This window comes from Zeus faber (assembly GCF_960531495.2).
Source record: "Zeus faber genome assembly, chromosome: 10".
Classification (NCBI taxonomy): Eukaryota; Metazoa; Chordata; class Actinopteri; order Zeiformes; family Zeidae; genus Zeus; species Zeus faber.
Window position 1 is genome coordinate 14,903,431 of NC_137199.1, and position 70,060 is coordinate 14,973,490.

The 70,060-nt window shown below is 46.8% G+C and overlaps 6 protein-coding genes across 8 annotated transcripts in view; 4 read left to right on the plus strand and 2 right to left on the minus strand.

Moving 5' to 3' along the window:
• Positions 1–7,629: 7,629 nt before the first annotated feature.
• Positions 7,630–12,938, minus strand: LOC307235646 (zinc-binding protein A33-like). Its single transcript, XM_080007799.1, has 6 exons — positions 12,267–12,938; positions 11,469–11,564; positions 9,806–10,039; positions 9,475–9,497; positions 9,164–9,279; positions 7,630–9,087 (listed from the first exon to the last, which is right to left on the minus strand). The coding sequence occupies exons 1-6, from the start codon at positions 12,795–12,797 to the stop codon at positions 8,525–8,527; spliced, it is 1,563 nt and encodes a 520-aa protein (XP_079863925.1). The 5' UTR covers positions 12,798–12,938; the 3' UTR covers positions 7,630–8,524.
• Positions 12,939–21,393: 8,455 nt separating this feature from the next.
• On the minus strand, positions 21,394–28,491 carry LOC307236328 (uncharacterized protein). Its single transcript, XM_080008704.1, has 5 exons — positions 28,377–28,491; positions 27,248–27,558; positions 25,260–25,558; positions 24,457–24,568; positions 21,394–24,339 (listed from the first exon to the last, which is right to left on the minus strand). Exons 2-5 carry the CDS (start codon positions 27,537–27,539, stop codon positions 23,309–23,311), a joined length of 1,734 nt encoding a protein of 577 aa, XP_079864830.1. The 5' UTR covers positions 27,540–27,558; positions 28,377–28,491; the 3' UTR covers positions 21,394–23,308.
• A 2,729-nt stretch (positions 28,492–31,220) lies between these two features.
• mif (macrophage migration inhibitory factor) lies at positions 31,221–34,355 on the plus strand. The gene is made up of 3 exons (XM_080007910.1): positions 31,221–31,394; positions 33,627–33,799; positions 34,072–34,355. The coding sequence occupies exons 1-3, from the start codon at positions 31,287–31,289 to the stop codon at positions 34,136–34,138; spliced, it is 348 nt and encodes a 115-aa protein (XP_079864036.1). The 5' UTR covers positions 31,221–31,286; the 3' UTR covers positions 34,139–34,355.
• Positions 34,356–36,053: 1,698 nt separating this feature from the next.
• Positions 36,054–43,489, plus strand: LOC307236189 (uncharacterized protein). 2 transcript variants are annotated; one of them, XM_080008515.1, is made up of 6 exons: positions 36,054–36,103; positions 36,976–37,378; positions 37,722–37,867; positions 38,054–38,342; positions 40,859–41,004; positions 41,956–43,489. In XM_080008515.1, the coding sequence occupies exons 2-6, from the start codon at positions 37,054–37,056 to the stop codon at positions 42,952–42,954; spliced, it is 1,905 nt and encodes a 634-aa protein (XP_079864641.1). In that variant the 5' UTR covers positions 36,054–36,103; positions 36,976–37,053; the 3' UTR covers positions 42,955–43,489. The 2 variants fall into 2 exon arrangements, with proteins under 2 accessions (XP_079864641.1, XP_079864642.1); XM_080008516.1 differs by having other exon boundaries at positions 38,054–38,246.
• A 5,320-nt stretch (positions 43,490–48,809) lies between these two features.
• Positions 48,810–54,189, plus strand: LOC307236329 (uncharacterized protein). The gene is made up of 4 exons (XM_080008705.1): positions 48,810–50,076; positions 50,503–50,621; positions 50,712–50,829; positions 50,943–54,189. The coding sequence occupies exons 1-4, from the start codon at positions 49,782–49,784 to the stop codon at positions 51,935–51,937; spliced, it is 1,527 nt and encodes a 508-aa protein (XP_079864831.1). The 5' UTR covers positions 48,810–49,781; the 3' UTR covers positions 51,938–54,189.
• Positions 54,190–64,620: 10,431 nt separating this feature from the next.
• LOC307236292 (serine/threonine-protein phosphatase 2A 55 kDa regulatory subunit B gamma isoform) overlaps positions 64,621–70,060 on the plus strand; it is a gene marked incomplete at both ends in the record, with an annotated part of 19,387 nt that continues 13,947 nt past the window's right edge. Inside the window, one exon of one of the 2 annotated variants that reach the window (XM_080008661.1) lies at positions 64,621–64,699. In XM_080008661.1, the coding sequence (XP_079864787.1) occupies positions 64,621–64,699 (79 nt within the window). Of the gene's footprint in view, positions 64,700–67,528; positions 67,611–70,060 lie in introns of those variants that run through there. The other variant, XM_080008660.1, reaches the window with a different exon arrangement.

Here is a 70,060-nt window from a genome sequence, read left to right on the forward strand (position 1 = left end):
CGGTGTCAGAGGCTCCCTCTCGCTCTCTCTCTCTCTCCCTCTCTCTCTCTCTCTCTCTCTCTCTCGCTCTCACTCTCTCCCCCTCCCTCACCCTATCCCTCTTTCCTACTCTCCTCTCGACCGTATCAAGCTGTCGTCGGTGTTTTTGTTTTCCCGGCCTGCTTTTGTTTGGGTTTTTTTGGTTTTTTTTTCATACAATTTTTCTCGCGATTCTGCTTGCAGGGGATATCTGAAACTTGGAAAAATTCCCTCCCCCTTAGACCCCTTAGCGATCAGCTGCAGATAGATCCCCCGGCAGCGGCGACCATCAATTTCCAGAATGTCTGAAATTTCTTGCGGTTGTATTTCCCTTCCTCCGTCGCTTCGGTTTTCTCTGCTCCCGCACTGTGCTGTACCTTCTCCAGTGGCCGTGTCAGACTGCCGCGTCTCGCCATCGCCCTCTCTTTTCTCCTCGGCCTGTCCCAGGATGGGAGGTTTTTTTTTTTCATCATCGGGGGATTGGATTCCTTGAACCTCCACCGACACCCTACACCTCCCGAGCTTCTCCTCCTTCGCGTCGTCTACCTGTAACACGCAGACCTAGGGTATCTCTCCCTCTTACCTTCTCCCTCTCTTCCACTTGTTTTTTTCTCTTTCACTTTCCACAACCTGAGCCAGAACATTATTTTGCTCGTAAATTGTTTTGCTCCCCCTGACATTGAAGAAACAGTGGGCAACGTTTCCTGTCAGTTTTTTGATTTTTTTTTTCGCTTTACTCATGTCTTCCCCTTCTGCCTCCGACTTATCTCGTACCTTTTACTTGTTTTCTTCCCTTTCCTGACCTTTGCTACTCCTCCTCCATTCATCCATTCTTTCCTGTCACCATCATTTGATTCGAGTTGTAATTCCCATTTCCACCCTCTCTCTCTCTCTCTCTCTCCTGTTTCTCTCTCTAAGTCCACCTGTCCTCAATCCCCTCCTCGTTCATCTTTATCTTCATATTTCCAGCCTATGTTGTAACACAAATTGGATTCTATCTGAGTTGCTCAGGTCAGCTATTTATTTCATTGAGGGAAAGAGAGAGAAAGAGGGAGAGACGAGGGTGCTGATGTGGAATAGGCTGTGATGTGAGGATAAAAGGGTTTCTATGGATAACGCATGGCGCCGGTGTCACAAATAACACACATGGATAAATAAATTAGGGCTGGCATGACGGCGTACACACAAACACACACACACACACACACGCACACACACACCTCAGGTACATGTGTTATCACTGACCTCCCTCGACATACATGCTCAGAACCACCGTTTTCAACCCAACACAGCAAGCAATACGGTTCCCATTAGGTTGCATACATGAGAGCTGTATTTTAGGGCCATCCCTGGAAATCTGCCGTGGCAGTGGGGAGGGGTTTTGACGGCATCTGCAGGTGGAGCCAGTTCTCGTTTCACCCCTCCACCCCCCCCAGCCTCTCTCTCCTGACAGCGAGGCTGATCTCCCACTCCAGCCTGCACACTACGGTGGTTACATACATATTTTTGTCTGAAAAGACAACCTTCTTGACTTTTGTTTAAATGAATACCTGCCTGTAAAGGCTGCTTTTTGTTCTACCTGCCTCCTGGTTCATCTCTGCCCCAGAAAACGACAGGAGGCTTGTTACACATGGCTTCATAGCTCCTCTCTAAAGCGCCTTAATTCCACTAAAAGCATCTGCTTTCTATAAATAAAGTATTATCAGCCTTCCGCCTCTTTCATCCCTCCCTCTCTCCTTTCTGTCTCCCCAGCCTCCCAGCTTCCATCCCTTATGTCAGTGTCCGATTGTATCACAGCTTGAAGCAGCGGGTATTCATTGGGAGCATCGATGCAATAACACGCATAACCATCTCACTAAACATTATTTTTATTTTTACTCTCCTTCAATCTACCTCCCAAAGGGGCGTTGGCAGCATTTGTTTGTTATGTGAAACTTGATGGCATTCATGGGCTGGAAATGCCAGAAGTCTCTTAATGTGGATGTAATTTCCTGTATTCTGGTGCAGGTGAATTTGCCAGAAAGAGAAACTAATGACACCAGAGTAGTATAATCATAGTAATAATGAAGTTTAAAGATGGAATGAATCTGATATTGTTTGACATACTGAAAGGATGCACTGGTATTCACCACAGTAAAAGCGAGGAAAACAGAAATAATACATATATATATATATATATATATATATATATATATATAAATATATATATATATATAAGTATTATTTCTGTTTTCCTCGCTTTTACTTACTTACTATATACGTATATACACAGTGCATCGCAGCTTGCTGTGTATGGGGCTGCCTAGCCGCCCTCTACCCAGAGACCCACCGCCGAAAGCTCCTACAATGGGCACGCGAGTGTCAGAACTGGACCATGGAGCAATCGAAGAAGGTGAATCATGTTTTTTTTTACATCATATGGATGGCCAGGTGTATCTGCGTTGTTTACCTGGGGAAGAGATGGCACCAGGATGCAAAATCGGAAGAAGGTAAGCCGGTGGAGGCAGTGTGATGCTCTGGGAAATGTTCTGCTGGGAAACCTTTGGTCCTGGCATACATGTTACTTTGACACGCACCACCTACCTAAATATTGTTGCAGACCAAGTACACCCATTCACGACAACGGTATTTCCTGATGGCAGTGGCCTCTTTTAGCAGGATAATGCACCCTGCCACATGGCAAAGAATGTTGAGGAATGGTTTGGGGAACATGACAAAGAGTTCAAGGTCTTGGCCTCCAAATTCCCCAGATCTCAATCCGATTGAGCATCTGTAGGATGTGCTGGAACAACAAGCCTGATCCACTGGGCCCCACCGCGCAACTTACAGGACTTGAAGAATCTTGCTGCCAGAGCGTCTTAAAGAACGTCTTGGTGCCAGATACCACAGGACACCTTCAGAGGTCTTGTGGAGTCCATGCCTCGATGGGTCAGAGCTGTTTTGGCAGAACACAATATGAGGTGGTTTTAATGTTGTGGCTGATTGGTGTTTTTGTAGCAGTTCCGCCTGCCACAAGCCACGCGAGCGGCTTTTCCAGGGCCCTCCGACACAGAGACACAGGCAATGGTGTTGAAACATATCAGTTTATTCAAGAGAGAGGGCAAGACGGAACCAGATATAAATGTCATGACAAGGGCTCCTCCTTTGTGTTTGGGGATGGGTGATTTAACCTGTGCTGGTTGATTGCTCTGATGAGCAACAGGCATACAGTCACCCCTGATTCTGGTCCAAATTACCTATACCCAAGACAGGTCTGGCTGCTGAAACCACACCACCCCCACACCCCATATATAATATTAATCCACGTCATCCCCTCCTTTCTCCCTTTCTCCTTAAGGCATTAACCTACATTAAATACTTCTCTTTCAAACTAAAAACAGACCTTGATGGCGTATGCTCTCTGGTGTCCTGCAGGGCAGTGAGGGCCACGTCTCTCTCTCTCTTTCTCTCGGTCCAGTTGCTAATGAGGTTTCCATTAATCACTTTAAGCCAATCTCATCCCCCATCGCCCACCCCAACTCTCTTCAGATGTTCTGTTCTACCCCCACACCCCTCCCCTCCCGCCCATGCCCCATCTCATCAGTCTCCTCGTTGATTATTGATGGGGGGTTCAGGCGAACTCGGACAGGAGAGAGAGAAGGGATCAATTACAGTCAAGCTAAAAGAGTTAGTTAAAAATAGAGAATGGGCGGGCGGGACTGGTATTTTGGGGAACAGAGAGGTCAGAGGGAGCGGAAACACAGTGGGAGGAAGAGAGATGGACTGACAAAAAAGTTCCAAAAAGTCAATCAATTGCTTTTCTATATTTAGTGGGATCTCACTCCACTGCGGAATGGCATCTCCAGCGGTGAGGGGGATGCGTAAATTATAGCAGGGAGCGGCGGAGCAGTAATTTAGAAGTGAAGAAGGCTTGTGTTACTGTTGCAGGTCGATCGGCCGGCGATCTAATTACTGATCAGTATAGTGGAGGTACTGAAGGGTCACATTTTAAATACCTCTGGCAGGGATGGTCTTCAAACTGGTCCACGGATAATGTAAAAGCATGTGACGCAAAAAGAGATTAAGACATGGACACCGATCGGTCTTTTATGTGCTTGTAACAGAAGACGCCGTCGAACAGGTCGCACAATACGAGCCGCCATAGGAACTTGTCTGCGCTTTGACCCATGAGGCGAATGAAGAGGATCGATCACCTTATAGGCCACTGAGCATTGAAAATGGTCCCTTCAAGACACAAACAGGTAATCAACACACAAGTATCCAATGTGCGGCAGAGACACTTAAGGATATCACATTTAATACAAACATATGCATGGATATATTTACTGGAGGGATGCTTGTGGTGGGTTGAATACTCTTGAAACAATCTTGTTTTGTCAATGTGGTTCCACTGGGACACCGGCGCCCACATTTTTTTTTTTTTTTAACTTTTATTCCGATTGTTATAGATATTTATTATAGATTAATATAGATGTAGATATTTAACCAGAAAGGTCCATGCCCTGATGGGACACTTCCATGCTTTATTTTTATGAACAACACATTGCCAAAATGACGTCCAGGTGAACTGACGACTCTTGAAGTGACTTAGGTATCATTATCTAACAGGTGATTGAGCTGCAGTCGAAGTGATATTACATGATATTACGAATATTACTAGTTAGAATACAGATAAGATAAGATATACTACAAATTCTTGTACTTTAATGATGATACACACTGAAGCCAATTCTTGTTTAAGGGGACATTTGCCTGTTGCATAGACACCTTTCCCACTGCACCAAAAACCCGGTAACACCCGCTAACATCTGGTATTTGTCACCAGTGGGAAAGGAAAAACGTGAGTCGCGGTCCGCGGTCAAATGATCCAGAAATAGACCCGGGTTTTAATCGGCTCCACCTCTGACTGGCTCTGATGTGGTACCGGGGCAACCCAGCAAATCTTTGCCCCATTTACCTGCGCGATGCGACGTGCGTTGAAATTCCGGACGTTGGTGCATACTGTAGATGGACAGCAATATCTATGTATCAGTCTGTCATTTCATATATCATTTCATTTAGAATCCAGAATCAGAAGTTATTTACTTTATTCTGCACGGGGTACCTTGAAATGTTATAAGTGTAGGGACCACAGAGGAGAACCCCCACAGTGATCCATGAACCCTCGCAGTGATCCATGCTCCTTCTACTGTATTGGTGGGTGCAGAGGGTCGTTCATGAACGATCCGATTCTTTTGAACGGCTCAAAAGACTTTTTTTTTTTTTTTTTAGGTTTTACAGTTTTATGTCATTGTTTGTTTAAGTTGCCATCTCCTTGACTGTTTTACTCCCAATCACATTGAAACCATGACACGCCCCTTTTTCTGGTGTGTTTGTGACTTGACACCAAAAAAAAAAAAAAAAAAGAGCTTTTCTCCTGGCAATGGGAAAGGTGTCAATTGCTTATTTTTAACAAGTTGACCCAGAACCCCCTCATTTTGGTAAAAAAAAAATTGAGCCTCACTCCTCCCACTGCAAAATAAAAAACCTATTATGACCTATTATGCAAAACTCACTTTTTCAATGCTTGTGCACATATATTTGGGTCGTTGATGGGACTTCTAACACACACACTGTGAAATAAGACAACTCAGTCAGAGGTCTTGTGGAGCCTCAACAGGTCAGAGCTGTTTTGGCGGCAGGAGGGGGAGCTACACAATATACGTGGTTATAAGTGGTGGTTTTAATGTTGTGGCTGATCGGTGCAGGTCACCTTTAAGGAGTGGGTGAGGAATGGGGAGTGTGCGGGGGGGGGGGCGTGTCTCAATTCCAAAAAGTTTGAAAATCTGCAGTTTCACAGTCCCTGCTCAGGCAATGCAGAGCAGTTGGTCATTGTATGTGTGATGTAGAGAGCCCCTAAAAGTACTTACTATCTGTGATGGCGATGTGATCACATTTGTAACGAAACAATACTATTCTGGGCATAATTGATGTGTTTCATAAGAGAGCTGGCATATACTTCCGTTTACAGCAAAAAAAAACAAAAAAAACATGCTCTAGTCGCTAAACTAACTGGGACCAATCTTTAATCCCCAAGTCTACCCTGAAGTCAAAGCATCTCCAGCTGCAGACTGCACTGTCAGTCATTGGCAGTTTCTCTACTGTTACCAATGTTACCAAGACAGTCACTATAGCTCAAACAAGGAAACAATTAATTATCCTAACTTGTGCATGAGTTGTCTATTGCCAATAGATTGAAGTTGTAATATGAACCTGTAAATTATGTAAATTGGTTTAAATAAAAAATAAAAAATAAAAAAAGCTACTGTTGAAATGCAAGGAATGAATACATGCTTGGAGAAAATATAATCTGTATGCGATACAATATGATTTGCAGCATTTCAGGACTACTTATATGATATGCAAGGCTCAAAATATTCTGTGTATCTGTTATTCAGATGTAGGATATCACATTATATTATATTTACTTTAAATCCTATGACACTTCTACAGAGAAAATGGCATGAATCCTATGAAAGATATTTGGTCCATCACATCCCTGAGGAAACCGCACAGGGCATTATGGGAGCAAGTTTGTGTGTCTTATATAACATATTACTATATGTACAATATGCATGAGGCGGTAGGCCTAAAGTTGAGCGTCTTTACCACCTCAGGCAGCTGAGGAAATTCCAGGTCTCGGTGAGGATCCTCAAGTCCTTCTGCTGTGCAGTGGAGAGCATCCTGACAGGCAACATCACTGCCCGCTTTGGGAACTGTACTGCTCAGGACAGGCGGGCCCTGCAGAGGGTGGTGCGTTCTGAACGTACCACCGGAACTCCACTCCCCTCCCTGCAAGACCTATACACCAGGAGGTGTAGTAGCAGGGCCCGCAGGATCATGAAGGATCCTCACCACCCCAACAACGGACTGTTCCAGCTGCTGCGGTCGGGCAAGAGCCTCCGCAGTCACACAGCGAGGACAGAGAGACTGATACAGAGTTTTTTCCCGCAAGCCATAAGAACTGTCAACGCTGACCTCACCAGGGGTCCTCACTGGGCCACACACATAGGCTCCACTACCTTCTGTACTGTATGTAGCATACTGTACCGCATACTGTGTCACTGTTCAGGCTTGTTCGTGATGCCGTATTGCTGCGCCGTACTGTTGTATACTGTACTGTATTATCCCACAAACACTACCTGACTCTATTCATATGCCACTTTAATGCACATATCTGTATATACATAAATAGCCTATTCCATATACATAAATCTATCCCGTATACTGTACATAAGCCTATTCCCTTTATCTATTCTGTACCCCCACCCTGCATGAGTTCTTGTTTTATTTTATTCTATATATTTTCATTTTATCCTATAGTATTCGACTTACTGCATTACGTTTTAGAAATCAGTTTTTAGTCAAGTAGAAATTGTTAGGTAACTACTGTGTTCAGTCTAGGACATATTGTGTGTAATCACCGGGTGCCTTGCATTGACATTTCACTGCATATATTTATGAAAGTCTGTATATGTATGTGACGAATAAACCTCTTGAATCTTGAATCTTGACAAAGGGTGACACCATAACTAGGGCACATTGAGAACAGGTATACACGAAAGTTTGAACATTTGTAAATGTTTATAAAATTAAAAATATGAAATCAGCACAGATTCAAAATCATTGTACATTCCCAAGCTAAAAATGGAATTCAAGGCACACTTCTATCAAGGGGCAGGGCACGGGTGTGGGCCTACATCCCTCTATAATAATACCAGGCACACAGGTGAACTTAACACAGTGCTCCAAAATAATCCACCATCAGTCATGTACGTGAACCACTTGCAGAGAGCAAGGAACAGGTGATTGCATATCACTGGAGGTGAACTTTAACACAGCTTTTTAAAAGCTGCAGTTCAACCAGCTCCCACGCCTCCACCAGAACAGCACTGCAGAAGAGGTAAGGGCGCCCTCTGGTGGAATAAACAACTAGCACACGCTTCCTCTGGACTTCTTGGAGGAGGGTCTGATGAATGCTTGAGACGATGACATTAAGATGTGAGTCTTATCTTAATTGGTTTGTTTCAGAAGAGCTCCCTCCTCCCAAATAATACATCTCAGATTTTACATGAAGGGGAAATGTTAGCTCAGAAACAGTGTCTGACTTTAGAGTGTACAGTGTGTTATATCAAGGGGAAAATATCCATCATAGGCTACACCTATATAAGATATATCTTACATTTAAAATAATCATCAAAATCAGCAATATATTAGTTAAAGATCTAAAAAGCCACACAATGGTTAAATTGTTAGATGGGAACAAATATAAAATTCAAATTTTATAAATGTAAGGATAAATTGCAAGTATTCTCATAGCATGATCAGTAGTATTAAAGAACCCTCCCCCTTGTTTTCTAGTGTCTTCCAAGTTATTTTATTGTTTGATCTCCTTCTCGCATATTTTTATAGTAATATTTTCCAACATAGTCCATAATAGCAGCAGGTTTACTATGAAGGCCAAACATCACAACATCGGTGCTACTATGCGGAGGGGCTCTCGGTTGCGTCCGTTGATAATGGGCCAGGGGTTGAAATAAGCGAACACAGGTTCTTTGAAATCTGCATTGCAGAAGGTGAACAGGTGGCTCATGTCCCCTGCGTCGTAAAACGACACCTCGCCGCGCCCGTAGTCCAGGTATATCCCTACCCTCCTGGGGGGTTGCCCCGGATACAGCAAGCTCTCCTCCGGGTCTGTGCACGCCTCGTACTCGCTGGTGCCGTCGCCGTTGTCCCTCAGCACCAAGATCCAGAAGCCGTCGTCCGGGCACAGGCTGATCTCCTCCTTCCTGTTCACGGAGGACGTGGCCACGCCCAGACCCCAGGCGGTCTTTGAACCCACCTCCACCTCCCAGTAGTGCCGGCCGGAGGAGAAGGCCTCGAGGCCGAGGACGATGTTGTAGAGGGTGAAGCGCTCGGGGTTGTTCGGTAGGTTGGCCTGGATGTTTCCCACTCGCACGCTGGTGCGACATGGGGACACCCACAGACGGGGGTAGGCTGTGTCCGGGTCGAGGGTCACCTCCGAGACGGCTGGGGAACAACGTGAGGTCGGTAAGGAGTCGCAAAAACAAGTGCGGCTTACGAAGACTCGGAATTGGTCTGATACCTGGCTGCAGGACAGAGCACATCTTCTTCCAGATCTTGTACTGCAGGGGCCCCAAAAACTCTCCCGACTGCAGGTCGGCACTCACGTCTGGGGGGCGCTCAAACAAGCCGCCGGCCCTGAATGTGAGCGAGACAGCCCATAAATGAGAGATGCTCAAGCTTCTAAGAACAACATATTCATTCATGGAAGAAAAACCAAGGGTTTCCCAGAAGGACTCGATTTGGTTAGATATTCATTAAGAAATGGCGTCATGTGCCTGCTAAAAATTATTTTGTTTTTATGGACTAGATCAGATAAGGATGACCTCATACCCTCCAATGAAGTCCTTGATTCCCTGAAAGAGAGCAGAACAAAGTGCATGGTAACAACACTGGTGTGACAGTCTGTTGAAACTTGCACATACTGCTACAGGCCATATCTTCCACCTTTTTAAGACAATGCTATACATTTTCTTTTCCCATATTTCCCTCAGATGCCCACTATACTTAATCTAAGAAGAGATTTTGCACATACTGCAAATCTTATGTAAAACATTCTTTAACATTTGGTCAATTTTTATACATCGCATTCACTGTCATTCGGATCCCGACCATCCACCGGTGGGCTCTAAACATCTCCCCTCCCGCTCGCCCTCTCCCTCACCTTGAGTTGCTCCGGGTTCTCCTCCTCCGTCAGCTTAAAGCGGATTTGCTCGGCCGTGTTCCCCAGTTGGCTGATTTGCTCCGTGGCCTGCGTGAGCGCCTCCTCCAGCTGGTCCAGCCTCTCCTCCTTCTCCTTCTGCAGCCTCTCCTTGAGACGCTCCTCCTCCTGATCCAGGAACTCCCTCAGGCGGCCAAACTCCGCGCTCACCTGCTTCTCCAAAGCCCCCGCCCGCTCCTGCACAGGGGGGGACAGAGGGCGGTAATGTTTGCCGATGCACCCATCTTCCCTTCGTTAAAGATTCCCTTTGTTTTGGGGTAAGCAGCTTTTAATATCCTATTTAATGGTGGCCAGGGGCGGGGGGACATCCATGTACTGGTTTTATGTTGTTTTGGAATGAGCGTCATTTTCGGCTTCATTTCTAGCTTTGCTGTACTTCCACTTCTTATCGACATCAGCCTCTCCCAATGAAATAAGCGGTTTGATTTCACGGCATATTTTTAAAAGGGGCAAGTAATGCCATCATCTGTGGTTTCATTTCCATACGATAAATGACGCGTGCTTTTATTGTATGAATGCATATAATGTATCCACGTTACGGATTTACATTAATGAAGCAAAGCGCCAGGCAAACACAGACGTGCCCACACCCACACACATCCTTGTTTCGGGGAGAATTTACACACTTCCTCTCAACATCTTCTGTACACATCCTGCCATTAGATTGTTACTGTCACAAAAAAAAAAAAATTGCAGAAGTGAAAACCCATGAGGGTGCAAGTCCTTCTGCTAGACAGGGAGAGAGAGTGTTCAGGCTAAGATGCAGTTTTTTTTTTTTTTTAGTGGGCCTCTTTCTGAGAAGATATCTGTTGTGGCAAAATGGCTCGGTTGCACATCCTTCATTTTCTCTAATCTCTAACACACACACACACGCACGCACACACACACACACACACACACACACACACACACACACACACACACACATACACACACTTCTGCTGCCAAGTGTTCTTATCTCCCTTTTTTCTTTTCTCCTCCTCTTTGGGTGGCTCGACACAGCCAACCTCCTGACTCGTCGACGCTGGAACCTGCACTGGGAGCGGTCAATAAAAGAGTGCGCACGATTGTTCATTTATGAACTGGAACAAACCCCCCCCCCCCAAAAAAAAACAAAAACAAAAACAAAAAAACCGTGCGTGGGAACTACGAGGTCATTAATTGAACCATCGGGCGGCGAGTGGGGTCCGAGGCGGAAACACCTTCTCGCGACAACAAAAGGTGGCGCAGGGGCGCGGATCCTCACGCCGTGCGGAGCGCGTCGGTGTCGGTAAAGCGACGTGAGTCATCCGTGAGTCGAGGGAAAAAAAAAGAAAAAAAAGCCCGTAAAAGAAAAGACCTCCGGGTGTGAGTGGGCATGTGTTGCCTTGTTACCAGAAATTCAAGTTCGACCGAGCGCCACGCATGCCAGACATAAAGACACGCAGAGGCATACTGTAATGTACGCCACCATTCCGGTCCTCAAGGCTTGGTTTTTTTGTTTTTTTTGTTTTGTTTTGTTTGTTTTTGGGGTTTTTTTGGGGGGGGGGGGATTTTTTTAGGGTGGCATCTGGAGCGGGTGTTTAAAAATGTTTTCTCGACTGCACACAGACAGACACACGGCTACCTTGATAAGGAGGACTTTCTCACTGGTCTGGCTTTGGAACGCCGACGCCTCCTCCGTCTGAAGCTGAACCCTTTCGAGAGCGACAGACAGCTTATCCTGGGGAAGGGGGGGTGGGGGGGGGTTGCGAGAAGTAGGTCAGTTGTACACACACAGGAAACGGTTGTGAGAGGTAGACTCTTTCCAAACGAGATTAGGCGGATCGAGAGCTGATTCGATTTGACGCCTTTAAGCCGACAAACACCTGATCTAATGGGACTCATGTGAGGCGGCGACATTGCCAGCTGACCCCCTTTTTTTTTTGGACTGAATTCGGCACTCCTCCGCCATGTTAAAAAGTAAATAAACAAACGGTGACATTTGGTATGTCTCTAAAATGTGGTAGTGAGCTGAAAGGTCAGAAAGTCTGCAGAAGGTGTGATCTGACACTGCCCTGCTGAATTCCGTCCAAACTCCCAAGTACACAGAGGCTGGGGGCAGACACCGCTTTAAAAAATAAAACGAACGCCTAAAAAGCAAAAACACAAAGTTTGATCTGTGTGGTGATTCTAAAAGGCCGCTTTGTCACAAGGATAGTGTCAATACACAACCTTTTAATAACGGAAGAAGAACTGATTTGTTTGGAACCAAAACTACTAAAACTTTCTTTTTTTTCCTTCCAAAAGCTTTTTCCAAAACTTTTTCCGAGATCAACTCAGAAATCGTTTCTCCTTGCCGCCCCTAAAAGATGACTTCAGATCGACCTCCAGGGGAGAAATGAACCCCGGACCACAACCCCCATAAGCGGCGCAACACATCTACCTTGTAGATCTCGAAGGCCTCGTTGATGGGGATGACATTGTGGGCCTTGTGCTCCCTGGACATGCCGCACACCAGGCAGATGGCCCGCTGGTCGTCCTCGCAGTACAGCTTCAGCTTCTCTTCGTGCTCGTCGCACAGGTCGGCGGCGAGGCGCGGCCAGAAGCCCGAGGAGGACGCGACGCTGCCGACGCTGGACCCGGGCTCCCGCTCCTCGGGCTCCCGCTCGTCCCGCCGCCGCTCCTCGTCGTCGTCCCCGGCCGCGCTCGGCTTGTCCGGGTCCATGGCGCGGGCCCGGCGGACGCTGTCCACCACGTTGCACAGCAGGGAGTTGGGCCGGAGCTTCGGGGCGCAGGACTTCCTGCACTTGGGGCAGGACGGCGGCTCCTCCGCCTTGGCCTCCCAGCACCGGGTGATGCACGCTCGGCAGAAGTGGTGGCCGCACTCCAGGATCACCGGCTCGTAAAAGAGCTCCAGGCACACCGGGCAGGTGAGCTCGGAGTGCAGCTCCTCAAGCGTGCTGGCCTCCGCCATCCTCCGCTCTTCTCATACTGGACCGACAGTGCGCCGCGGGTCTCGGAACCGCGCGTCTGGAAGAAGTTCACGCCGCTCCCCGCGGAGAGCTTGTGTGAGGCTCGGGAACGACTCGTTCGCAGCGAACACTTACTGCGCAGGGAGCAGTACCGACATTTTTATTTTTTTTGTGGGGGTGGGGGGTCGCTCCGGGTGTGATCGTCCGCAAAAAAAGTCCTTGTCGTCCGCTGGCTGGGCTATAATCTGTCAAATATAAGACTTATGAATGAAATCAAGTCATTTTGACTGATAAACAACATTTCAGTCACAATGGAGGAGCTGCAGTCACTTTTTGGCAAGTGCAAAACTGCTTTTTATGAGTTGTATTGGGGCTTTAAATGTATTTAAACTGGTAAAAAAAAAAAAAAAAAAGGACTGCGTGGGTTATAATCTGTCAAATATAACCACCGAGAGTGAAATCAAGGAGGAGCTGCAGTCTCCTTTTGTCAAGTGGAAATCTACACGTTACTGGTTTTGGTCCTTTAAATGTATTTAAACAGGTAAAAAAAAAAAGGACTGGGTGGGCTATCATCTTTAAAATACATCCCTCATGAATGAAAACAAGTCAGCTCGAGGCATAAATAAGTTTTCGGTGATAAGGTAGATGCTGCAATCACTTTTTGGCACGACACCGGCAAGGGTGAAAATTATTACTGAGCACTGAATTGAAGTTCGAGGCCAAAAGAAAAAAAAAAGGCCATGGCATTCGCAGCAGTTTATAATGAATTTGACTGATTTGCTTTCCCCCATCCCACCCAGGTAAATCACTTCTATTTTTGCGGTTCGCGCTTTTGCACTCCCGAATGAATAATTTCGACAGAACCCGAGAACCCCTCGTCGTCGATCGGGAAAGAAAAAAAAAAAAAAATCGACTCCTTTTTTTTTTTTTTTATTGTATTTATTTTTTAAATCGTTTCACGTTCCTGAGTGACGCGTGAAGGACCGACTCCGAAAGGCAGAGCGGAGCGCGCAGGGAGGCTCCCGGCGCTCAGCTCAGCTATGCGGAGGAAGAGCGGAGGCGCGGTGGGCGTGCGTCGACAGGCTCTCCCGCTCCCCGCTCCCCGCTCCCCGCCAGGAGGGCTCACCGGGCCCGCCGTCGCCGCTCCGAGTCGAACCAAGCCCCGTCGCCCGGCGATGTCGCAATGTACGGTCCCGGCCGTTCTCACCCGCCGGTCCGGGGACCCGCGGGCGGTCCTTCGGGGACTCCGGGGCGGTCCCCAGCAAAACGACGAATAGTGATTGAACTGTTCTTTCGACGTTATTTCATTTACAAGGTGTAAGCGCGATTAGATAATGTAGAATAATAACTGTTTTGATCATCACTGTCATCTGCCTAACTATATGCTATACGATCCTATATACTATAACTATAACGATAGTATAGGACATTTTGGGCTAAATCGTATCCAACAATGCACATTTTCTGATATCAGGACAAAATCGGATCATCATTTGTGGCCTAATTCGTATCAAATCGAAGGTCCTAGATGTGAAATTAATTCCATTTATAGTAGGTATCATGGGTTCCCAAACTGGGGTCTGAGGCACCCTAGGGGTCCTTGAAGGGAATCGCAGGTGAGTCCGCAGGGGGGGGGGGGGGGGGACCATTTAGCATTTTGTTGTTTTGTTTGGCAAACTTACTCATGTCTGGTGGCATAACCTACATTTAAGAACAATAAGCCAAGAGTTAGAAATGGAAAAATGCAAAAGAGAGAGAGAGAGAGAGAGAGAGAAATGAATAATGTGCTCTTGGCTCTGGGTTTAAATTCAAAACACCACCCTGCAGGTTATTACAACTGAGTCAGCGGCACAAAACGAGAAACGAAAAAGGGAAACTAGCTGAGACACACACACACACACACACAGAATGGAAAACAAAAGAAGACAAACAAAATAGACAATTTTTCCCGGTTATCTACGGGTTACTACATGCCTGACAGGAAGCTTTATTGGGTAGTTCCTCAGTAGTTTTTGGTCTAAACAGCTTTGGTGACCTGGCTTAAGTGGCAAGGCGTCGTGTCTCCACCAGAGCACAAAATGGTAATACGGCAATTACTAAAATTGCCTAAAGTGATTGAAAAAAAATACTCTGCCATTTTGCCCTAACCAGGGTATCCTAACCCTAGGAGTGTCCTGCGGCAGGGCTAGGGTTATACATCCATTGTGATCTTGGTCACCAAGGGCTGGACCTTATCCTGACCCGGCTATGGTTATCTCATGCCCAAATCCTCCAGTAAATAGCCTAAAAAGCTACACGTGATGGCATTTTGGTGGTAAAATAGAAACTTTGAATTGCTTTTTGTATGAAGGCCCACCACAAAGCGCCTTGGCCGGTCCTTTGTGACAGGAGCCATCCGGTTCTGCAACCAAGGCTTGACCCCCACACGAGAACTCTCTGAACCTTTAAGAACTTAAAGACCCGCGCTGTTGTTCACGATGTCATTTTAACCACTGAATCCTAAATGGACCCCTGCATGGTGCAATTACACGTGGACTCATATACGTATAAGATTAAATATATGAACATATTCACTCATATTCGTAAATGTACATTAATATACATTATATTAATGACAGACAGATATTGATATACAGAGACTAATAGTATTGACCGACTGTACATTAATTGATAACCTGTACATACGTTCGCTCATTCACTCTCTGGGGTTCAGGTGCAGACATCTGGGGCCCAGGATTTTATTTAAACGTTATTTTTATTTTTTCCTCATTGTATATCTTTTTATTCGTATTATCTGGGTCTGGCTCCGGACGCTTACTCTTACCTGTACGTCTACTGCGTTTCCTTCTCATTGCTATTGCTGTTTCTGCTATGACACCTGAATTTCCCAAACGGGGGTTAATAAAGGTTCATCTTATCTATCTTATCTTATCTCATCTTAAGCCCAAATGAAACTATTGACCCTAGCTGACATAGTGGGACCTTTTGGATCTGACTGGTTCTGAGTGATGGCAGAATTAACGCTGCTGCACAGAAGTGACGTGGTGTCCTGAAGAAAAACAGGAGCAGACGGAGCAAGACGGTGAGCTTTGTTGATCTTGCTCTGCACCGTCTGGAGGCTGCCCTTCCCAACAAGAGAACCGAACATATACTGTAAATGGTTGATTTCTCCGAACTTTTATCAATTTAAAAACTGACAAGGAGATGTCGTGCTAAGTGCACACTCGGGTACTTTTTGGACACTCTGGCTGGGAATGTGCATGCCATGTATCATCATATCACACAACCCATAAATACAAGGGAAACATTGACATGTCATACAATCTACCCACGTTTGCAGGAGTCTCCCCGGCATGTGTTTTACACACAGAAAATAAGGAAGTATAACATCATGTGAGAGCCTTCCATGAATGTTTTCGGCCATAAAGGGAAAAGGGGAAGAAGAAAAATGGAGCTTGTTTTCCCAAAGTGGACATCGCATTTTCTGTGAACCTTAATGTAATTAAAAAACATGAGGCTCACATGCACTTCAAAACTGTGCTTTCGGAAGGCAGCGTTAGACCAGTCGTTGTTCAGCGTCATTCCTCTCCTTGGATTTCCACTCGCAGGTCGGCCCGCTGTACTTCTGCGTGTTTCCGAGGGAGGACTTTCTCATCGGCATCTGCAGGTTTCCCGTGGTGCTCCACCTGACGAGGGGAAAGGGAAGCAAATAAGAGAAGGGTCATGTCGGGGGAAAAAAACAAAAACAAATAGTTTCAGGACCGAGTCAGCCTCCATAGCCCTTCCTTGGGGGACCTACACTCTTACTCTTCCGCTCGTTTCGATTCGAGCACAAGAACAGGAATGTCACGCCCGGCGATGCCTCCTTCGGGTTTTAGTGCCGTGGAAAGCCAGAATGCATCCAAAAATGAGTGTCAGAGGTGACAAACCTTTAACCGCTGGTAGGGCCGTGGTGCGCGATTAAGGCGGAGGAGTCGTTGGTAAACGCGATTTAAATAAATAATTTTGTAGTGTGGCCGCCTTTGTCAAAGTAGATTACAGTAAGTGACGCGTGAAACAAAGAAAAATGTAAAAAAAAAGGTTTAGGGTTATTTCCTCACGCTGACAGAACATCTCTTGGTTAGTCAGCTGGGAAAGTTTGGAATGAAGCAGAGGGTGCGAACAGAAACTGTGACCCGCCGCACCGCTGCTCCGACTATATTACAAAGTAAGCATTTCCCCCCAGACGACTATAAGAGGCCAGAGGACTTGACAGGAAAGGACACACCGCAGATGTCTTCAGTGTTGTGCAACTGATAAGAGTTTTCATGCAAATCTTTGTTGAGGACAGCATAGTGAACCACTTCAGGTATCTGCTTCCAAACACACACACACACACACACACACACACACACACGCAGGAAACCTTGGACGGAGGATGCCACAGAGGGAGCCGCTACGACCCTGCCAGGGGGCCCTCCTGCTTCTCCTCCTCGCCTGCCTGGGCGGCTTGGTCCTCGGGGAGGTCGGGGACTTCTCCGCCTGCGTCGGCTTCTTCCACAACGAATCTCCGCCGGCGGGCGTCAGCGCCGGGGGGTACCAGCCCATTTGCCAGCGCTACAAGAACCGGTACCGCTTTGCCAGCCTGTACTACCGGCAGGGCCGCACACCGTTGTACTCTGCCTACACACTCACCGCCGCAGCAGGGAAACGACCCACAACCAGATGGATGTATGAGCCGCAGGTGAGAAAAGAGAAATTAAGTGAGAAATTAAGTACGATTTCAAAATCATATAATTAACATATATTAAAATATTCTCTCACTTTCTCTCAATGTTCTTTCAGAGCAAGTATGTCTATCAAAAAAAAATGTTGACTTATCGTCTTGCTCAGCAAATACAAATTTCTCTCTGCATTTGTACCTTCTCTCTCTCGCTCCCCTGTAAAACATACTTGTGTGTGGATTCTTGGTAAAGAGTGTCTGATTTACATGTTTTGTATTGCATAGGATGCTGTTAATGCTTTTAATTCAGTGACAAATATGTCCTCAGTATGTACTACAATCATTCACTTCACTCGGCATTCACGTGGACATAAACTCACATGGCTAAACATCAAATCAGTAGTATTATGGAGGAGAAACAACAGCAAACTGCATTTGGGGCTTCATACAGCAATCTTTCTCATTTTCTCTTCCCAGCTTTCTTTCTCTGGTGCCAGCCCAGAAATGCTTCGCTTCCCTCATCACAGGAACGTCAGCCAGAATGTGAAGGAAAGCCAGGCAGTGCTGCTGGACTACACCAACTCCAGCTACACCAAGGGCCACCTCAACCCCAGCTTACATCACCATGACAAAGACGACCGCACGGCCACCTTCACCCTGACAAACATCGTTCCCCAGAAAAAAGGCTCAAACTCCGGCCCCTGGGCCACGCTGGAGCGAGAGGTGATGGAGCGGCTTGAGGACTTCTGCCTGGGGCGGGTGCATGTGATCACGGGGGCCCTGCCCTACCTCTCTGAACAGCGGTGGATCAACAACCGGGTGGCGGTCCCCGAGTATGTGTGGTCTGCATACTGCTGCCCACGCTACAACACCAGCATGCCGGAGTCTGTGAGGCCCCTTTTCCCCACGTACGCAGCCATAGGAAGAAATGACCACCAGAGCGGAGGGGAGATTGTACCTGTGGACCCCAAGTCCAGGGCGAAAGGCTACGACGTGAGGCAGATGTCCTTGAACCAACTGGAGGATGTCCTGAGGCAAAGGCTGGCCATGCCCATCAGCCTGTTTCAGCAGCAGTGCCAGTCAACAAGACTGACCTAACATGAGCTCCAGATAAGCTGCCAACGTAAACCTAGTGGCTGCATGTAAAACACCTGCCACCCTATTGAAAAGAAATAAATGTATCTCCAACTAATATAAAACACTGCCCCGTCTCATGATTTTACATTAATTACTGCATATCAAACTGTTATTAACTGTAAATTTTATATCTGGCAAAATTCCCCACACTGAATTCATCTTTTCTTTTCAAAAGAAATGATCTCTCTGTTCTGTGTGCACTCTTTGACACACCAAATATCAATATAAAACGGAATCCTGTAAGAAGCTGAAAGAACAACATCTCAAAATCACATTGCAGATTCTTCCAAGTATATTTTTTTCAGCCCAAAGGCTACCTTACACCAGACGACACAAGTCACACTCCCATTTAACAACCATGTGTAATAAGGCACTCAGTTTTGAGATGCAGAGGTCCACAACTATATGATTTTGTGTTGTTGTGTACCTTATTAACTTCAAGTCCATGTAAAGTCAATTCAGTGGTTTGTTTCTAAACACATTATACATGTGAGAGAGTGATTGCTGAAAACATGTGAAAAGACCAAACGATGAAGTACTGAATTGTGGAGTGAGTCCGTTAAACTGCAGGGCCATGGTGCATGGTTTAGGCGGAGGAGCCGTTGGATAACGCGATCCAAATATATAATTTTGGCCTTTGTCGTCGTTCATAACAGTAAGTGGCGTGTGAAACAAAAAAAATAATCTTTAAAAAGGGTTAGGGTTATTTCCTTGCAAGCATGTGGTGTGTTGCGTGATAAATAAAGACTGTTTCTTCTTCTCTTTCTTCTTCTTCTCACGTTGAACAGAACAACTCTTGGTTCGTCAGCTGGGTGAGTTTGAAGAAGCAGAGGGTGCAAACAGAAGCTGTTACCCACTGCGCCGCTGCTCTTACTATATAACGGGGTAAGCACGTACGTCCAGCCGACTATAAGAGGCCAGAGGACTTGACAGGCACACGGCGTCTGTGGTGTGCCTGTCTGCCATCAGTGTTGTGCATCTGATAAGAGTTTTCTTGCACATCTTTGTTGAGGTCAGCATAGTGAACCACTTCAAGCATCTGCTTCCAAACACTCACACAGACACTGACACACACCTTGGACGGAGGATGTCGCAGAGGGAGCCGCTACGACCCTCCCAGCGGGCTCTCCTGCTTCTCCTCCTCGCCTGCCTGGGCGGCTCGGTCCTCGGGGAGGTCGGAAACTTCTCCGCCTGCCTCGTCTTCTTCTGCAGTGAAACTCCGCCGGCGGGCATCAGCGCCGAGGGGTACCAGCCCATATGCCAGTGCTACAATAACTAGTACCGCTTTGCCACCCTGTACAACCGGCAGGGCCGCTCACCGTTGTACTCAGCCTACACACTCACCGCCGGACGGGGCACACGACCCAAAACCAGATGGATGTATGGGCCACAGGTGAGAAAAGAACGCGCTCACACCGTGTATCTGTGTGGGGAGGCCGATCCCTTCAAGGACTACAGCATTTAGTACTATTTCAAAATCATATAATTAACATATTCTCTCACTTTCTCTCAATATTCTTTCAAAGCAAGTATGTTTTATGATAAAAAAAAAAAAAAAGTTCACTTCTCGTCTTGCTCAGCAAATACAATGTTTTGTTTGCATTTGTACATTCTCTCTCTCTCGCTCCACTGTAATTTGTGTGTGGATTCTTAGTAAAGAGTGTCTGATTTACTGTACATGTTTTGCATTTCATACGATGCTGTTAATGCCTTTAATTCAGTGACTAACATGTCCTCAGTATGTACTACAATCATTCACTTCACTCGGCATTCATGTGGACATAAACTCACATGGCTGAACATCAAATCAGTGGTATTATAGAGGAGAATGAACAGCTGTAATAAAACTGCATTTGCAGCTTCATACAGCAATCTTACTCATTTTCTCTCCCCAACATCAGCCAGAATGTGAAGGAACGCCAGGCAGTGCTGCTGGACTACGCCAACTCCAACTACACCAAGGGCCACCTCAACCCCAGCTTACATCACAATAATGAAGACAACCGCACAGTCACCTTTACCCTGACAAACATCGTTTCCCAGAAAAAAGGCTCAAACTCCGGCCCCTGGGCCAAGCTGGAGCAAGAGGTGATGGAGCGGCTTGTGAACTTCGGCCAAGGGTCAGCACATGTGATAACGGGGGCCCTGCCCTGCCTCTCTGGACAGCGGTGGATCAACAACCGAGTTGAGGTCCCCGAGTATGTGTGGTCCACGCTACAACACCAGCATGCCAGAGTCTGTGAGGCACCTTTTCCCCCAAGTATGCAGTCTTCGTTAGAAATGACCAAGAGAGCGGGGAGGAGATTGTACCAATGGACCCCAAGTCCAGGGCGAAAGGCTACGACGTGAAGCAGATGTCCTTGAACCAACTGGAGGATGTCCTGAGGCAAAGGCTGGCCATGCCCATCAGCCTGTTTCAACAGCAGTGCCAGTCGACAAGACCGACCTAACATGAGCTCCAGATAAGCCATCAGGCTGCCAACGTAAACCTCGTGGCTGCATGTAAAACACCTGCCACCCTATTGAAAAAAAATAAATGTATCTCCAACTAATATAAAACACTGCCCCGTCTCATGATGTTACACTAATTACTGCATATTAAACTGTTATTAACTGTTAATATTTTATCAAATCTGAGAGCCAGGATTGTGTGGCCAGATATTCAAACAAATAGGTCCCTACACAACTACAGGCTGGATAGTTTATAACCTTTTAGGGCTTTTGGAATCAAGTAAACAAAGTAAAAACAGAGTAAAGAATAAAATATTGAAATAGGTTTATTTCCCATTGGTACGACCAAAAAGATTAAAGATACAAAATAGCAAACTGTTGATGATCAGGTCATAAAAACCAAGGCAATTGGCTTTATGATCTATAACATAAAGCTATGAATACAAAGATAAAAATGTACACTTTTTGACAAACATAAATATTGACCTAATAAGATTCAATTTTTACAAATAAAAACATTTTGAAAAAAAGTTACATTGAAAAGGTTTCTATTTGCCATGTAGATTATATCTGGCATCAGGCAAAATCCCCCACACTGAATTCATCTTTTCTTTGCAAAAGAAATGATCTCTCTGTTCTGTGTGCACTCTTTGACACACCAAATATCAATATAAAACGGAATCCTGTAAGAAGCTGAAAGAACAACATCTCAAAATCACATTGCAGATTCTTCCAAGTATATTTTTTTCAGCCCAAAGGCTACCTTACACCAGACGACACAAGTCACACTCCCATTTAACAACCATGTTTAATTAATCACTCAGTTTTGAGATGCAGAGGTCCACAACTATATGATTTTGTATTGTTGTGTTCCTTAATAACTTCGAGTCCCATTAAAGTGAATTCAGTGATTTGTTTCTAAACACATTATACATTTTAGAGAGTGATTGCTGAAAACATGTGAAAAGACCGAACGATGAAGTACTGAATTGTGGAGTGAGACCGTTAAACTGCTTCTCACCGTTTTTGTGGTGCGGATTTTTTTGGGCGGGTCTAAATAACGACTTGATGTCGTAGAGCGGTCATACTCGGCACGGCCGCTCCCCCCTCACACCATATAAATGCCAGGTGGGACCGTTGGAAACAGAGCATCGGTGGAGAAATAAGCTAAGCTAACAGCCTGGAGTTTGGGATAAAACACTGTTTTGGGATGTCGCACAGCGGAGATTATCGGCACCCAAAACAATAAAGAACCGTCACGTTGGTTTGACCGCTATTGCTTCACGATTTTGAAACCTAATTTTATATAGCTGTCAATTATTTTACACCATTCAAATTTGGCTGGGTGGTTGATAACACATTTTTCTATGGCGTGACAATCTCAGAAAACAATTTTATTTTTCACTTTACAGGTACTTTAAGCATCCTGTTGCAAACCACCAATTACCTCATCTCCACTACCTAGAACTGTGCTGGGAAGGGCCGTGCAGGGTTGAGCTTTTCTTTGTGTCATTTTTAAAATTGCATTCTGAACTTTACTGTGCAGAGCGGAATAGGGCATAACGATATCCAACAACTGGCTAATTAATGACAAGAACCCAAAACAAGCAAACAAGCAAAGTGAAATGTCCCTGTCAACAATCAGGGGATCAATCATGAACAACATCATTTATGTACTACAATATTTAGGCCTTCCCGCATGGCCCAGTTCTAAATGGGCCAGCACCAGGTATCAAATGAGGCTGGAATTTATCACATGTGGTTCCTGAAACCAAGCCACCAGGATGGAAATGAATTAAGAACCGTGCTTTTCACAGCACGGTACAGCCCTGTATTGGAAAAACATAAGATGTGACCTACAGTAGGGAGTGGTTAGCAAGTGAGACCTCACCCCATTGGATCTTAGCAATGTGGTAATATAAATCAGGTTGTTAGCCAGATAATATTAAATATGTTTTATATGGTCCAAATGGTCCGAGGAGGCAAAGATCTTATTACCGGTAATACTGCTCTGACTGGAATCTGTGACCACCAGATTAAATATGCTGGTGACAGGGGCGTCCACAGATTGATGCAACACGGCATCTTTCGGCTCGTCTGCAACAGTGCAATAATTTGTCATCTGGTGTAAGGCCAACATAACTCGACATGTGGGACAACTTTCACGGTTGTTCCATGTCTCTTCCGTCTTTCCGCACCTGTCCGGGCTGTGCGGAACTTATTCTAAAAACACTGGTGGCTTTTCAGCTGCTCTACGTCGCTGAAGCTCTGCCCACACTGGGTGCACTGCAGCGCCGCCTTCTCGCCGCTGTGAATGAGCTGGTGTCTCTTCAGGTACTCCACGCGACTAAAGCGCTTGCCGCACGCCTCGCAGCCGTACGGACGCTCGCCGGTGTGGATCCGCTGGTGGCGCTCCAGGTTGCCCAGGCGACTGAAGCTGCGTCCGCACTGCGGGCAACGGTGGGGCCTCTCGCCCGTGTGCACCAGCTGGTGGCGCTCCAGCGAGCGTGAGTGTGTGAAGCGCTTACCGCAAAGCTCGCAGCAGTGGGGACGCTCGGCGGCACAGGCACACTCGTGGTTCTTGAGTGCCCAGGCGTGGCTGAAGGAGTTGCCGCATGAGGCACAAGGGAAGGGTCTTTCGCCCTCTGCGCCGCTCCCCGGCATGTGGGCACCGCCCAGGGGGCAGGGGTGCTCATCCAACTCGGCCACCGATGTGAAGCCGCCGCCACACTGGGGGCAGAAGTGCAGCATGTCCCTGCCCATCTCCTCTTCTTCCCCGACGCTCTCCCCGACGCTCCCCGGGGCAGAAAGGTACGGCAGCTCCTCGGGGCCTCCATGCTCCTCGGGGTCTCCTTGCTCCCCCGAGTCCCCCTCTCGCTGCTTCTTGGACCAGCCGGACCGCAGACCGCCCCCTGTCCTGCCGTGACCCTGTAGGTCCTCCCGCTCCAGAGTGGGCGGCTGGGGCTCCAGCTCCTCTTCCTGCTCCAACCCGTCGAGGCCGATGTATTTGGGGGCCTCACCGCCCGGGACCTCGTCCGTGGTTGGGCTCACTGAGTTGGAGGCCTTCATGGCAGCCCTCTCACGGCCCCTCTCAGCCTTCAGCGCCGTCTCCAGGCCTCTGAGCTCATCCATGCTCATGCCCCCCTCTGAGGGCTCCGTGGAGTCCATCTCCCACTCCTCCTCCTCTCCCTCCTCCTCGTCCTCCTCCCCCCTTTCTCCGGGATGAAGGGCCGAGGGACGATCGGACAAGTCACCTGTGAGGAAAAGGCAGGAGGATAGACACTGTATGGGAAGACGGCCATCATGTGATTGACACACAATGGTTTGGTCCATCAAACATTTCCTAGTAAATGTATTCCTAGTCCAACTACCTTCACTGTGAGATCTAAAGCTGGTGTGAAGATTCTGGTTGGGTGGGTCCATCTTCAAAGCCTCCTTGATGAGTCGCAGAGAGGCAGGTTGATAACCCTCAAGTTGACCATACTGCACACAAAGATCAAAGGGCATCGATGAGTACCTTGTTACTCAGGCCTGCTCTCCAAATTTAAACAGGCCACCTGGGTTTTTACAATAAATGCGGGCAAATAAACTTAAAAATAACAGCCTTTACAGGCATAAAGTGCAACTAATATCTTGGGTGATTTACACGTCCACCACCTCACTTTTCACACAGACTTCTCAAAATAATCACATACCACATCACATCCAGATTTTTTTCTGCTGTCAAAGCCACCTTCAAATGACTTCATGATGGGGGCAATAAAGCATCCCGCATGCTTTGAATATTCAAAAAGCGGCTCAGGAGAGCGCAGCTCCGCTCTACCATGGTCACATGATGGAATAGCAAAAAGCTTTTCACCTCTAACAGTTGTATTCCTGCCTAAAAGCTTCCCGCACTTGAGGTTTGGAGTGCCCCACTTGACGGGCTCCGCTGGCATCTAAATATCAAATCGATAGCACTGCCCCCACCCGTTATATCTCTGCAGTGGTTCAGTGGCTGAAAAACCTCTGGAAATATACTGGATATGTTCCCGCGGCGTTATCGCAGTTTCTCTCTCTCTCCCTACATTCGTTCCCATATGAAGCTGCTGAGCGGCGCTGAGAAGCCTGTGCCACTTTCTCCTCCTCCTCTTCCTCCTAGCTCTGGAGACTGAGAGACCCATCTTTTCCTCACCTCCTCTTTGATGTTGGCTGTCTCCTCCCCCTCTCCAGCGAGGCTGCCCTCCCCTTCCTCGTCCTCCACCGCCAGCCCTCCCTCGTCCTCCTCGTCCCCGGGGAACTGAATGAGGTACATCTCCCGGGCCTCCTTCCTACCCCCTGCTCCTGCCACCAGCCCCACAGCTGCTCCCCCGCCTCCCCCGGCTCTGGCTCCGGCTCCTGCTCCTCCCCCCGCTCCCCCTCCGTCTTCTTCCCACACTCCTCCGGGCCAGCCCTTCCCATAAGCTGCTGCCGGGCCCTGCTTCTGCGAGCCTCCTGCAGAGGAGAGGAGAGGAGAGGAGAGGAGGGAGGGAGGGAGGGAGGGAGGGGGGGGGGAGGGGGCACACGGAGAGACAGGAAGGAGAAACAGAGAACGAAATATGGGGGAGGGGGGGGCAGAGGGAGAAGAAGAAAGAGTGAGAGAAGTGGGAGGAGAGTGTGTGTGTGTGTGTGTGTGTGTGTGCGTATGTGTGTGTGCGCGCGCACGCACGAGAGAGAGAGAGTCGGAGATGAAGGGGGTGAAGAAGAGGGCGGAGAAGTGGTAGAAGAGGTGAGGGAGGAAGGGAGAGAGCGAGGGGAAGGAGGAAGACGTGATGAACGAGTAAAGAGGGGGGGTTGCGGGAGAGAGGGAAGGAGGAGGACACGTGACTCGGTAGAGGAGCAGTTGAGAGAGAGACACACACACAAGTGGAAGAGAGGAGAGGGAGGACATGTCGAAGGAGAAAAGGGGGGGGGTTGAAGAGAGGGTGAGAAGGGGAGGGAGTGGAAGTGAAGAGCGAGTGTGTAATTATGGAAGGAGGGTGGGGGGGGGCGCAGAGAGGAGCGGAAGAGGAGTGGAGTGGAGGAGGTGGACGGGAACAGCATGCAACATGATGAAGGAGCGCGGCACAGCAGTGGAGAGGAGGTGTGGGGGCAGGGAAGAAGCACGGATAAGGAGAGGAGAGGAGGAGGAGGAGTTAGTGGGAAGGGAGAGAGAGACAGTGTGGGAGAGAGAGAGAGAGAGAGAGAAATGGAGGAGATGTGGGGGCAGGGAAGAAGCACGGATAAGAAGAGGAGGAGGAGGAGGAGGCGGAGGAGGAGGAGGTGGAGTTAGTGGGAAGGGAGGGGGACAGAGAGAGAGAGAGAGAGAGAGAGAAATGGAGGAGATGTGGGGGCAGGGAGAAAGCACGGATAAGAGGAGGAGGAGGAGGAGGAGGAGGAGGTGGAGTTTGCGGGAAGGGAGGGGGACAGAGAGAGAGAGGGAGAAATGGAGGAGATGTGGGGGCAGGGAGGAAGCCCGGATAAGGAGAGGTGAGGAGGAGGAGGAGGAGGAGGTGGAGTTAGCGAGAAGGGAGAGAGAGAGAGAGAGAGAGAGAGAGAGAGAGAGAGAGAGAGAGAGAGAGAGAGAGAGAGAGACGGAAAGGGGGGGAAAGGGAGGAGATGTGGGGGCAGGGAGGAAGCGCGGATAGGGAGAGAGATTGTGAAGGAGAGGAGGAGGAGGAGTTAGCAGGAAGGGAGGGAGACAGACAGGGAGAGAGCGAAGCGGAGGAGGTCGGGGTAGGGAGCAGGAGAGAGACAGTGAGAGCGTGAGCACAAGGAGTGGGAGGGACAGAATGCAGTGGAGAGAGGAGAGGGGGAGGTGAAGGGCGAAGGGAGGAGGAGGCGGCGGCGGCGGGGGAGTAAGAGAGGAGCAGGAGAGGAAGGAAGGGAGGGGAGGCGGGGGAGCGAGAGAGAGAGAGACAGATCAGCTCTAGCCAGATGGCTCCCAACCAAACAAGTGCGTCTTCACATAAGCACTGCCTGCAAAGCAAGATTTAAAGGAGGGGGGAATCAAATCCGCACCATTACAAATCACATGAATAACATGGTTATAATTTTCTAAATATATGTCTGGTAATGTGCCAGGACTTGTAAATACAGACATAAATACGACCCAAACTATCAGGGACAGGCGGTGTCATGAGCACCCAGACTACGGATACTCACTCGTCTCGTGTTTTCGTTTCTTTCGTCCCCCTTCCTCGCCCGTAACCAGGCCGGCGTTCCGGCGGTTCGCGGCCCAGCCCATGCCGTACTTGCGCTCGTTTCGCAGCTTGTTCTCCGTCAGCCTCAGGCGGAGTTTCAGTGCCTCGTTCTCCTTCCTGTTGAGCGACAGCTCCACCAGATAGTCGTTCACCGTCTCCTGGAAGAGCTTGGTGATCTCGCAGACCGACGCGCGGATCAGGCTGTCCATGACGGCCGTCAGGTGGGTCTCGAAGGAGGTCACGCACTCCTCCATCGCGGCTGCGGGTTCGGACCTGGGGGGAGCGATTGTCGTCGGGAGGGAGGGGTGACCAAATGGACTGTTGTCATCATCGGCGGTGTCGTATCTGCGTTGCTGTTTGGATGTAACCAGGGCTAACGCATGCTTTGCAATCCCATTAGTTGTATTAACTGAGCCACACACACACACACACACACACACACACACACACACACACACACACACTACAACTTGTCCAAGAACTGTGGAAAATATTACCAATATTGTTATAGTATTATAATACCATTGTAGTGATTTAGACATCAGACAAATGTAGATATGGTCATAATTCAGTGATGACATAACAATTTAGACCTCCTAACACATTATTATTGTATCCCGCACATAACACTGCATCTATATTCATATTTATAGCCACATCCAATAGTATCAGTGGTATTAACTTTCACAAACGGGATGGCTCGTTTTGTCTTTGTTTAAAGGAAACTTATTCGGTACTATAATTTGATTATCAGTAAATGAACGTTGATATACTGTATATATTATATTGTTATAACTATTTTGTTTTTCACCCCGGTACACAGAGGTGTATAGGTATTACATTATGTTATCTCGCAAATGTCTTTTATTTTTTGGTGATATTTTAGATCTATACACATCGCCCGTGGTTTTTTATTCGTACGATCGTATCATTACTGCCTACTGTTTCGGTGTGAGCCGGTCTATTTAGTTGTTCACTCGTAGCCTTCACAGTTACGAAAGAGACCCAAGATAGTAACCTCCGCGCTCGTCGTTCCGGAGTGGCGGCGCTAGCAGACCGGATAATTCCCCTGACCCCCTCCGCGCACGTACCGTTTCGGAGCCGAAATACGGAGACCGGGGAGGCGGAACGGCGAGAAGCCGCTCGGTTTCCGGCACCGCCGGGGTCCTCGACGGGAAACAATAAACCGCGGAAAGGGGGTGAGAATTATTCCCCCCCCCCCCAACAAAAAAAAAAAAAAAAAAAAAAAGAAGCCTCCAACTTCTTCCCCCCCCGCTCCACGGCACCGTCTCCCTGCTCGCCGCCCGCCCTCAACACGGCTCTGTGATGCCGAGCGGCACGGCGCATGCGTGCTACCGTAATTACCCTACAGCCCAGAGCAGCCGCACCCTGAAATACTCCAAGACTCCGAGTTGACGCTCAAAATAGACAGGCAGGCAGGCAGACAGACAGACAGACAGATAGATTTATTTGTCACATACATATACATACTTTCATACATATATGCAGTGAAATGTAATGCAACGCACCCGGTGATAGCACGCAATATGTCCTAGGAAAAAATAAATAAAAGTAAAAAATTCCTTCCTAATAGACCGACTAACTGACTCCTAAAACGTAATACAGTAAGTTGAATACTTACTGTACTAAAAAAAATATAGAATAAAATACAATAAAAATAAAATGAAATAAAATGGAATGGAATAGATAGATAGATAGATAGATAGATAGATAGATAGATAGATAGATGGATAAAAATGGCAATATATGTCAAAGAAATACAAAAATACAACAATTGGCAATATTCATTAAACCCAAAACTGGACAATGAACGATGAGCCTTTCATCTGAATTCAATGAACTGCAATTAATGTTATTGTGAAATAAAAAAAATAAAAATAACAAAATAAATAAATAAACAAACAAACAAACATATATATATATATATACACATATACATATATATATATACACACAAAAGTGAGTGTTTGAACATGCCCCTGTCAGAAAATCGATGTAGTCGTTTTGCCTCTATGAGTGTACGTGTGAACGGCACAAACTGAATCCTCCGGGGCGGATGGGGGCGCTGTGGTGACGGGCGTGGTCGCCAGCCCGCGAGGAAGAGTCCTCCCCGTGGCTCTGCGGCGAAAGGTTCGGCCCCGTGTTCAGATTCGGCCAAACAAAAAGAGCCGTTTCGAGCGATCGACTCCCCGTTCGTTCGATTCGGGCGGCACGGCTGCGAACGGAATTCCCGCAAGAATAATTCTGTTCTATCCAAACTATTTGTGTTGGGCGGACGAATGCAAACCGTGGATCCCGGAGAAACTTTCAGCGTAATTCACACACACACAAAAGAAAACCACACATGTGCTTTACTTATGCCCAACGTATATATTTTGGTAGAATGTGAAAGTGTAAATCAATCAAATTCAGGATTTACTTTGCCAAATGCCTTGGACATCATTTAGTCCTCAGCGATTTTTATTTTTTTTTGTGAATCTTACTCTTTCGCCTCACCCACTCCCGCTGTCGTGCCAAAAAAAGGTGATCGTCCGCCAAAAAGGTGATTGCAGCGTCTACACTGTCTCCGAAAACCTTATTTATGCCTCAAAATGATTTGGTTTCACTCACGAGGGTTATATTTGAAAGGTGACCGCCCATCCAGTCCCTTTTACCCGCTGAAAAGCCTCTGAAAGGGCCAAAACCGGTAACTTGTCGAATTCCACTTGACAAGAGGTGACTGCGGCTCCTCCCTTGCGGCTGAACGGTTGTTTCTGCCTCAAAATGACTTGATTTCACTCTCGATTGTTATATTTGACGGATTATAACCCACGCAGTCCTTTTTTTTTAATACCAGTTTAAATACGTTTAAAGTTCAACTCATCAAATGCAGTTTTGCACTTGCTTAAAAGGTGTCTGCAGCGCCGCCCTTGCGGCTGAAGGGTTGTTTCTGCCTCAAAATGACTTGATTTCACTCTCGATTGTTATATTTGACGGATTATAACCCACGCAATCCTTTTTTTTTAAATACCAGTTTAAATACGTTTAAAGGGCCAACACAACCCATCAAATGCAGTTTTGCACTTGCTTAAAAGGTGTCTGCAGCGCCTCCCTTGCGGCTGAAGGGTTGTTTCTGCCTCAAAATGACTTGATTTCACTCTCGATTGTTATATTTGACGGATTATAACCCACGCAGTCCTTTTTTTTTTTTAAATACCAGTTTAAAGTTCAACTCATCAAATGCAGTTTTGCACTTGCTTAAAAGGTGTCTGCAGCGCCTCCCTTGCGGCTGAACGGTTGTTTCTGCCTCAAAACGACTTGATTTCACTCTCGATTGTTATATTTGACGGATTATAACCCACGCAGTCCTTTTTTTTTTAAATACCAGTTTAAAGTTCAACTCATCAAATGCAGTTTTGCACTTGCTTAAAAGGTGTCTGCAGCGCCTCCCTTGCGGCTGAAGGGTTGTTTCTGCCTCAAAATGACTTGATTTCACTCTCGATTGTTATATTTGAGGATTATAACCCACGCAGTCCTTTTTTTTAATACCCGTTTAAAGTTCAACTCATCAAATGCAGTTTTGCACTTGCTTAAAAGGTGTCTGCAGCGCCTCCCTTGCGGCTGAAGGGTTGTTTCTGCCTCAAAATGACTTGATTTCACTCTCGATTGTTATATTTGAGGATTATAACCCACGCAGTCCTTTTTTTTAATACCCGTTTAAAGTTCAACTCATCAAATGCAGTTTTGCACTTGCTTAAAAGGTGTCTGCAGCGCCTCCCTTGCGGCTGAACGGTTGTTTGTGCCTCAAAACGACTTGATTTCATGCTTGATGGTTATATTTGACGGATCATAATTCCCCCCCCCCGCGGGCGGCAATCACTTTTTGACGCGACACCGGCGCACGAGTCGTTTGCTGCTATCGAGTAGTTCCGGTACTGCGGTGCACACTGCGCACGCTCCCCTCCCCTCCTCCGCGGTAGCCGGCACTTGTTCACGCAGTCATGCCGATGTTCGCGGTGAATACCAACGTGGCCAGGGGCGACGTTCCAGCGGCTCTCCTGTCCGAGGCCACCGAGGCGCTGGCCAAGGCGATGGGCAAACCCGCACAGGTACCGTAGGACCCTCTGCTGCCCTGTTTCCTGCCAATATGGCGCTTCATTGGTGGCGGCTGCTAGCGTCACTGTTCCTCTAATACGGAAGCTAGCACTTCCTCAAACGGGTCACTAGCCTGTGGCTAGCTGGCTGGGGACGCGCACTTGCAAACGAGCGCAGGGATTGCGTCATTTAGGAAACGACATCATTAAGGTCCCGCCCGAACTTTTTCCCTTTTCCTGCCGCGGCATGCCTTTGGAATATCCGCACGGATAGAGCCGGAGCACAGCGCTGCTGTTCTGAGCCGATGGGGAAGTACATCACCAGTCACCGATTCGTCATCAGTCTTGATCCCGCAACGCATTTTATATACGCAGTGGTGCTTTGACTTACGAGTTTAATTCGTACGGTGACGGAGCTCGTAATTCAATCTGCTCGTATAGCAAATCAATTTTCCCCACTGAAATTAATTGAGATGTCATTAATCCGTTCCAGCCCCCCCAAAAAACCACGCCATTTTTTGTTACGTGTTTTTTAAATAAGAAATGTATTTATAAATAACATTGTATAAACATAAAACATAATAAAAGTGTATAGATCTTTTTTGCCTTCTCGCAAATGATACCCTTCCGTCACGCTATCTCCTGCGAGCTGCTTCTCCGTCAACCACACCAACAGCAGATTCTCCATCTCATTATCATTACATTATCTTAACGCCCTTGGCTGGCGTAATACCCTTTATCGTATCCTCCTGCTTCAGTATGGTACATATCGTAGAAGTACTACGCTCGTACTGCCTCGCCAATCCCATCACACGCGCACCTCGCTCATGTTTTTCTAAGATTTTGCGCTTTAGGTCAATGGACATCATCCGCTTCTTCTTCTCAGCACTTACTTTTTTCGGACCCATGGTTCGAGGAAAAAAAAAAAAAGGCAAAATAACTGCACAAAAAGCTCAAATCGCGAGCGCAAAACACAAAAGAGATGCTTCCATGAGGGAGTGCGACGGGGGATGCTGGCCGCATTCGCTCGCCACGCCCACCAGCTGCGGTGCACCTGAAGCTCGCTCCTTGTAACTCAAATTTTTGCTCGCAAATCAATACCAAAAAACGACGGCTTGTAACTCTGAAAACTCGTATGTTAATGCGCTCGTAATTCAAGGTGTGTGTGTGTGTGTGTGTGTGTGTGTGTATTTTTTTTTTTTACTAGTGTCCCGCGGAATGCCAGTGTGTGAACACTGATGTACTAGTAGTACACCAGTGTACTAGTGTTCCCAGGACACTGGTTAAAGAGAACTGTCCTAGTTAATGGTTCTCAAACTAAGGGGTTGCGGCCCATTTGTGGGTAGTGTTAGGGAAAGTGGGTCGCGGGATGCCTCCTCTAATGCGTTTTATCGCCAGTATCCCAAAAAAGCATGCATTTTACAATACTCCGGATGGATGACCCACTTTCTACAGATAGATCTATGGAAGTGGATTGGAAAGAAGAGTAGAATATTAAGAGATGTGCACAGTTAGGTGGAGACATTTAGAGGGACAAGGACCCAATCCAAAATAGTCTCCTTTCTCTGCCACCTTCTCAACCTCAAGATGTTTCCTTTGTGATTTTTTTTCCCCTGTTATTAAATGTACAACACCTCTTCATTATGTACTGATATAGCACTCACTATTGGATGACATAACAAGACACTCTCAGAAATTGTTTGGACATATCCCAAATTATTTTCCTGAACCCCTCCCCGGGAATGAATAAAGCGTTATCCAATTCTCTTTTGAGGGATTCAGACACAGGGGAGGGATACATTGCTATATACAGGGTACCTGGCCTGAAACTTCCGAGGGGACTGGGTTTCTGATTCAGAAGAGGGACTGCACGGTGGGTGCATTGGAGAAAGGCTGGTCCTGGGCAACCATTTTACTTGATGGATGATGAACACTGTCAAAGGCTGTGTAACAGCTTTTAACTTGACTGGGTACTGGATCCTTTATAGATACAGTCCAATTATATTTTCTTTGTGTTTTGATTTATCAAAAGACCTTTTGGACAAGATGCGCAGGTGCTTTAGATGATATTTAACTGTACGTGTGTCTGCTTAGTTTGGCACCTCTGATCCAGCCTAGTGTGCAATGCAAATTTACTGTGGCACATTTCATACACATGGAAGAGTCTTATTTGGTTTTAATTAGATATTCATGAAGTGAGTGCATGCCAGACTGACGGGTATTGTGATCTGTTCTTGCATATTCCAGTATATTGCTGTTCACGTCATTCCTGACCAAATGATGATGTTTGGAGGAAAGGGAGACCCCTGTGCCCTCTGCTCCCTCCACAGCATTGGCAAGATTAATGGTGCTCTGAACAGACAGTACACTGAATTGTTAAGTGGACTGCTCAACAAACACCTGGGAGTCTCCTCTGACAGGTACAAATGCAGAAAAGCACATCTTCAGCAAACAAATAACTTCATGTTTAGACAAAGAGCTAACTGAATGAAAGATGGACATTCCCAACATCCCCAACACATACTGTATAACACACATAATAAATATCGACATACTCAGGCACTGATGTACAGAATGACGGTTGAAAGATTAAATACTCAAATTCAAACATGGTTCACAGATCTCAATCACCATATTCACTCTTTTGTTCATGTCAAACATTGTAACCAGACAAATATTTGATCTATTTTAGGATCTATATTAACTTTGTTGACATGGAGGCAGCGAATGTTGGCTGGAACAACTCAACCTTTGGCTGAGCTGGATGACTGCCCCTTTTCAAGAGAAGATCTTCCTACATGTATTAGCATAGTTAAAATCAAGTTAAATGAAGAAGCGGAGACACCCAGCATTCCAGTAGGCTTACGTGCACTTAGTCTTTCATGCACTTGGCTGAAACACTTAACTTCACAATGGACCTCCCACTGAACAGGACCTTTTGCCATGTCTTTGAATAAAGTGACCCTGCACATGAATGCCCGTTCTGCGGTTTTCTTGTTCTCTCTGCATTTATGGACATAATGAGCCAATTTGTACTCAATGCCTGTAGTAATCTTTGGAGTAATGATCTGTCAACAGAGCTAACGCAAATATATCTATATCAGTCTGATAGCTAAAGGTCCCTAACAATATTCTTTGTTTTATATTATTCTGTTTTTAACATTTGCACAGTGCATCCACGAGCAAATTATAAAACAATTATTTTTTTAAATGCGGAATTAAAATGTATTTAAAAGGCACGTTTAATAACCTTACGTGTGTGTGTGTGTGTGTGTGTGTTTCTGTGCACCAACTGCCAATACATTTTTACGACATCTCATAGTAAATTGTGTGGGAGATAACCCCTCCAGATGTCGTCGAGGTCCTTCCACACACACGTCGTAGTTCAAAATGAGCGCGCTCAATTCGTCAGAGTTCAAAGGGATGAAAGATTTACGGTTGTAATACAACAAAGAACAATAAACCGAGCTGCTCAATGGAGCAACTAAAACAATCATAGATCACGTCCTTTTATGCTTAGTGTTCAACTCCTCCTAGAGTGGAACCTAAAATTCTGTTCCGCCCTGCTTCTGCGCAACCATTGTCCGGCATATTTTTTTTCCTCTATTGTTTTTAAGTCCACGTTGCTCTTAAGAAATTTTCTATACCCCCTTGTTTACTGGTCTTGCACCGTTCCGATGTCCGGGCCCTCTGTTTCACTTGTTTGCGACACCATTATTTCCTGATCTAGGCTAAACGTAACACAAAAAAAATGGTTATATGCCCTTTAATCATCATGTAGCACATGTCATTTCCCACAATTGTCTGGATTATGCATGAACAGAAAAATAATCGCTTTGACGGCTGTGTATTACGGTCTATAAGAGTGACAGTTGAAGAGAGTGACATGCTCAAACACTACTTTTCAAAAATACAGGCAGGAACAAAAACTGTACAGAGTACAGTGCTTAGAAACAAAGGTAAAAAGTAGATCTTGTTTTATGGGCAGCGTGTAGCGTACGTAATGGTTACAGGGACACCCTGCAATGAGCAGGTCATTGGACTTAAAATAGTTTACAGCTCCGCCTAAAACACTGGAACAAGAAGGAATTAGAAGAAGCAGTAAAAAAAAGAGGGGCCTACGGGAAGACGCAGATATATTAACGGCGTCGTGTTGGAGGACAAACGTGGATCTCGTCGGATCGAGCAGATCCACCTTTCATTCGGTGTGTTTTATTAGCGGACACGTTCCTGGCGCTCGGGGGAGGATGCTGCGTTCGGGTCACCCGGAGCGGAGCGGAGATCGGAGCTTCGCGTTTATTACGACTCGCCAGCGTTCGCGGACGGTCTTCGATGGCGATCACCCGCGCGGGGGACGACGACGACGAACGCGTGTTATCTCGTGGAAACCTGGTCCGAGATGGCAAAATCGCGTATTTACGCATCAAATAACGAATAACAAATAGAATGGCGTTAACCCCTCCGGCTCGCCCGTGCCCCCCCCCCCCCTCCCCCTTTGACGCCTTTTTAAGCGACGTGTGAAAAGTCGTTTCAAGCTAGCGTTGCGGCGGTTCACAACTCTCGGAACGCCTCGCCGTGAAGCGGGCTCGGCCGGGGTCAGATCAGCGGCGAGACGGCGGTTCTTCCACGCCGCCGAACGCAGCTCCGGACGCGACGACAACAGGAAATGACGTCCGGCGGGTCGCCCCCCCCCCTCACCAAACATGGCGGAGCGTTGAAGTAAGGTAAGTACTTTTCTTTTGGCCACCGCCAAGCGCATGTTTGTTTTTGTTTTTTTTTTGTTTTTTTGTTTTTTAACTATATATTTATTTTTATTTTTATTATTATTAGTAGTATTTTTTTTTTTACCGAATACCGCCACGTCGAGCGCGTTAAAACGGAGATGTCACCGCTCGGGACATTCCGAACAGCGATGTCTGGAACGGTAAATGGACTGCATTCGTGCGGCTCTTTACACACACACACACACACACACACACACACACACACACACACACACACACACACACACACACACACACACACATAAACACACACACACACACACACACGTACACGTACACGTACACACGTCCACACGTCGATGGCGGCGGCGGCCATGCGAGGCGCCTTCCTGCCCGACGAGCGCGGTCGGTCAGTAAGTCAGCGTCTTGGGGAAGACGCAACTTGGACCCTGCCCCACGTAGTCGCCGCATACGCAGACTCGAGGCGTGAAGTGAGCGATTTCCAACAGTAATGAACAATTACAACCAAGAAACAATACCGGCGGACGCGGCAATAGTAGAAAAAATCAGATAAATCTGCAACATAAAGTTACAAGGTCAGAGTAAGATATTACAATATATTACATAATTATTAGCCGCGTCTATACGTGTGTGTGCATACCTAATTACACACACACATACATACCATGTCAGTACTTGCTGTTCATCCTTTCTACTGCTTCTTGTTGCTGTTTTTTCCATTTTAACCGTTCGCATTCTTCCCCGCATATTGAAATGTATTTGGCCCAATAAGCTGATCCTATTTGCAGGTAAGAGCCAGGCTATAGAATGCCTCCACTGCCTATGTTGAATTCACTTTTTTCCTCTGGCAGATAAGTACTGGAGGGACGACTCGGACTGCGCGCGTAACCGACCGAGGAAACGGGAGCCAACCCGATTTGGGCGGACCCATGAGCTCACGGTTGTCTACGGACATGGCGGACCATCTCAAGAACACGTTTCAGACACAGTTGACCTCAACGATGGACTTGCTGTTGAGGTCGGCAGTATGTGAAATCACCAAAGTCTTTGAGAGCAGCGTGAACGACCATCAAGTGGAGCTGACGCAGAAAGGAGAGGAGATCTCGATGCTGCGATTACAACTGGAGCAGGCCCAGGTCAAGTTGAGGGAACGGGGCGAGGGAGCGGACGAGAACAAAGCCGTGAGCGGATCTGAAGAGGTCACAAACGACTCTGGACAAACCCCCTCATCGGTTGCTGAGATTGCTGATGACGGTAGACGCTTCAATTTTCAAAAGAGCTATTGGAGTCCAAATGGAATAATTTGAACCTGCAACACCATAAACCAAACTTTTAACATCTCTGCCTTAGCATATTGATAAACTCATACAACTTTTATACTACCTATATAGTAGTTTTTTTCCATCATACATCTTTTAAATGTATAGTATTATTATATCATTTAATGGATATTTGGGTTAAATAAAAATCATTGTAAATACTATCACATTTGCATTTGCTAGATAGAAATGGGCTTTTATTTACATACAAAATTCCAATGTGTACATTTTTCTGTGTGATTTTCTCTCCCCCTTTTAATAATAATATTTTTGTGCAGTACCTGATGACTGGTGCGCTCCGCTGGGCTGTGAAAACGTAGTAGTCCAGCAACCCAGCGGCGATCAGGCGGACGGCGAGTGCCCTAGCGTATCCCTGCGCCCGATGTCCGTGTCCCTGTGGCGCATTCCAGCCATCAAAGATGAGGTCAGGGTGCAAATGTAAACATGTACCACATATATAGATATAATTATCAGCATCCCTTCATGTAAAATTGTACTGTGATTAAAAACTTTCAGCCATATGACCGAATATGATATGGAGCCTAGCTATATCTCCGTAGCCTGGCGGATCACTAATTCTTTAAGATTCACGATGCTCTCTGTATTTCAGGTGCTGGAGGAAGACTTTGACTCCTATCTTCAAACCACTTTTGGCTCCGCGACAGGTGGAACCGCCGCTAGGCTCATCCACCAAAAAGACAAGGGCACCAGTACTCTACACCCGGCCATTAAACGAGAAGGTGTTCCGACGGGCAAGCGCCGACGAAGCAAGAGACTTCAACCTGGGAACGAGCAGGCACAGGGTACTGTCGGCCAAGGCAAGAAAACAAAGATCACAGCAACAGAAGCTGACGCAGACTTAGAAGTACTAAAAAATGTCAACGACAAACATTACTTGTGTAAGTTCTGCCCTAAAGCCTTTGATACAGAGTTTGGCCGAAGCGTGCACATTAGACTTGCGCACAAGACGTGCTCAGGTTGTCGAGAGATGTTTCCTTTCCCGTCCTATCTTCGTAGACATATGAAGTTGTGCAACAAGCTCAAGAATAAAGGGGATACTTCATCCTCCCTCTGTGAAAACAGGCCAGTTTATCTCCCAAATAACATACCTAGCACTCCCAAAGGCCGCAAGTATGTGTGTGGGGGCTGCCACAAACAATTTTGTACAAGCCAAAAACTCAAAAAACACATGTATCGCTACAAAGGACAGAATCTATTAGCTTGTCCCGTATGTCGCGAAAAATACCATGGGGAGTTCACTCTGAAATTACACATGTGTAAGACTCACAATGAGCGGCCGCTGGCAAGTGGTGATGATTTGTGGACCAACCCTTTAGAGGAGCCTGTGGAGGATGAAGTAAACACCGATTCGGTCAGTGAAAACCAGGGGTCCACCGGCGAGAATGGAAGCGCGACCCCCCGCAGCCGAGGGAAAAAGAGAAAAAGCATACCGTGGGAAACCATGGGCAAGCAGTGCCCCACAGGTTACAGTTGCTTGGTGTGTCAGAAGGTCCTGACCAAAGCGTCTGTACTTGTAGAACATTTCCGCATACACACGGGGGAGAAGCCAGTAATCTGTGTCTGCGGCCAGACATTCCGTTGCTATGCGTTACGCAGCACGCACAGAAAGAAATGCCCTGTTTTGCAGTTGACCCCGTAGAGGTAAATTCCTCAGCCAAATGGTGCTGCAGGGATTTGCCTCATGTATGTATGAATGTTTGGGGCAAGGCTAACTGGTCAGTGCCGCAGATATTTCAATTTTGTTGATGGGGCCATTTGACGTTTCGGTTTTCTACTCTCATTGAATGCCAGGTCCGTTGTTACTCGTGATCAACTCTGTTCATTTTAATACCTTTTTAGTTTCATGTTCCATGAAGACATGTTCAAGAGGGGTGGACAGAAACTTGGAAAAAAAATGTGTTATGGTTATGATATAGATCCCCAAATCGTACTCCCTGATAACTGTGTCTGAAATCAGACCCTCAAAGGCACAGAAGGGGGATGAAGTTAAAGAATGAATGTTCAAACTTAAACACATTCCAAGTTTTTGTTGTTGTATGTGTGCAGTTAATGTTCAATGAAATAGCATTTCTTTACAATATTAAGACAGTTGCAGTATCATGGACCAATATTGGTGTGTGCATTGCAGTTCCAGTTATTGTTAAGATCCCATCCCATTTAGTTTTACTTTAATTGTTAATTGTTGTTATTAGGGATTGAACGTGCAATCTTTATTGATTGGAAAAAGTTGAGGAGGTTAAAGTAACCTAATTAAAATTTGTTTCATAACCGAGTAGCCTGTTTATTCTGTCGGGGTGGCCTGAATTTATGACTAATTCCATTTACTTATTTAGCCTATTTAAAGAACAATTATTTGGCTATTTATATCATTCTATTTACCAAAAATAGAAAAATATAAATAACGCTTAAATTGCTCTACAGTGAGAGAGAGAGCGAGCGAGAGAGTGAGAGTGTGAGAGGGAGATTGGACAGGTTACAGGCGATGTGTGTTGTCATCCTTGGGTGTTTCGGACACACCATCCTTGCTGGTAATTTATCAAAAACATCACGACTGTGAGGCGGGAGTGTCTTCTCTTTCGCAATGTTTACTGGTCACTGGCAGGTATGTAATTCTATACCACACTGATTAAATCATTAATGGTATTGACTATTCCATTGTTAGAGAAACCCATCAGTCAGTTTTGATGACTACCCTTGATTAATCCCGATTGTTCAATTCCCGTCCACCTACTGCCTGCTCCTTCCGTGTGTTCTAAAGTGCAAACATGTAAAAAATGTTTTACCTTTCAATGGCACCTTTTTACAATCAGTCATTTAGCATGTCAATCAAATCTAGAAAAAAAGGCTTGTCCAAAAAAAAATAATAAAACGTCCCCCCAGAGCACAGACCAGTAGAAGGCCCTTGACCTTCAAGGCCCTGCAGATTGATTCCTGGGGGATGGGTGTCATTTATAAAATCTAGTTAGGCCCCGAACAGAAATAAAGATTGCATCAACCCAATTTTATTCTATTCATTGGTTAACTATATTTTCAGTGACAGTTCAGGTGCATATTTACCAAACTTTAATATTCTCTGCCTTAGCACATTGATAAACTTATGACTCATATCAGTATTGTAGCTCATGTGCTCCCCATCATAGTAATTTTTGCCATTGTGCATCGTACGTCTAACCCTAACCCTAACCCTTTTAATTAACAGTATTATTGTATCTTTGAATGGGTATTTGGGTTTAGTAAACAGCATTGTAAATGGCATCACATTTGTGTTTGCTGCAGTAGGTAGGGATTGGCTTTCATTTAAAAATTTTAGTTTGTTTTTATAACACAAAATACTCGGTTACCGTTTTCCTGTGTGATTTTCTCCCCCCCTTTTAATAGTAATATTTTTGTGCAGTACCTGATGACTGGTGCGCTCCGCTGGGCTGTGAAAACGTAGTAGTCCAGCACCCCAGCGCCGATCGGGCGGACAGCGAGTGCCCTAGCGTATCCCTGCGCCCGATGTCCGTGTCCCTGTGGCGCATTCCAGCCATCAAAGATGAGGTCAGGGTGCAAATGTAATGTAATGGATGGAAGTGACGTTTGTAGCACACTTGTTGAAGGCGTAACATACTGGACTAAATATCAACAATATGAAGTTATGGAAATGTCTAACCTAATTAGCATGGCACCCCACATCAGTCCTTAATGGAAATATCGTTCACAAGGGTTGAATTGTTGAAGAGAAGCTTAGAAGCTGGGAACAATCGCATTCCTGCAATTACAATCAAATTCAATAAAACAAGACCCTTAAGAGAGTGTTTCAGTGCCTCTGATATTGAGGGGAATCTCAGTATCGCAGTCAAGTCATTGTCAATTTCAAATATTTTGAATGCGCACTAATGACCACGACATTCTGCTGTGCTCTTCATGCCATATACTGCATATTCAACTCTGGTCAGATTCCCAAAATGTGTTGGGAGCATAAAAAAAAACATGGTATCACAGTTATCAAATGATTACATTCAAATATACATTTAAAGCATTTTCCTTGATTTCCTTCTTATGCCAGTAGTGTTGCTGCTAATTCTTTCTGATCCTTAGAGGTATGCATTTTCCTGTAAACTTTGATTTTCATAACTATATATTTTTTATTGAATTCTAATAGACAAACAGGGGTGACAATTAAGCATAGCGGCTTGTTTATGGTGAAATGCCATCAAATACATTTTGATGATTATTTTGTGATTTTATGTAGAAAAACATTTCTTTTGACTAAATAAGTGATACATTTCGCCAATATCATGCAATTAATCACGATTAATTATTGAAATAGTTTGACAGCCTAGTTAAGAAACACTGTGATACATATAAATATTATTATCAGCATCCAATAATGTAGAATCTTAATGGGATTAGAACTTTCATCCATATGACTATATGAAGCCTAACTATATCTCCGTAGCCTGGTGGGTCATCAATTCTTTAAGATTCACGATGCTCTCTGTATTTCAGGTGCTGGAGGAAGACTTTGACTCCTATCTTCAAACCACTTTTGGCTCCACGACAGGTGGAAACGCCGCTAGGCTCAACGACCAAAAAGACATGGGCACCAGTACTCTACACCCGGCCATGAAACGAGAAGCCGTTCCGACGGGCAAGCGCCGACAGAGCACGAGAGGCCAACCTGAGAACGAGCAGGCACACGGTCCTGTCGGCCAAGGCAAGAAAACAAAGATCACGGCAACGGAAGAGGACTCTGACGTAGAGGTCCTACAAACGGGCGACAACAAACACCGCTTGTGCAAGTTCTGCCCCAAGGCCTTTGACACGGAGTTCGGCCGCAGCGTGCACATCAGACTCGCGCACAAGACGTGCTCAGGTTGTCAAGAGATGTTTCCTTTCCCGTCCCTTCTTCGTAGACATATGAGGTCCTGCAGCAAGCTCAAGAATAAAGTGGAGGATTCAATCTCACCCAGCAAAACACCGATGTCTACAAGAAATACGGCAGCCCCCATTCAGGAAAATGGGCCGGTTTATCTCCCAAATAGAACATCTTGCTCTCCCAAAGACCACAAGTACTCGTGTGGGGACTGCCACAAACAATTTAGTACAAAAAAGAACCTCACAAAACACTCGCGTCGTTACAAAAGTAAGAATCTATTCCCTTGTCCCATGTGTCCCAGAAAATACCATAGGGAGTCTGCGAGGAAAATTCACTTGTGCCAGACTCACACCGGACTGCCCATGGCAAAGGGTGATAATTCGTGGACCCACCCTCTAGAAGATGCTGCGTGTGATGAAGTTAACACCAATTCAGTCAGCGAAAAACAGGTCTGTCCGGTGAACACGGACGCCGGATGCCCCGCTGCGGCTGAGGCCAAAAAAGAAAGAAGGGCGTACCGTGGGAAACCATGGGCGAGCGCTGCCCCCACAGGTGACAGCCGCTCGGTGTGTCAGAAGGTCCTGACCAGAACATCTAACGGTCAACTGTTCGTTTTAACACCGTTTTAGTTTTCATATTTTAACAGTCCGCGAAGACACGCGGTTAAGAGGGCCGGACGGTAACGTGGTTTATAAAGTGAAAGAAAGGATGGTCAAGCTACTACACATTACAAGTTTGTTTTTGGTATGTGTGTAGTTTAATTCTGAGTCGAATTGCATTTCTCGACAATATTACGATGAAATTGTTGCCCTGTTAATATAGTTATCACTTATTTGTATGTATGTATTTTTTTTTTAACCACGAGTCTGTATTTTTCTATTTTAAAGCGAAATCGCAATCCTTCCATCCATGTCCTTTGTTTTTTGTCATTTTTATTACTCTTGCCTTGGCAATATTAACCCGTTTCCCATGCCAATAAAGGCAAATTGAAGAGCGAGCGGGAGAAAGGACGGACTACAGGGGTTGTCTGTTGTCACCTTTGGGTGTTTCGGACACACCCCTATCTTGTCATCAACATCCTTGCTGATGATTATCAAAAAAAAAAAAAGTCATGATTGTAAAGACGGGAGTGTCTTTCTTCTTTGCAATGTTTACTGATGACTATGGCAGCTATGTAATTTGATACCACACTGAATAAACAATGACTTGTATTTTGACTATTCCATTGTTAGAGAAACACATCAGAGTTTTGATGACTACCCTTGAACAATCCCTATTTTTCAAGTCCTGTCCACATACTACTTACTCCTCCTGTGTGTTCTAAAGTGCAAACATGTAAAAAAAAAAAAAAACCAACGTTTTACCTTTCAATGGCTATGGCAACTTTTTTACAATAAGTAATTTATGTCGATCAAATCTAGAAAAAGGCTTGTACAAGGCCTTGCAGATTGGTTCGTGGGGGATGGTTGTCATTTATAAAATCTAGTTTGGTCCCGAACAGACACATGGATCAACTCAACCCAATTTCATTCAATTCGTTAGTTAACTATTTTCAACGACAGTTCGGGTGTGTATGTTGTTTTTTGTTTGTTTGTTTTTTTCTTTGCATTTCACGTCTTTATTTTCTTGAAAAATTGGTTTTGATTCAGGTAGCTTCTGTTAGGCCTATGATATTTGATTCCCGACCTATTACACTTATAAAACTCCAGATTCCTGTTCTACACTTAGGTTGGAGCAACAATGACAAAATAAATCAATTAGTGGCAGGCACGTTTTGTGCAGCAGTGTTCTATACATTGGTTGATAATGACAAAAACATCATTAAAATGGAGTGGGTTTTCTTTGCAGGTGCACATGTTTTTGCAGAATCTTCATCACTCTATTCCTGTATATCTGAAGAATGCATGCTCTGTGAAGAAAATGAAGCGCACTGCGGGGAGAGATGGAGAACCTGCGGGAGTGCACTTGGTGGACTCTTGAACTGCCGTCTGGTACACCCACAGAGGCAGGTGGAGGTCCTAGTCGCGCTGTTGGCTGCTGTTCAGGATCGCAAGCTTGGTGGCCAGCGTTGAAGTGCTGCATCAGCCCGTCGCTTTTGGGGTGCAGAGGCATGGTCCTGGTTTTCTTGACTCCCAGCCGCTGGCAGACCTCGCTGAAAACCGCCGCCTCGAGGTTCGGTCCCTGGTCACTGTGCAACTCTTCCGGCGCACCGAAGTGGCAGAACATCTTGTTGACCAGGTGTTCGGCAATGGTCTGGTCAGGCACCGTGTGCGCCTCTGGCCAGCGCCCACACTGGTCGTCGGCCTGCCCCTACCCAGGCCTGGACATGGGAGAGGATGGGGTCCTGGCTCTGGTCTCGACGGAGCTGCTGGGGATTGAGGGTCTCCAGGCTGTCGTGGCCTGGTAGGATTTGGGAGCCAAGGTCACTGCTGGGGGGGGGGGGGGTCGTCTCCATCTGCTGAGGTGGTCCAGAGGGTCCCCACCAATGGAGTCGCCGTCACCCGGTCCTCCACACGCTCGACACGCCTCCTCCTCTCAGAGGCGTCAGGACAGGGCGTTTGCATTGGCGTGCAGATGACTGTCCCGGTGGCGGATCTCAAAGTCTTTGTCCTGCAGGGCCTCGAGCCACCGGGTGAGCTGGCCCTTGGCTCCTTAAAGTTGAGGAGCCAGACGAGGGAGGCGTGGTCAGTGCGTAGGAGGAACTTTCTCCTGTAGGAGTAGAGCTGGAAGTGGCGAAGCCCCCGAATGATGGCCAACAGCTTGCGGCGGGTCACACAGTAGTTCCTCTCCAGTCGGCTTAGAGAGCAGCTGTAGTAGGTGAGAACCTGCTCACCATGGTCAACCTCCTGGGAAAGAACCGCACCAAGACCCACGTTGCTGGTGTCTGTGTCCACAATGAATGGGGGTCTGGGTTGGCCACCAAAGGGGCCTCGATGAGCGCTGCCCAGAGTTTGACAAAGACAGGAGCACAGTCCTCTCCCCACTGAAACGTCTGGCCTTTGTGGGTAAGCTAGTGTAGCAGGCCGGCGACGGTGGCAAAGTCTTTGACGAACTGCCAGTAGTACGAGGCCAGGCCCAGGAAGCTTTTCAGCTCTGCAATGTTCTGTGGGATAGGCCAGTCCTTCACCGCAGCTACCTATGCTGGGTCTGTGGCCACCCCCTCACGACTGACAACGTGGCCCAGGAAAGCCGTCTTTCACTGGAACAGGTGGCACTTCGTGGGGCGGAGGCGCAAGCCAGCCTGCCGGATGACGGCAAAAAACGTTGAAATCCACAGCGTGGGCCAAGAGGTCATCAAGGTAGACCACGCAGTGGCTGCGAAGGATATCACCCAAGACTCTCTCCATGAGGGGTTCAAAGGTAGCTGGAGCATTGCACAGGCCAAAAGGCATCTCTTTTAACTGCCAGAGACCCTGGCCGATGGAGAAGGCAGTCTTGGGACGGGCCTCTGGTGTCAGCTCCACCTGCCAGTAGCCGCTGCGGAGGTTAAGGGAGCTGAACCAGCAGGATCCAGTGATGTGATCCGGGGCATTGTCAATGCAAGGAACTGAGTCTATCTTTACAGGTGATATCATTGAGGTGGTGGTTGGCTGGTATTGATGTAGAGGACCCCCTGGTGGCTGGTAGTTATGTGGAGGACCCCCTGGTGGCTGGCAGCGACGCAGAGGCCTGTTGTGCCCCAACTTCACTGCTTGTGTGGAGTGTCACAGTCCCTGTGCGCAGGTAAAGCTTTGACCTAGGAACATCCACTATAGCCTCCCACTTGGTCAACAGGTCCAGTCCGATGATGCAGGAGTCCTGGATGTTGGCCAGCCAGAGCTGATGGTCTGTCCTTGGGCGTTGGTGGGAGGGGTGTGGGTGGGCAGCGGTCCCCTCTTTGCGCTAGCCTGCTCTAGTTTTTACGATGGCTGGGGCTCCAGACATCGTGGAGCCAGGGCCGGGCAATAGTGTGAGATGTGGCCTGGCTCCCCGCATCGATATCAGTCCCTAGCAGACTGCAGAGCTGGCCTCCCCGTCTATCCCCTAGGTTGCGGTGGGGGAGCAGGGCTGGCTTGCCAGGTCACCTCTTCCCCGTCGCTGTCATGGTGGTCAACACGCTGCACCTGATACCTCGCGATTGGAGAATGCTCCCTGGTACACAACACGTGCTCGACCCATTCGGCTTCAGTCAGGGCCGCTGTCAAGGTCCTCAGTCCGTCAAGGCGGATGTGTTTACGGAGGCGTTCTGGACGTAGCCCCCGGATGAAGGCTTGGAGAGCAAGTTCCTCCTGTGTTGCCCCAGCAAAGGTAGGATACCTGCACGTAGAGGTGAAGGTCCGCAGCGTAGGCACCAAGGCTCTAGCCCAGTCCCCTCCGGTGGTTGACAAGCTGAACCCTGACACCATCAGGGTAAATCTGGTGGTCGAAACAATACTGTAATGCCCACTCAATGGCTGGCCAGTCGTGCCGTTCCTCTGGCTGCAGGTCTATGAGAATTTGTCGTGCTTTTCCTTCCAGGGAGGGGGCAACGTGAACAGCAGTTTCCTCTGCCATCCAGGAATTAAGTTGCGCAGCCAGCTGAAGCTGGATGAGGTAGGTTTCTATGGGCTCTTCTCCACCAAACTGTGGCAATTTAGTGGTGCCCCGTCGGGCACCATCTTCCGTCACTCTCGCCGATGGCTGTGTAGCAGCGGGGTCCTCCGCGGCGTTGAAGATGTGGTGATTGACTCACCGTTGGACTCACCGTTGGTTGCGGGGCACTGGACCCACTGGTAGGTCGCCGTCATCTTGATCTCAGTGGCTCCATGGCGGGGGTGCAAACTCACAGCTTGGTAGCTTTATACCTGGGGTAAGCAGCTTCTCACGTGGCCGTGCCCCGCACTCGCCGAATTGTAGGTGCTCGAGAATTTCTTCCATCTCCCTGATTGTAGACATTTCGTAAATCCCACTTCAGACACCAATGTAACGTGGTAAAACAAGAACGTGTTATATTTATTATTATTCTAATTCTTATTATTATTGGATTTGGGGCGGCTCTGTATGACAAAAAAAGAGAAAAAAAGAATGTGTTTTATTATGCGAACACTCAAACAACTCCTGACGAACATCAACCGGAAACACGTTTTAGCCAAAAAAAACCTGTTGCCCTGGTCCTTCACCTCATCTCCTCCCCCTTCACCCCGGGGGCACCCTGGGAAATGCACTCCACTATTACCCCCAGGACGCTACAATAAGATACTGGTGGTGTCATTTACCCCACACATATACAAAAAAGTATCACTCCAAGGATACTGGACTGTGAAAATGCTGAGTGTCGTACAGCAAAGGAATGAGGAGTTTTAATTGTATTTTACTTTAGTTGTATATCCGACAATAAATCATCTTTCCACTACCAATAATTTCTTCATTTCACAAATAATTTATACACGAGACAAGACAATTAGGACATATTGAGACAGCAATAATAATAATAATAATAATAATAATAATAATAATAATAATAATAAATCTAGGGTCCAGGGTGGTTGGCCCTTTGTTAAAGTTCAATGGTTGAGTGTGCTTTGGCTCTGTGAGTGTTCTATGATGCAGAAGTTCATTCGTCCCTGCCTGGTTACCGTGTAAGTTATGGTCTCGCGGTGTTTATCATTCTGAAGTAGGGCCGCACCATTATGGCTGAGATCATAATCACAATTATTTTAGTCAAATTGATCACGGTTATTCATCACGATTATTTATCTATTTTGGGGAACACAATTATTTTATGGCACTTTGTAAATCAACAGAAAACTGCCATCACAATCATAATGTATTTTATAAAGCGATAAATAAATAAAGTAAGGTGAGTGGTCTAACTGACTTCAATTGTATAGGATATATGATATGAGATGTATGAAATCAATTGTGTTCACTTGATTTTGTTATTTTTAGTTGCCCGACATTTAACTCTCGTTCACTTTTTTTTATTTTTTATTATTATTATTATCATCGCGAGATTAGCCGAGACAAAAATGGCACCGTGTGTAGTGGCGAATGTTTTGACCCTTTTTTTTGAGATTCGGTTCCTGGACGAATCATCCGGTGAAAAGATCCGTTCAAGTGTCCGACTCGGTGCAGAAGCACGACGGCTTGCGGCGAACTGTTCTCGCCAAACATTTCGCAGTTTTAAAGTCTCCTACCGTGAAAATGATGTACTTGATTGACTTATTTACCAGGAAGTACGTCACATTCTTTATATACGACGCCCTGGCCTTTTTTTAAAAATGTTTTACTGGAATTTGCTGTAAGGGAGGAATATGCGCAGAACTGAAGGTGCAGGAGGCAGATGATCCGCTGTGGCGACCCCCGACGGGAGCAGCCGAAAGAAACAAAAAAAAAAGGAAGAAGAAGAACTTTCAGTTTGCAAGTCGGAAGATTCGTCCGCTCGACCGCTCGTTTGCCAGAGCGACCCCTGACCCCGGGCTCATTTTCAAGATCCGAGTCGTTCACGCGTCGCGCATCACCCACTCTGCCGCTGGAGCCCTGGCTGCTAGCACCAGCAGCGGAGCGACGAACTAGCCACTCGGACTCGCGAACGATCAGCGCCGGAGCGGGTGTTCTTCGACGTACGGAAAACGAGTAAATGGAAAAATGGGCCGTTTCGAAGATTAACGGTAAAAGAATTACTTTTTTTTGCGGGACAGCCTGACGGCTCGCCAGAGGCTGCTTGTGCTGCGTCGGCTTCCTTGTTTACACGTTTGTAGCTAGCGCGCTATCTCGCTAGCATGTTATGGACTTGTCATTATAGTGCGCGCTGAGCTGTGCTGTCTGGCTGAAACAGCTCGCTTTGACGTTATTGATGGACCTGCGTCCTTCCAAGCCTAGAGAGGTTGGACAATCTTAGTTGCCTTGGAACTACAGCATATATATAGAGAGACATACATGCGTAGGGAAATTGCTTGTTGCAGTAGCTCATATATATAAAAAAAAAAAAATTAAAGTAATAATAAACAATAGGAAACTGGCACTATCCAAACCATACAATAAACCTTAAAACGGATAGAAAAATGGCAACATAAAATATACCCAAAACATTACTTAAAAAATGGAAAGAAATGGCCATATACAATAAACCTAAAAATTAACAATAAACTTTTTCACACCCAAAATCTGCGAGTTTGAATACACGTGTGTATATACAATATAGTCTGTACATAAACTGTGTGTACCAGGGTGGAAGAATTGTTGTTTTTTGGTTTACATCACTGCAAACCTTCACAGGTTAACGCTTAGTGACTTAACCACTCCTGGTTGACTGAAACAATCTGTTTCTGTCACAAAAAGATACTTGACCAGGGCTTGTTTTGTTTTAAGCATCTCAAGGATGAGGGGATAAAGCTCTTATGTGTTGTCAAACTATTCCCTGTGGAGACCCAGCACTCGAGTCATAGTCGTCAGACATAGGGTTCTTAGAAACGACTTCTGACTGAAACAAAGGACAATGGAATCGGTGAGGAGTGCCTTCCACGCTCAGTTGGCCACAGTCATGGACTCGCTGCTGGCAGCCGCCGTGTGCGAGATCGCCAAGATCTTCGAGAGCAGCCTGTGTGAGCAGCAGGCGGAGCTGGCCCAGAAGGGACAGGAGCTCTCCACGCTCCGAGGGAAGCTGGAGAAGGCGGAGAGAAGGCTAAAGGGGAAGGGAGGAGGCGGCGGTGACGGTGGTGAGGAGGAGGAGGGTGAGACTTCAGCAGGAGAAGGAGAGAGCTGTCGGAGGCAACAGGCTGGCACTGCTGCAGGTAATTAATTCAAGACACCCCCTGCATTCTGTCATTCAAGACCTGACTTAAAAACATGGATTATTTTACCACAAAGCCCCCCCCTGAATTTGCATCCTACATGCAAATCCGACATTTTACTGTCACTGTGTACACCAAATCTCATAGTAAGTCATGGACGGTGAATTTATTCTCTCTTGGGGAAGCACAAGACACGGCAAGTTTATTTGTAGCACATTTCATACATGAGGGCAGTTCAAAGTGCTTTACATAAGTCATACAATACATTACATAAAAAGCACTGAAGAATAAAGGCATAGAGGAAAAAAAAGAAGCTAAAAACAGATCAAAAGACAATTATAACCTGGGTGCACCCATTTCAGATTATCAGGCCTCTTTTCTCAAATTCAATTCCACTCTGAACTCTTTTTCTCACTATTTGTACAGGACCGAGTGCCACTAAGGATTTGTCCTGTCAGGCAGACCCCGTGGATGGGCACACTCAGAGTCTGCGCCGACTGAAAGAAGAGACCACAAGCCACGATGGAGCCACAGTAAAGCATGAGGTCAGAACTGTATACAAAATATGCATCAAAATCAAAACCCTCATTGATTTTCTGCTTGCAGAATAGCAATACACTACTTATTTCCTACAGCGTGCAGGGTCACGGCCTACCCCAGGTCCTATGGCAGTCCAAACCACGGAGGGAAGCCTTGCTGCTGGGGAACAGGGGCAGGTAGACCCCCTATCTGCCACCCAAGCCAAGGCCAAATGTAAGCAGCAGGAATTGATCTTGAACCAGTGGACTGTGTGGCTTTTTGTTATTAGCAACACTACTTCCATTTTATACATTGTTATTATTAATTTTCTCCCAATTTCCCTGCAGTATCCCATTGGGATCAAGGTAGTCGTAGCGCGGATCACCGACGACTCCAGGAGCAGGCTTCTGCCCCTTTCCTCTCCATCTCCCAGAGCGGACGCTGTTCCCCTAGGCCTGACCCCAGTCTCGCCCAGCCAGGGGAGTGGTTACCAGGGCTGGACACCAGTCGGGGCGGAGTGTCTGGCCTGGAGAACCTCCAGGCGGAGGGAACCAGCTGCGCTGGCCCTGCGAGCAGCAGCACTGGAGCCGACCCTCCCTGCTTCCGCCCAGGCTTCGGTTCTGACGAAACCAGCAACGAGGAAGACGATTCCTCCTTCCCTTTCCTGGACCAGGAGCCAGAGAACCAGAACTCGAACCAGAATCCGGGACAAGGGCCAGTGGCCGGGCAGAGGGAGAACCACCAGGATCCGTCCCAAGCCCAGCCGGGGGCGTCGCCTTGGAGAGCCCGCGATGACAGGGGTGGGAGGGGCCCCATCCCTCAGACCAGGCGCACCGGTTCCTTCGCCAACAGAGACCCTCTGCGGCCACAGTCCAACACGCAGCCACATCCGCTGCGGCACACACATGCCCTCGGCCACCCTCCAGCGCCTGGCGGGGGTAACGGGCGACCCTACACCTGCCCCTACTGCACCAAGTGTTTCACTTACCCCTCCCACCAGCGCAGGCATCTCTTGCGGCACACGGGAGTCAGACTCCACCCCTGTCAGTTCTGCGACAAGAGCTTCCTCACGCCTTCCGAGCTCACTGTGCACACACGCACGCACACAGGCGAGCGGCCGTTCGGTTGTGCTCAGTGCGGCAAGAGGTTTGCACGCAGCGGGAATCTGAGGGCCCACCAGCGGGACGTCCACATGGGCAAGAGGCCCTTCGCCTGCACTGAGTGCGGAAAGAGGTTCGCCCACAGGGGGAACCTGAGGGTGCACAACCATAGAGTCCACCAGGGGGACCCCTACTACATGGAGGATCAGCCGGAGCCAGATATGGGCCCCAATCCCATTTGAAATATCTGGGGAGGAAACGGTTAGTTCTGCAGGAAAAAAACAAAACAAAAAAATACGAAAACCTTGATGTTTCCTAATGAAGCAGACCCAGATTGGATTTGATCAAGCGTTTCTTATGTGGTACATTTAAGTGAACATTTTATATTTCAAGTAGGGATGGACCGATACCACTTTTCACTACAGATTCAGAATCCTCAACTTTGTGTATCTATATAAGGTATGTTGTAACACTCCAACCTAGCCTGCGAACCAGATGAATCTGTGAGCTGAATGTTTTATTTGCTCTGGCAGATACGTCTGGTCCCCGCTCCCGTTCAAACTGATTTCCACCCAACCTTGCCAGGGTCGGGCCAATCGCAACCGTTTATCTAACATGGGGCTAGTTTGATATGATGACAATACAGAGGAGCGCCGTTGTGGCACCTTACCAAGATGGCTTCCGCTGATATGATACAGTCTCTTGAATCCGCTATTGTGGAAGTATTGAACAAATAGCATGCCAATGCAATAGCATTTTCTCTAAAAGAACAAACAACTTCACTTAAAGCTTTTGTTGATAAGATGTGTTCACCATACTTGCGACAGGAAGCTGGGCCCACTGGTTGCCGTTTTTCCCGTCGCTCAGCGCTACCGTACACGTTTAGTGGCTCTCATTGGTTGTAGGTCTATCTAATTGCGTCCAGAGACATTATGATCTGCGCCCGTTGAAAATGCCCCTTGGAAATCGAAAACGAGTGGAGAGGTTCCGGACTAATACACATTTGGGAATTGGTCTGGCGACGTCAGGCTAGCTACAGTCATTTACTTTCTTTAATCCATATTATGTATTTTAGACCATGAGTTTGGAACATTGGACCATGATATCTCATCTACTTTTCTCTGTTAGAGATGCGAACACGCCTATGTGTGTCGACAGACTTCTCTTTTGGGAAGTTCCAAAAGCTAGATATTTCAACACAATGCTTCAAGAGTGAGACTGCAATGCTCATGGTCCATTGTGCAAGCGGCTCCCAGATCGTCCCTTGGCCAGAAGGGACGGCACAGGCACTGCACACAAGTTGACTAGTGAGTTTAAGAAGGCTTCTCTCCAAAACAGACTATTGCACAAACACCCCTGATAAACTTATGATCGTTCGTATGTAGAAGCGTTTTGCATCTTGGACAAGTTATGCCTTTTTTGATGTCTAGCTGGCTGCGACTATGTAGCCTCTGAGAAAATGGCGCCTTTTTGTGATTGGATTGGGGTGGTACGAAGGCTGCAAACTAGACAATTAGATGAAATCATTATTTTCTCGGTGGCTAGTGAGCTAAATGGAACATGCCTGCAGCCTGACTATAACAGCAAAGTTTGACTCGCTTGAAGCTCGCAACAGCATGCAATGTTGTGGCAGTAAACATCTCAGAATGTTCTGCAGTGGCAGTAAAATGTTAAATTGATTATAGCCAGTCATACCGGGTTTTCACTCCCATAGTAGGTTTTCTGTGGACAGGCTGCGCACGCTGTAGCTCTTCCAAAAATGAGCATGTCTCCAAACACTAATTTCTTAGCTGATTTATAAACTGCAGACTAACATCTACCAACTGAAGTAGACTGTGCCAATTGGCCATCTCTTGTGTTTTTTTTTCTGTTTTGTCTTTCTGTGTACCCACTGGCCTGAAAATTGGTATCATTCCATCCCTCACTAATTTCATGTAAAGTGGGTAAGGTATCATACATGGTATGCTTAGTGGTTCAGTGTGGAGACTTTAGAGCATGCTAAAGGATCTATGCATTTTACTACACTGTAGATTACTTTCATTGGTATGTCTATGAAAGGGATAACATGGCTTTAATTTAATAGTTTTTTTTGTCCCCAGGACCAATCAATCTTAGTGTGTTATTTTTCAGTATTGGTGAATGTTTATGGAAAAAAAACAGCACACTACTACAGAGACTTATACAGACAAAACTATATACTAAGCAATGTTCGCTGAAACAGTAACAGGAAATACTAAGTCTGTATCGTTACACTTCCCGGAGTGGTTAAATAGTTATGTGGCATGCAGAAGTAGGATCGTGCTTCTTCCTTACAATTTGTGAGCATTTATCTATTTCCTCCGACTTTATTTTGTACTGACTGTACTATAAAACAGAGTGTTCTGTTTTTGTTATTAAAACAAGTACATAATGGTATTTTTAAAGAACAATGGTACTTCTCCAGTGGATCCATGTTTTTGTTCATGTAAAGAAAAAAATAAAATGCTGCATCTGTATGAAAAAAAGCCTTACCGGGAGAGAAAGATGTTCCTTATTAAGTTTTCCAGTTTTCCTGTCTTCAATTCAGTTTTACAAATATTAGGTCTTAGCAATCACAAGAGCCTTACCATTTTTTTAATTTATGGGGTTTTATTTTCAATATTTACTTTTTGTCTGCAATAGTCAACATTTTTGATGTTTTAAGTCCTCCTACTTAACCCTAAGACTTTATATTTAGACCTTAGATTTATTACAGATCCTAATCACTAACGTTGCTATCCAACCTGAAGGAAACTAATATATACTACTCACAAAAAGTTAGGGATATTTGGCTTTCGGGTGAAATTTATGGAAAATGTAAAAAATTCACGCTACAGTGATCTATCATGAAAGTAAGGCATTTAAGTAGAAGCATGCAATGGTAATTTCCTCATCTCAAACAATTTATAGAAACAAAAGCCAACAACAGTGGTGGGTTTACCACAACAAAATGTCAATATCTCAATAACTTGTCATGTGGCCTTGAGAAACAATTACAGCTTGACAACGACGTCTCATGCTGTTCACAAGTCGACTTATTGTCGGCTGAGGCATGGCCCCCCACTCTTCTTGAAGGGCGGCCCTCAGATCATTGAGGTTCTGGGGTACAGAGTTACGAGCCTCTACACGGCGACTCAGCTGATCCCATAGGTTTTCTATGGGATTCAGGTCTGGAGAAAGTGCAGGCCACTCCATTTGAGGTGCCCCAGTCTCCAGCAGCCGTTCCCTAATGATGCGACCTCCATGAGCTGGAGCATTGTCGTCCATGAAGATGAAATGAGGCCTGTGTTGTTCATGCAGGGGCACAATGACTGGATTAATGATGTTATTCAGGTAGTATGGCCTTGTCACTACCATTCACAAAGTGTAGGGCAGTTCTGTATTGACTAGACACACCTGCCCACACTGTAACACCACCACCACCAAAGGCTCGTCTGGTGACAACAGTGGCTGATGCATAGTGCTCTCCTTGACGTGTCCGACATCGTTGGCAGCCATCATTTCTGCTCAACATGAATCGACTTTCATCAGAGAACAGCACTGAGGCCACTGGTCCCTCGTCCCTTCTCCCTGACCCATGCAAGACGACGATGGCTGTGCCTGGTGGTGTGGTCAGGTACCCTTGCAGGTTGTCTAGCACGCTGATGTAAACGGTTTTGAATGGTCTGACGTGACACTTGGGTGCCTCTCACCTCCCTTACATGTGCCTGGAGTTGAGTGGCATCATCATCCGGTTCCGCAGGGCACTGTTCACAATGAAGCACTAATCAGTGTGGGATGTGGCCAAAGGACGTCCACTTCTATGCCTTTCTGTGACTCTTCCAGTCTCTCTGTATCTCTGTTGCAACCTGCTGATGACACTCTGTGACACTCTAAGCTCAGTGGCCACTTCCCTCTGAGAACATCCTGTTTGAAGCCTCACAATGGTGAGGTACTGTTGATCAGTTGTTCGGTGTCGTCTTGGTCTCATGATATCATAAATGTGAACAGCATGATGAAGAGGACTGTTTAAATACCAATTCTAATTGAACCAGGAAATGTATTGGTCGTTTCATGGATCAAACACCTGTTGTGAATTTTTCCGTTCAGCTCCTTGTTAGAGAACAGCAAGTTGTGCAAAAAGTACTGAAACATTGAACAGTTGGACACGTGCATTCAAAAGTTTAGAGAAGGTGAAATTAAGTTCACCTGTAAAGGTTATAGTGCATCCGGAAATTTCACCCAAAAGCCGAATATCCCTAACTTTTTGTGAGTAGCGTATATTATAATAGTTCATAGAATTGTCTAGTTGATGACCTACCCTGTCTCTACCTAATACTACTTTAATAGAAATGTGTGTCGGGGAACTCAGAGACCATATATTAACTTGGTGCATCTTTAACTGCAATATTTTATTGATTGTTACAGCAGTGATTTGTTCAAAAATCTGTCTCAAATTTCCTTTAAGGTCTTTAACAGTATTACATTCTCATTATCTTATCTTATCTCTTAATCAACTGAACTATCCGCTCGCCCTGTTGCTGTACTACCACATGGCTGCCGCCAGGGAGCGGTGTTGTCACCATTTGGAGAAGCGTCCAATCAGGGCAGTGGAAGGAAATAGATTTTAGAGAGATGTTTCCTTAAGCTACGGAGGTAGGTACTTCTGTCCTCATGGTTCTGGTGTGCACGCAAAGAATGTTTCGGGGGGGAAAATTAAATAAAATAATATTTAAAATGATAGTGTCCAGCCTCCCATTCAAACTTTTCCACCCGACCTGGCCCGGGTCGGGTCATTCACAACCGTTTAATACGGGGCGGGTTTGATACGACGGCGGTGCAGGGGAGCGCCGTTGACGCACCTTACCAAGATGGCTGCCGCTGACGTGCGACGGTCTGTTGAAATCGCTGTCGGACAAAAGATTTCCTCCAAAAAGCTTTTGTGGATAAGAAAGGTGTGTTTGCCGTACTTCTAATACAGGATTTGGTAAAACTCTAATTGACCAACTCCCTTGCCCGGCGCTACACGTTGACGTGTGACGTACACACGTCACACGTTGCGTTGCTCTGATTGATTGTCTGGTCTGTATCCGTTGGTAACAAAACGGTAAAAACATTTTTCTTTACTTATGTCTCCCAGACCAAGTTCCATGCGTTGCTTTAGCCTCAATTTAATGTTCTGTTTTGCCGTTGGGAAAAATGCTGGTCGATGCCCTCTGGTCCAGTGGTCATTTTCAAGAGGTTCCAGGGGAGGTCCAGCAAAATTATTAATAGTTAAACTACCACATGACTTAATTTACGAGACATTAGCATCATTAGAGAATGTATGTAATGTAATGATGCCTTCTTTAAATCATAGCTTCACTTTTATCTCTTTTTACAGTACTCTGTCTGTCTGTCTGTCTGTCTGTCTGTGTGTGTGTATGTATTTAGTTATATAAATAAATATAGCTTTATATTTTGTCTGATTTTTAATTTGTGCTCATGTATTTTTGCTTATACTTTTCATTCATTCTTTCATTCATCCATTCATTTCATACTTATTCTGGATTATATCCTTTTTTTATTACTTTGCACAGCTTTTGGAGTTGCCCTTTTATCAGTTCACTTCACCACACTTGTATGGAATCTTACTATAGTATAGACAGGCATTGAATTTTGGACTTAGTTATGATTTGACAGTAAAAATCTTCCCAGATTTGGGGTCACATTGACGGAACCTCGTCAAATAAGGGTTTCGGGGGGGCCGGTGCACATCAAATCGAGGGGGTATCATCAGCTGTGGACATCCATTGAACATTTGTTTCTCGTCTCTTGACAACAAACAAGGTCAAGGTATTCCCAAGGCTGCTGAGTCTGTGTTACACTGTGTGACTCACCAGTGACCTCAACCCCCCTCCCCCACAAGGTCACCTATCTCCGCAGCTCCCTCCCTGAGGTTCCCCGCCTCCCTTCTGGAGTAAGAAAGCGCTGTTTTAACGGCGAAATACATCCCAGGTGACCCCCGGGCGACCTGTCCAACGCGGGATGAACAATGTGGGAGAAGTTAGAGAACCCGTGTACCGGTTTCAGATTTTAATGATTCCGTCGAATTCCATTTTATGGATATTGTGAGCCAGGGGTCGGGTCAGTGTGGAAGGGGAAAACACGGATGGAAAAAAGGAAATTGGATTCCACGCTCAGCAAAGCCTCAGGCTCCCACAGATCTTTAAGGTTCATTTATGAGCCGTCATGTGTAAACCGAAGAGTCGGGTCAGACAGAGCTATAGACAGATTAAAATCTTAAAATAGGTTCTGTCGTTGCGGTGTGTGTGTGTGCGTGTGTGTGTGTGTGTGTGTGTGTGTGTGTAGGTTCACACAAGCTTTACTGTGTTTTGTGTTTGTATATTTGGCATGTGTAATCTCCTTTCTGGTCTAAGCAGCTTTGCGCTGAAGGAAAGGCAACAAATGAGCAGTTGACCATGCCAGTACGGCTATCTGCAGTAGTTAAGATAAATAAAACATGTATGTCAGAGATAGTGAATCACATTCTGTTGGGGGGCCTGATTTTTTTTCTTTTACCTCAGGGTCCAAAATAATTCATAATTCATGTAATTTTCTATTTTAGGGGACTTTTTTCCTCCACGACATTCAAAGCGAAAAGCTTGCATTTTACTCCACTATATTTTTATCCGGAACACTAGTTTGTGGGGGGGGGGGTCATTTTTTTTATGTTTGAGGCTGAAGACAACAACTGGCCCAATCAATATGGGACAATCAACACCTTAAGCTGAACCAATAGATGTCAATGCATGAAGGATGGAAGTGGTCCTCACAAAAATATATCATGTCATGAACACGTGCTTGATGACCGAATAGACGTAATATCAAGTATTTTAATATTTCCCCTTGAGTTGAACGCGAATGGAGAACTTTTACTAGAGTACCCTTTCCTTCTGGTCTTGATACTTCTACTTCAGTGTAAGATATGACTATTTTTTCCCAGCATGGTTCTTCTGCACATTCTCCTGGTCTGTACCTCCCGGTCGGTCCAATTATGATATCTATACTTCCCTGCCGGCTACAGCGTCCCATTAACTGTTGGTTACCGGGGCAATCGTGTTATTACTCTGTGGTCCATCAGGGATTAGCTTCCAATGTTCTGTTTACCTCTTACGTTGCCCTGTATCACTTTATTTCTCCCACCCCTTGGGCTGCTGCATGTTGATGGAAACCCCGACCCCTTCCCCTCCTTCCCCATGGGGTCATTCCATCACCAATACGACTCCTCCAAGAGTTAAAACGCCCCGCAAGCACGCACGTACGTACGCATGCACGCGCAACAGCTACATCCGGTGTTTTCCTTCCCAAAACATGTCATACAGAGGTAAGAAGGAAAAGAAATATCTACTCAAACCCAGCAGGGAGTACAAGGGGACTTAAATCATGGCCATTTGGCTAATTTCTATGTGCCTGTGTGTGTGTATGTGCATCCGGCTATATTTCACGTCAATTGATATATATTATTTTTTAACAGAGACCATTGTATTTAAGTGTGTATCCAAATGTGTGTGTTGATGTGTGCATATATAGTGCGTCTTTTAAGCTTCTGTAGAAGCTAATGGGTTTAGTGTCGCCCCAAGGCTGCTTATGATCTACCCGCTTGCTCTTCTCCCCAGGGGCTGCGGTTTCATTTGGGTTGCCATTACTGTAGTGAAACCCCCCTGTAGGGGATTACAGTGCCGCCTTTTGCCGAGGGCCCCGAGATGATCCATCGTCTGCTGACTCTATTTAAGCACTTGCTTAATGTGCTAATAGTGTTAGGCTGGGGAGACAGTGCAGAGCTTTTAACTTTCATCTGATTAAGCCCTTTGCGCAGGCACACAAAACGTGGTTATCAGACTTCACGATCAGAAAGCCTAATTTCACAATGTAAATTTAACTCAAAATCCTGACTTTAATAAGAGTTACCACCTACATTTTTTTCCTATATATGATTCCATATTTCATTACATGGCTATGGGGAAAGTATGACAAAGAAGTGTTGAGATGGAATGTGTTTGCATTGGCGTGATTGTGCATTTGTATATATGTCAAATCTCGCTCGCTTCAGCTCATAGTGCTGTATGTGTGTTGGGGTGTTTTTATATGGGTAATCACGGCGCAAATAAACGGTCAGAGGTCCAGTGTTGCTGAGTGGCATCCTCACCGCAGGCAGATGGACTTTTGGATGGCAGCGCCTCCAGCCCTCCATCCGTCCTTTCACATTTCGGAAACAACAGACAGAGCGCAACAAGGAGGTGGAGTGGGACTTCATTATCTTCCTTCTCCAGAGTTCCTGGCATCCTGAGTCTGCCAGAACATGCCTGTGTGTGTGTGTGTGTGTGTGTGTGTGTGTGTGTGTGTGTGTGTGTGTGTGTGTGTGCGTGCGTGCGTGCGTGCGTGCGTGCGTGCGTGCGTGCGTGCGTGCGTGCGTGCGTGCGTGCGTGCGTGCGTGCGTGCGTGCGTGCGTGTGTGCGTGCTCTTGAGGTTGCCTAGCAACCCTGTGTCAGAGCCGTGGAGTGGGGGTGGAAGGGAAGAGGAGCAGCAGGTCAACAGAGACAGACAGTCGCAAGCATCACCTCGCCTGATTGGACGCATCGTTGCACCTGATGAATGGTGACGCCCGATCATTATCATGCTGCTCGTTGGGGGGGTCCTACGAGTCCACCCTGTCTCTCTCTCTCGAAGCTATATACGTATACGTTTCTAAATATCTAGATAGATAGATAGATAGATAGATTGATAGTACAGTGTGACATATATCATTATCTAGACAGTAAATGTCTATATATATATATATATAGAGAGAGAGAGATAGATAGATACAGAGATGATTATTTAGAAATATTAATAATTGCACACATTTAACATTTGAACACATTTAAAGGCTTTTCGATTTGTGATTTCTTTACACAGCAACCGCTTTGTGAATCAATCATGAGTCACCCATGAGTCAACAGATTACCAGTGAATCACTGCTTCATCGTGTTTCATTTGGTCTCAATTGTTCTTCTTACTCTGATGGGAACCATTGTGATTGTGAGTGTGTGTGCGCGTGCATGTGTGTGTGTGTGTGTGTGTGTGTGTGTGTGTGTGTGTGTGTGTGTGTGTGTGTGTGTGTGTGTGTGGACGTGCGCGCAAGGGAGCAAGGGCCGGGGGGGGGGGGAGGTCTGGACGGAAGCCAGTTCATCAGCTCTGCAACTCTTCATCTAAACCTCTGAGCCCCTTCAGGGAGCGTCCAGGTCCCTGCATTTTAAAACACTGCGGCCATTCCTTAATAGTGGAGCGCCGCCTCCGGCTTACAGTCTCATCCTCATCCAAAAGATGCAGATTTTGGGTTTTTTTTCGTAATAGCTACCGTTAAGACTTGTCTTTTCACCTCTTTGAGGTTGTGGGTAGTCAATCAAACCGCCTTGATGTTGAAAGACCGACAGCAGAACATTGAGGTTCACCCACGACACCTTGGGTCTGCGCGAGTGTGGCGGAGTTCGTTATGACCAAGGCGACAGGCCCGGCCCAAAGCCGAGCCTCCCTGACTGGCTGGCGTGGTCGCCATGGGAGACGGACCCGGGGTTGTCACGGTCCCAGGGTCAGGCACGGCAGCCTGTCGACGAGCACACACTGCACGAGTACTGATGATGATAATAATTATGACAATGATGATAATGTAGTCAGATTGAAGAAGTGTGTGTATGTGTGTGATTATGTCTTGGTAGTCTTCATGTGTGCTTATTTGTGTGCCAGTACGTATGCCTTAGCCTGACTATACACCGATCAACCACAAGATTAAAACCACCACTTATAACCAGTTTTATATTGTGTATTTCCCCTTTGTGCCGCCAAAACAGTTCTGACCCATTGAGGCATGGACTCCACAAGACCTCTGAAGGTGTCCTGTGGTATCTGGCACCAAGACGTTAGCAGCGGATCCTTTAAGTCCTGGAAGTTATGAGGTGGGGCCCCCATGGATCGGGCTTGTTGTTCCAGAACATCCCACAGATGCTTTGATTGGATCGGAGCCTAACCCCGGCCATCCACATGATGCAGAAGAATATGTGATTCATCAGACCAGGCCACCTTCTTCCATTGCTCCATGGTCCAGTTCTGATGCTTCTGTGCCCATTGTAGGAGCTTTCAGTGGTGGACAGGGGTCAACATGGGCACTGTGACCGGTCTGCAGCTACACAGCCCCATACACATCAAGCTGTGATGCACTGTGTGTTATGACACCTTTCTATCAAAGCAGCATTAACTTTTTCACCAAGTTGTGCTACAATAGCTCTTCTGTGGGATCGGACCAGACGGGCTAGACTTCACTGCCCACGCGCATCAATGAGCCTTGGGCGCCCGGGACCCTGTCTCTGGATCACCGGTTATTCTTCCTTGGGCCACTTTTTCGGTACTAACTACTGCATACTGGGAAAACCCCACAAGCCCTCTCGTTTTGGAGATGCTCTGACCCAGATGCCTAGCCATCACAATTTGGCCCTTTTCAAAATCACTTAGATCCTTATGCTTGCTCATTTTTCCTGCTTCCAACACATCAACTTCAAGAACTGACTTCACTTTCTGCCTAACATATCCCACCCCTTGACAGGTGCCATTGGAACGAGATGAGCAATGTTATTCACTTCACCTGTCAGTGGTTTTAATGTTGTTGCTGATCAGTGTATAGCATATCTATCTGACAATAAAGACACAACCTCAGACTAATATTACAGCCAAAACTAAATAGAGAAACCCATATACAATATAGTACTACATAATAATTTCAATTTCAACACCCTGACTGCTAATCGAACCTGGAAGTCCAAGACAATCATCAGGGGCAAGGGTGCCATAATGCTTTGTGTGTGTGTGTGTGTGTGTGTGTGTGTGTGTGTGTGTGTGTGTGCGTGTGCGTGTGTGTGTGTGAGGGTTGTTGTGAGAGGGATGGTCTCAGAGATGGGCTGAGTTGGGAGGGAAAGCATGGCTTGATGTGCTGAGTGTGCGGTGGGTGGGTGGGTGTGGGGGGCGTGGCCGTACTTTTGGGTTAAATCAGATAAACAGCTCGTCTCGTTCCCCGCTGTGGGGGTAAGGCCGACGTTAAAGCCTGGTGGCAGACAGCCAGCGACGGAGATGACACCAACTGTCACTGGCACCCCCTTTCCCCCTTGCCTCAAGTGTGTGTGTGTGTGTGTGTGTGTGTTTGTCTCTGTCACCCTCAATCTGTGTTGATTTCTGCTCCCCTTCATGGTGGCCTGCTCAGACGGAGATTCATATGATTTATAGCCGATTTCTGTGTGTGTGTGTGTGCGTGTGTATGTATGTGTGTAAGTATCGTTAACTATGGCCGTCATGTCATCCCCCGCTTGTTCAGCTCAGGTTATTTCCCTCCTTCTCTCTCTCTCTCTCTCTCTCTCTGTCTCTCTCTCTCCTTGGACTCTCACTGGGTTTTATTTCTCCATTCTTCTGCTCTGCGACCCTTTTTTGTACTTGATTCCATACTTCCATACTTCCTCCTACTTCCCTCCTCCATCCTTTCAAATTCTGATCTCGTATGACAACAGTTCGTGGCAGGTAGGAATGCATTCACTCCTTCTATCCTCTCTCTCTCTCTCTCTCTCTCTCTCCCTCTCTCTCTCTCTCCCTCCCTCTCTCTCTCTCTCTCTCTCTCTCTCGTTCTCCATCTCGTTCTCCCATGTTTTAATCACCTGCAGTCAGTGGTCAGGCAAGGCTCAGCTCCTCGTTGATTGGTCGGGGTGGGTGGGCGGAACTTGCTGTGATGCATCGAACACGTACCAGCACAGCAGGAGAGATCCACCCCCTCTCTCTCTCTCTCTTTCCTCCCTCCCCCTCTCTCCATCTCCACCACTCACACCACCCCTCACACATACGCCAGAGCTCAGACTGCAGCAGAACACACGGCCGGAAGGATTTTCCCCTCCTCTCTCTCTCTCTCTCTATACCGGAACGACTGGAACAGCACGGACGAACAGAAAGACCGACAGAGAGAGAGTGAGAGAGAGAGAGAGAGCGTTCCCATGTAAACGAAAGAGAGAGACATCATCTATGGTGGATCCGCCGAGGAATACCTGACCAGAGGCAGCCGTGTGTGAGTGGGTGAGTGGCTCTATGTGTGTGTGTGTGGCTCGGTGTGTTTGCATGCATATGTGTGTGTGTGTGTGTGTGTGTGTGTGTGTGTGTGTGTGTGTGTGTTCACTGCAGGAGCAGCAGCACTGCAGATACACAGACCAGGGCCGGTGCTCATCCCTCTCTCTGTCTCTCCCCTCCCACTCTCCTCCTCCTCTGATGCTCCCGGAACATCCGTACGTGCGGAAGTAGACAGCCATCGGTCCGCCGTGCATGTTTTGACACACATGTTTCGCCGTGTATTTTGTGTGTGTATGTGGTCAGACCGAGGCGGAGGAGGCAGAGGAGAAGTGTTTCGTGATGGGCCCCGTTTGGCCAACCGGGCACTTCACCTGGGAAATCCATCGAGCGCCATTCCTAGTCATTTGAAAGGCTTGAAACACAATCACATTATCTGCATACCTGGACACACATGCGCACATATGCATGGACGTTGCACCTGCCCACCCATTGGCTCTCGTTCCCCAGAAGCAGTTCTGTGGACTAAACCTCCTGGCCTTTACCCCTTCCGCTTGTCACCCCCACCTTCTTCTCCTTTTTTCCTCCAGAAGACAGGATGGCCGGCTCTGCGCCCCTGTGCTGAGGCGGTGCCAGGCAGGCAGCAGCAGCAGCAGAAGCAGCAGCAGCAGCAGCAGCAGCGGCAGCAGCAGCAGCAGCATGGGCGCTGCGCTGGCCGGCACCCCCATCACCACCGCCACTACCGCCACTACCGCCCGTCTGCCAGCAGCACCGCCGCACGGCTCCCCCACAACGGGTGCTACCTCAGGCCCCTCTGATGGGCGAAGACACTGACGCCGTCCCGACACTCACCCACCACCGAGGCTTCCTCCCCGACCACAACTATGTGACTGAAGGTAAGCAGGTTTTGGCTGTGTGTGTGTGTGTGTGTGTGAGTGTGTGTGTTGGTTTGTGTCTGTTATTGTGTGTTGTCTTGTCTGCGTGGCCATGTTTGGATGAAAGGGGTTTGAATGCGTTGTTGGTAATTGTTGGGTCGGTCTGAGCATGCGTCAGTCATGGTGCAGGAGAAAGCACGTTTAACTTTACGGTCACTTGCGTAACTCCCATGTGAGGCTGTATTGGCGAGCTGGAGTATCGGAGTGCGTGTGGCCGGGCGTGTGTGTGTGTGTGTGTGTGTGTGTGTGTGTGGCCGTGTGGGTGTGCACGTTCGTGTGTGAGAAAGAAAAAGAGTACAGGCTTTCCTGTGTCAAATAAACAAGACCTTGTGTTCCGGGTGAAATCCTAATCTTCCATAAGCTCTGGGACGGTAGAGACTCTGACTCTCCTCTCTCCTCAAAGTAAATGATCTGGTGACAACGCATTTCTCTCTCTCTCTCTCTCTCTCTCTCTCTCTCTCTCTCTCCCCTTCTCTCTCTATCTCTCTCTATCTCTCTCTCTCTCTCGCTCTCTCTCCCTCTCTCTCTCTCTCTCTCTCTCTCTTCTCATCCTTCTTCCTTGTAATCTTTCTCCAGCTCTATTGTCCTGCGTTCATCCCCACTCCTTTGGCTGTTTGTGTTTGTGTAACCACATTTTACCTTGTGTAACACCATTGCTTCATTACACTGCAGGAAAGAATTGATCCGCTGTGTGTGTGTGTGTGTGGGTGTGTGGTGTGTTTATGTGAAAGGGCTTCTGTATGTGCGTGTGTGTGTGTGTGTGTGTGTGTGTGTGTGTGTGTGCTTGTTAGAGAGACCGGATATTTTGTCCATCAAGCAGGTTTTTCGACTGGTAGCGTTATTACATACCATCCATCACATCTTAATAGAAAAATCACACGCGCGCGCGCACACACACACACACACACACACACACACACACACACACACACACACACACACACACACACACACACACACAGTCTCCCTCCTCCTGGGTAGTAGCAGGCGTGGGTATCAGATGGAAATTAGCGTCACTAGCTATAGCTTGTATTCCAGAGGTTTTAGAATCCCGTTGGATTATTGAAATCCAGCCCTTTTGTCATTTGCCCTGTTAAAACCAAATAATCTCACCTGCACACCTCCCTGTCTGTCTGTCATTCTGTCTGTGGGTTGGCCTTCCTACCTGTTTGTCTGTCCATCTCTCAGTCTGTCTCTATTCCCTATGCTGGTTTATCTACGTGTGCATGACATATGCACTCGGTCACTTCAAACCAATTCCTCCAAAAAGTAGTTTTGACAAGTGTGTCATCCTGGAACCATCCGCTCACCATCGCCATAGCAACGGCCCCTGTGACAATAAACACTAATTTTTTTTCTTGTTGGTTTTTTTTTTCCACGGCGGGTCGTGGAAGATTGACAGCTCGTCTCCGCCCACCAATAATGGCAGCATTAATTATTCCACACATCTCGGGCAGACAAGGCCATTATTCAGGTTGAATTACTGATGAGTGCCGAGCCCCAAGGTGGATGTGCTCAGATGCTCAGACACACACACACACACACACGCACACACACATAGGCCACACAGACGCACACATATTGCTCCTACAGGACTCTCCAACACAAGGAGACCATATTAAAAAAAAATATGGTTGCATAAAGTGCAGAAGGATGATTAGAAATCATCAGCAGCTGTTCTCTTGCTCTATCTTCTGCCCCCCTGCTCTCTACCTTTGCCCATGTTTGCCCCATCCCCCTATCTCTCCTCCTCATACTCTCTATCTCCTCCAAGCCTCTCCTTTCATCCCCACCCTGCATCGGTCCTCTAGTGTAGAATCGCAGCGTTGGCCTGGTGGTGGCTGAGCTGGAGTGGCTGCATTTGCCAAACAATTATTCAACTGCACCTTAAGGCCGGCTCGAAACACAATGTCTCTCTGTCCGGATAGAGATGGGTGTGTGTGTGTGTGTGTCTGTGTGTGTGTGTGTTGTTGATGTGGTGTGTGTTATGCTGCTGTGTGAGTGTTTGTGTCTCCCTTTACTCCTGTGTCTTGTATCCACACCGAGTCAGTTTTCGTCGGCTTTCGCTCACAGTTGTAGTCACATTTTTGACGTGTGCGTTATGTGTGTGTGTGTGTGTGTGTGTGTGCGTGTGTGTGTGTGTGTGTTTATCTGTGTTTGTATGTTTATTCTGTACCCTGTGTGCTTCTGCATACACGTGAGGGATCGGGACACATGAGTGTTTTGGTGCACACGCCGTAGGTCCTTCCCATTGGTTTTCTCTCCAGCCCCCGTGAATTCCTACAGGGGAGCGATGCTTAACATCCCTTACCATCCCTCCCTGCCTTCATCTCCCCTGCTCCTCCTCACCCCCCTCCCCTCTAATACCCCGGAGGCCCTCCATGTCTACCTTCATGCGGGACCGACAGCAAACCGCTCTTCAGCAACAGGAGTTAGTTATTAGTAAAAAGAAAAGGCAAAATAAGATAGATTTTGTCCCTTATCCCTCCCTCTCTCTCTCTCTCTCTCTCTCTCTCTCCCTCTATCTTTGCAGCGGTACCTAGATCTAGGATCATGTGACTCCATCTTGTGGGGAGGCTTAGACGTCCGTTGGTGGTGTTTCGCGTAGTAACTCCGTCCCTGCCCCCACCCCACCCCACCCCTCCCTCCCTGCCATCCTCTAACCCCAAACCTGCCTCCTTGCTACCCTTCCTCCCCTTACTCCTCTTGCAGGGCCGCTCCTGGCTATAGCCTGAAGAGCTCCGCCCCGTCCCGCCAAACCCCTCCTCCACCCCGGACTCCTCCCCCAGGATGTTGAACCCCATCCAGGTCCTGTGCTCCGACATCACTACCCTATCTCTGGAGCCTGAGCCGTTTGCCTCTTACACTGAAGGTGTGTGATGCTCTATCCTTACTTACTACCCCCCCAACGCAAACTCCCCTCACCCCCCACCCCATTCTCCCTTTTCCACCCCCACCCCCTCCCGCCCAACGCTGCTAACGCTCTAACATTAGATATGGCGAGTGTTTTTGGTGTATGTACCACACTGGTAGCCTGTGTGTGTGTGTGTGTGTGTGTGGGTGTGTGTGTGTGTGTGTGTGTGTGTGTGTGTGTGTGTGTGTGTGTGTGTGTGTGCGTGCGAGAGACAGCAATTATTTGAAAACACCTTTTACTGTCTCATTGCTATTATTATTCCATATAGCATTAATTACAATTTTTCATAGTCCTGCGTTCTATTTTCATATTCAGTCTAAATGACTTGTGCGTGTGTGTGTGTGTGTGTGTGTGCGCGCGCGTGTGTGATTTCCTAAAATACCTTTTACTTACTAAAACTCCTGGTCTACATTTACAGCATGACTGTCCCACTTATTTGGCCACACGCAAACACACATAAACACTAGCACACAAACACACACAGCATCAAACATAGACATACAGGTACATACAGGATGGATGGATAGATGGATGGATGCATAGATGGATGGATAGATGGGTGGATGGATGGATAGATGGAGAGATAGATGGATGGATAGATAGATGGGTGGATGGATGGATGGATGCATAGATGGATGGATAGATGGATACTTTATTTATCCCAGAATGGAAATGGCAGTTGTCTCACACAAGACGTTGCCTACATCAAGAGCAAGTAGCAAAATAATGATAAAGCAATACAATAAAAATAGAAATATTAAACAAGGAAAATGTCAATATATGGAAAAAATGGGAAAAATACAATAAACCTCAAAGTTAACGACACACAATAAGATAAGCAGTAAACCAAGTGATTAACAACTGATGTGACCTAAAAATAACATACCATAACATAAAACGTATAACATAGGGAGAGAGAGAGAGAGAGAGAGAGAGAGAGAGAGAGAAAATAATCTCCATTATATCCTGCTGATTATGGGATTACACATCCACAGTTATGAGGCGTTGATACATAATCTGCGTTTGGAGCAGAGCTAGATTGGATGCAACAGGGCTCAGCCCCTAATATCTTTTCATTTGGTGGCATGTCCTTTCATGTATGTGCGGAGGGGAACACAAATTAATTGAAATCCAAATTAATCTCAGACCAGGGCTTTGAGCAAATATAAAAAAAGAAAATCAGTGTCAACAGATGACAATTTTCATCGATTCGAGATTAAATTTCAGGCTCTGAAGGAAAATTACGACGACATGTCCAAATAAATCACATGTCACACCCCACCCCGCCCCACCCACCCCATCTCCTTCTCCATGTTGTCCTCTGTGTTGTGTCCATCAAGTGTGGTAGCTCTCGAACGTAGTGGGCACGTGAGGGACTACAGCATTTCCAAAAAAAATCCGGGAGCAATTCGTACTACTCCCAATTCTTGTTGGGCATCAGATTTAAAATTCTCAGCGTGAAGTATTCCTCATGGTCCGGACATTATTCCCAACGTTCCTCACATTCGATTGTTTGACATTAGAGCTGTTTTGGAGCGTGGTGCCGGCTGTACATTGGCCATAAACCACAGCCACGCTGCGTTGTGATAATGTGCTCGTTGGGTGAAATGACAGCTCGCCGGCGCCACACACACACACACACACACTCACACACACACACACACACACACACACACACACACACACACACACACACACACACACACACACACACACACATACGAAAGCACATGCCAGATTTCCAGATGCCCCAAACGTCTTCATATAGCCAACCCTGGCCCCACTTCCTTCCCCTCTTTCACGTCATTTTCTATTATTTGTTTGGAGGGTAATCGAGCAAATGCACTTGTGCACACGTACACAGGAAATTTGGTTTCTCTGGCGTCTGCACATTTCGCAATACACACACACACACACACACACACACACACACACACACACACACACACACACACACACACACACACACACACACAGAACACACACACCGTCTCCTGCTGAGAGCTGGTTTGTCCTGGCTGTTAAGGGTGTGTTTTTGGCTGGGCTATAAGGCCCCTGTGTTTACCCAGACTTGAGATCCATAATTGGGACTGTAGGACGTCCACTGCCCCCCACACCCCCAACCCCCAACCGACCTTCATAGTCGCCCATTAAAGAACAACAAATAGAATTCCCCCTCCCCATACTCCTTAATCCCCCCCCCCAAAAAAAACATCTCTACCTGCCTCCGCCCCTCCTCTCTGTGGCTTTTGTCTGAATCAGAGCCTCTTCAGTGAGGGAGTGAGTGGCGGCCCCGGCCAATTTGGAGGCCACAGATGAGATCTACTCCTGATGGGCTTAATGGAGATTCCCCATTGATAGCAGCATTCTTTCATCTGCTGCCACTGGTATTGTGTGTGTGTGTGTGT

Coding starts and splice junctions, on each gene's coding strand:
- LOC307235646 (XM_080007799.1), bottom strand. CDS start 12,797: ATGGCGGAGGCCAGCACGCTTGAGGAGCTGCACTCCGAGCTCACCTGC. Junction 11,565..12,266: donor AGGCCTTCGAGATCTACAAG/GTAGATGTGTTG, acceptor CCCCTTCCCCAG/GATAAGCTGTCTGTCGCTCT. Junction 10,040..11,468: donor AGAAAGTCCTCCTTATCAAG/GTAGCCGTGTGT, acceptor CCCCCTGTGCAG/GAGCGGGCGGGGGCTTTGGA.
- LOC307236328 (XM_080008704.1), bottom strand. CDS start 27,539: ATGGAGGAGTGCGTGACCTCCTTCGAGACCCACCTGACGGCCGTCATG. Junction 25,559..27,247: donor GAAACGAAAACACGAGACGA/GTGAGTATCCGT, acceptor TCTCCTCTGCAG/GAGGCTCGCAGAAGCAGGGC. Junction 24,340..24,456: donor CTTTAGATCTCACAGTGAAG/GTAGTTGGACTA, acceptor TTTTCCTCACAG/GTGACTTGTCCGATCGTCCC.
- mif (XM_080007910.1), top strand. CDS start 31,287: ATGCCGATGTTCGCGGTGAATACCAACGTGGCCAGGGGCGACGTTCCA. Junction 31,395..33,626: donor CGATGGGCAAACCCGCACAG/GTACCGTAGGAC, acceptor TGCATATTCCAG/TATATTGCTGTTCACGTCAT. Junction 33,800..34,071: donor CTGGGAGTCTCCTCTGACAG/GTACAAATGCAG, acceptor GATCTATTTTAG/GATCTATATTAACTTTGTTG.
- LOC307236189 (XM_080008515.1), top strand. CDS start 37,054: ATGAGCTCACGGTTGTCTACGGACATGGCGGACCATCTCAAGAACACG. Junction 38,343..40,858: donor CAACGACAAACATTACTTGT/GTAAGTTCTGCC, acceptor ATTTTTGTGCAG/TACCTGATGACTGGTGCGCT. Junction 41,005..41,955: donor TTCCAGCCATCAAAGATGAG/GTCAGGGTGCAA, acceptor TCTGTATTTCAG/GTGCTGGAGGAAGACTTTGA.
- LOC307236329 (XM_080008705.1), top strand. CDS start 49,782: ATGGAATCGGTGAGGAGTGCCTTCCACGCTCAGTTGGCCACAGTCATG. Junction 50,077..50,502: donor ACAGGCTGGCACTGCTGCAG/GTAATTAATTCA, acceptor CTATTTGTACAG/GACCGAGTGCCACTAAGGAT. Junction 50,830..50,942: donor CACCCAAGCCAAGGCCAAAT/GTAAGCAGCAGG, acceptor ATTTCCCTGCAG/TATCCCATTGGGATCAAGGT.